Source organism: Vipera berus (assembly GCF_964194415.1).
Source record: "Vipera berus genome assembly, chromosome: W".
NCBI lineage: Eukaryota > Metazoa > Chordata > Lepidosauria > Squamata > Viperidae > Vipera > Vipera berus.
In genome coordinates this window covers 69764713-69836801 of record NC_138210.1, presented here as the reverse complement: position 1 = coordinate 69836801, position 72089 = coordinate 69764713, and the positions used below count along the sequence as shown (strand labels likewise).

At 40.7% G+C, this 72089-nt stretch overlaps 4 protein-coding genes across 4 annotated transcripts; 1 reads left to right on the top strand and 3 right to left on the bottom strand.

Moving 5' to 3' along the window:
• Positions 1 to 37514: 37514 nt before the first annotated feature.
• Positions 37515 to 42816, top strand: LOC308676443 (olfactory receptor 5AN6-like; the record flags this gene model as incomplete). Its single annotated transcript, XM_081342257.1, has 2 exons — positions 37515 to 38431; positions 41624 to 42816. The coding sequence occupies 2 exons, from the start codon at positions 37515 to 37517 to the stop codon at positions 42573 to 42575; spliced, it is 1869 nt and encodes a 622-aa protein (XP_081198383.1). The 3' UTR covers positions 42576 to 42816.
• Positions 42817 to 54518: 11702 nt separating this feature from the next.
• Positions 54519 to 56200, bottom strand: LOC308675965 (olfactory receptor 6X1-like). Its single transcript, XM_081341654.1, has one exon. The coding sequence runs from the start codon at positions 55709 to 55711 to the stop codon at positions 54782 to 54784; it is 930 nt and encodes a 309-aa protein (XP_081197780.1). The 5' UTR covers positions 55712 to 56200; the 3' UTR covers positions 54519 to 54781.
• Positions 56201 to 61509: 5309 nt separating this feature from the next.
• LOC308676442 (olfactory receptor 6X1-like) lies at positions 61510 to 62436 on the bottom strand (the record flags this gene model as incomplete). Its single annotated transcript, XM_081342256.1, has 1 exon — positions 61510 to 62436. The coding sequence occupies one exon, from the start codon at positions 62434 to 62436 to the stop codon at positions 61510 to 61512; it is 927 nt and encodes a 308-aa protein (XP_081198382.1).
• Positions 62437 to 69528: 7092 nt separating this feature from the next.
• On the bottom strand, positions 69529 to 70942 carry LOC308676441 (olfactory receptor 6X1-like; the record flags this gene model as incomplete). Its single annotated transcript, XM_081342255.1, has 1 exon — positions 69529 to 70942. The coding sequence occupies exon 1, from the start codon at positions 70606 to 70608 to the stop codon at positions 69529 to 69531; it is 1080 nt and encodes a 359-aa protein (XP_081198381.1). The 5' UTR covers positions 70609 to 70942.
• Positions 70943 to 72089: the final 1147 nt, after the last annotated feature.

Genomic DNA, 72089 nt, shown 5'->3' with positions numbered 1-72089 from the left:
AAACTTGCCTCCAGAAGTTGTGAATGCTCCAACACTGGGAATTTTTATGAAGAGATTGGATAACTATTTGTCTGAAATGGTATAGGGTTTACTCCCTGAGCAGCGTGTTGGACTAGAAGACCTCCAAGGTCCCTTCCAACTCTGCTATTCTGTTCTGTTCTGTTCTGTTCTACTCTACTCTACTCTACTCTACTCTACTCTACTCTACTCTACTCTACTCTACTCTACTCTACTCTAAACTTGGGCAATTGCACCCTGCATTAAAGCTCTTGACTGTAAGGGAAATGGAGTTAACTTTGAATAACCATAAATATGAGCAAATCCATTTAAGTTTTCTTTCATTTGAGGATGAGAGCTGTGAGATTTAAAGAAAAGAACTTCTAGAATGAAGCTGGGCCTTGGGGAGAAACACAAGTACAATTATAAATTCAGAGCAGAATTAGGTAAATGCACACATCACTCTAACCCAGGGGTGTCAAATTGACAGCCCGCAGGCCAGACGTGTCATCTGGAAGCCGCGTCCACACCATTGCCAGCAATGGCAAAACTGTCCTGATATGTTGTGCGACATCATGTGACATTGCGAGTTTGACATGTCTGCTCTAACCTATAACTTAAAGATAAGTCATGGATAGAAGCAAGCCTCAAGCCATTGAGCCTAATCCCCATAAAATGTGAATCATGATTTGCAAAAATAATAGCTAAGTTCATGGAGAATTATGCTGATACAAAATGTTGTGTCCCAGGCTCTTATTTGTGTCCTAGAATGGCACTGTAAACTGCATTGGTTGTTAATTTGTTTCTAGGTCACATTTGTAATGCTAATTCTGAGGTTTAGATTACTTAATGGCATGGGAATGAGTTATTTGATGGACTTTCTCTGCCCAATGATTTATCTTTATCCCCTTCATGTCTGGAGTTCCATCAGACAGGACCTAGGAGATGGGTCTTTTCTTTCATGGCACCCAACCCTGGAACATTATTCCCCTGAGGTGAGATTGGTCCCATCCATGACATCTATTAAGAACCAGGAAAGTCAAGAGATCCAGACAATTCAAAGTGTATAAAGATTAATTGTCAGCTTAAACTCTATACAAGAATCTGAACTACTAACAGTCAAGGGAAATTAATGGGAGTTAAGAATAGAAAGGAATTCAAGGTGAGCTGGACTTTGATCTCTTGTGGGCAGGAAGGGACTCATGACTGATTATGAATTTATCCCCTCTCTCATCTCTTACAACATCTTTCTGGAATTCCCTTAAAACATAGTTGTTCCTTGAGTATTTCAGGGAAGTGGTGATTTAGAGAGGTGGCTGCATTGCCTATAACATCAAATTCTCTGCTAAGTGTGTTAATAGTAACACTAAAAGATTTTTTTAAGTTACAGAATACTTTTAATACTGTTTATTGTATGGTTTATTTTCATTGTTTGCTGCAAAGAGCAATGTTTTGCAGCCCTTATGGCTATATAAATATGATAAATGAATGAATGAATGAATGAATGAATGAATGATAGTTCCATTTATTCTCTGCATTGTTCCATAATGACTTTTGGTTGGCTTCCTTGCTTTCCTCAATGGGAAACCTCATTTTTTAAAAAAAATATTTATGTATATGGTTGTCCAATTCTCATACAGGTAACACAGTGGGGCGGGAGGCACTTACAACATTAAAATTTATCATATCCACATGAATGAATGAATCCTACTTCCACATATTCTCTGCATTGCCCCATAATGATTTCTTGGTTGGGTTGCTTGCTATCTTCAATGGGAAACCCCAATTGTTATTTATTTATGAATGACTCTTGCTGGCTTACAACATTAAAATTCATCGGATCTGCATGGTTGCTTCTACCACCCATTGTTAGTAGTAAATAAGGAAAAAGAATAATCAAAAACTTTTGGAATACTTCTTTCTCTCTCCCTTCTTCTCTTATTTATAACTCATATTTCAGTTCTGTGACTAGGAACATGGGCTATCTGCACTTCACTGCTCCATATCATATATGATTCTTGCAGTAAAAAAAAAAAAAAGAATGACATTATATACCAGTGATTGAGGAACCTACTGACCAAAAAAGGATTTGTTCAACAGCTGTGACATTGTGACAGGGTGGATAGATATATTTCAGGAAGGACAATTTTAGAAGGGCTAATTCACTGTGTGTTGTTTACGCAGGAATACAAGGCAGTGTCTTCAGGTTTTAGAGCATTGAGTTGGACAAATACCTGATTTTTGGAGGTATCACTTGTGAGGGTTAACCGATTTTGCAAAATACCGTTATAATATACAGTCCCACTCTTTGCAATACGTCCAACCCATTCCAGTCCCTCGCCTGGACGTTGACGGATCCAGTCCATGTACGCCTCTGCTACAGAAAATCCAGACACTGTACAAGTCAGTTTTATGGACTCCCCAGGCCTCTTAACACCACCACCTGATTCAGTAATGGTATGACTGGATAAACTGCCTGTGACATAAGAATGCAAATTAGAAGATTAAGAAGGAGAAGATGATGGTGCAGAAGGTGAAAGAATGACATCTTGGAATATTATATGATCTATATCTATATCTATATCTATATCTATATCTATATCTATATCTATATCTATATCTATATCATCTATATCTATATCTATATCTATCTATCTATATCTATCTATCTATCTATCTATCTATCTATCTATCTATCTATCTATCTATCTATCTATCTATATCTATCTATATCTATATCTATATCTATATCATCTATATCTATATCTATATCTATCTATCTATCTATCTATCTATCTATCTATCTATCTATCTATCTATCTATCTATCTATCTATCTATCTATCTATATCCTTACCTGCAGGGAATGCCAATATGAAACATGCCACGACAGTCCATTCCATAATGTTAATATTATTTGCTCTGAACTGTCGGCTCTTGAGAACTGCCTGCCTGCCGATCTGCCGAGCTTCGCTATGGCGTTGAGCACTGCGACAGCGATGTGAAGTCTGGGATGCCTTCCTTGCTTCCCTCTTCTGCCGGCTTGCCGAGGCGTCTCTGGGGATTGGGGGGATTTTAAAACAGCTGCTGGGCGCTGCTTTTTTGTGGTGCTCAGCCCCCCCCCCCAGCTAGCGGCTTCTGATTTGAACTGCGGCGTTTGAGACTTGGCCTGCCTGCCGACCTGCTGTTCTCCGCTATGGCGCCGAGAAGTCCGGGACGCCTTGCCCTGCCTTCCTTCTTTCTGCCTGTTCGCCGTGAATACCCTCTGCTTGTCGGAGGGGCAGCGGCGACGATCCCCACCGGTCAGAGATCTTCTTACGATCACCAGCTGGCTGGCGCCGTTTTTGGCGGCGCGGAGCCTTTTTCTCCTCCCGGATGGTGGCTGCAGATGGTGGGCCTGGTCATCGGCCCCGGCGGACATGTTGGCGAATTCCCGGTCTTAATACATCTGCTGGGATTGCCTCTCTCCGCCGTTAGAAGATTGCCTGGACTGGCGGATGGGTGCTTGGGAAAGAATGTTCCTGTTCTTCCCCCCCCCCCCCGGACTGGTGGCGCTGGCCGGAGATGCGAGGATTGACAGAGGCCTGGCCTGCCTGTTCTTATTTTTCCGGCTGACAGGCAGGCATTATGGCTAGCTCCATGCCTGATGGGAACTAAGATCCCTCCTATTGATAGTCCAGTGTGGCTGGGACCGGACCGTGGTGGGAGGACGGTTTTGGACTGGCCAGTAACCACCTCACTGGTGTGAGAGACCAGTTGGGGTGGCCCTGGCTCAGGATCCCCTTTTCTCTCTCTGCTCCTGATTGGACTCCTCAGCCGGAGTGAGAGGACGACTGAGGTTGTCCCTTGGATTTCCATCTCAGGTGAGAGCTGAGATGGCTTTGCAGACTAGGAGAGGTGCCTACTGGACTTTTTACCATCTATACACCATCATTGAGCGATCCTTTGGACACAACATCTGCCCTAAAAGACTATCTCAGCGCAGTATGATTTATTATTACTCCGAAGCGGACTTGTATGCCCTTAGGGCAGTTCCTGCCTCATGGGCGCGACCTGTCGCCTGTTTCCATACTCCCCTTAATGACGATCCCAAGCTTTGGGATTCCGAGAGGTGGCTGGGCTTAGATAGGGGCCTCGAGTCAAGACATGCTAAGAGGCCCCTGATAAAATTTTTAGCCGGTTATTTTAAGAGGTTAGGGAGGGGGAGGGAGGGGGGGGTAGGGAGGGAATCTTTAACCGGCACTCAGTCTGGTCCTGTTAGAGGTCCTGACGGGACGGGGTCGGGGGAGGTGGCTGCTGGTTCTGGGAATGTGGGGGTGGGGCTTCAAATCCCCACGGCGATAGGGAATGGCAGCAGGTGTTTGCGCGGAGGGCCATATCAACATCTGGGATCGCGCCCCCGCTATCTCCGAGCGGTGGCGCGCTCCGACCCTCCGGTTAGCACCCTCCTACCCGGGGATGAGGGTGATCAGGCCCCTGAGCTCAGGTTGGTCTATTTTAACGCTAGATCCGTAGTTAACAAAGCTCCCCTCATCCGTGATCTGATCGAGGAGGAATGTGCGGATCTGGCGTGCATCACGGAAACTTGGTTGGGTTCGGAGGGAGGGGTGCCTCTCACCGAGTTATGCCCGCCAGGTTTCCGGGTGCTGCACCAGCCACGGGCTCAGGGCAGGGGTGGTGGGGTGGCAGTGGTTATTCGGGAGACTTTGTGTCCCCGGGAGGCCACCATTGTCCAGATGGCCGGGAGTGAATCCCTCCTCTTGAGATGTGGTCCTCGGGTTCAGTTGGGCTTGTTGCTCACATACCTGGTGCCCAGCTGTGTGGCAACAGCCCTGCCTGAGCTGCTCGACACCCTCTCAGGGTTGGCGGTGGAGTTCCCCAGGCTTATAGTCCTGGGTGACTTCAACCTGCCATCACTGGGGGGGTCGTCGGAGTTAGCTCGGGAGTTCATGGCTTCCATGACAGCCATGGGCCTGACCCAGGTTATTGAGGGCCCTACTCACGAGGGGGATCATACTCTCGACCTGGTGTTCCTGTCTGGACAGTGGTTGGATGATCTGGGAGGGGGTTCTCCATCCATCACCCCTCTGTCATGGTCAGATCATTACCTCCTGAGGCTGGTTTTCCGTCATGCCATCCCCCGCCGCTGGGCGGCGGAACCGACCAGGTGGTTCCGCCCCAGGCGCCTAATGGACCCGGACCGGTTCCAGAGGGCGCTTGGGCCGATACCTATCACCCTTATCCACAGCCCAGTCGAGGCTCTGGTGGAGGCCTGGGAAACGGCTGCCACCAGGGCACTCGACTGTGTTGTACCCATGCGACCTCTGACTCGGCGCAGATCCCGTTGGGCTCCATGGTTCTCGGTGGAGCTCCGGGAGATGAAGCGTCGGAGACGAGGTCTAGAGAGCGGTTGGAGATCCAGCCGATCCGAATCCGACCGATTGCAGTTAAGAACCTTTATAAGGTCTTATCTTGCAGCGATAAGGACGGCGAAGTCTAACTACTTTGCCGCCCTTGTCGCGTCCGCAGATAATCGCCCGGCCGCCCTGTTTAGGGTGACTCGCTCCCTCCTTAACCAGGAGGTGAGGGAGGATCCCTTGCAGGGACGAGCCGAGGAGTTCAGTCATCATCTGACGGACAAAATCGCTCGGATCCGGACCGGCTTGGACTCTGACTGGGCAGAGTCTGATGTGGAGGAATCAGGCGGTCTTGAGCATGTTATCTGGACTGAGTTCGACCCTGTTTCCCCTGATGATGTGGACAGGATCATGGGGAGACTGAGCTCCACCACCTGTTTGTTGGATCCGTGCCCCTCCTGGCTAGCTTATGCGGCTCGGGAGGGAACACGAGGCTGGTTCCATGCAGTAATAACTGCTTCTTTGAAGGAGGGTGTCTTCCCTGCCGCCTTGAAGGAGGCGGTGGTGAGACCCCTCCTCAAGAAGCCTGCTTTGGACCCGGCTGTTTTAAACAACTATCGTCCAGTCTCCAACCTTCGCTTTCTGGCGAAGGTTGTTGAGAGTGTGGTGGCGCATCAGCTCCCTCTGTTCCTGGAGGAAACTGATTATCTGGACCCGTACCAATCGGGCTTCAGGCCCGGACACAGCACGGAGACGGCATTGGTCGCGCTGGTGAATGATCTCTGGAGGGCTAGGGACAGGGGTTGCTCCTCTGTCCTGGTCCTATTAGATCTCTCAGCGGCTTTCGATACCATCGACCATGGTATCCTGCTGCGGCGTCTCAGGGGGTTGGGAGTGGGAGGCACCGTGCTACGGTGGTTCTCCTCCTACCTCCAGGGCCGCTCGCAGTCGGTGTTGACAGGAGGGCAGAGATCCGCCCCGAGGCCTCTCATTTGTGGAGTCCCTCAGGGGTCGGTTCTCTCGCCTCTCCTGTTCAACATCTATATGAAGCCGCTGGGCGACATCATTCGTGGTTTTGGGGTGGGGTATCACCAGTACGCTGATGATACCCAACTTTTTCTTTCCACCCCGAACCAACCCAGTGATGCCCTCTCCGTGATGTCCCGGTGCCTGGAGGCGGTTCAGGTCTGGATGGGGAGAAACAGGCTTCGTCTCAATCCCGCTAAGACTGAGTGGCTGTGCATATCGGCGTCTCGGGTTAACCAAGTTATTCCACCTCTAATGATGGGGGGTGAGGTGTTACCCCCCGTTGATAGGGCTCGCAACTTGGGCGTCCTCCTGGATTCACGGCTCAATTTTGAAGATCACATAGGAGCCGTGACCAGGGGGGCTTTTGCACAGGTTCGCCTGGTGCGCCAGTTGCGTCCCTATCTGGACCGAGACGCCCTACGCACAGTCACTCATGCGCTTGTGACCTCCCGTTTGGACTACTGTAACGCTCTCTACATGGGGCTGCCCTTGAAGACCACTCGGAGGCTTCAACTGGTGCAGAATGCGGCCGCGCGAGTTGTAATGGGGGTTTCCCGATACTCCCATGTAACACCTCTACTCCGCGAGCTGCATTGGCTTCCGGTTGCCCTCCGGGTGAAATTCAAGGTGCTGGTTATTACCTATAAAGCCCTACATGGCCTGGGTCCGGGTTATTTGAGGGAACACCTGCTGCCGGCATCAAACGCCCTTCGCCCAGTGCGCTCCCACAGGGAGGGTCTGCTCAGGGTTCCGCCGGTGAGAGATTGCCGGCGGGTGACACCCAGGGATAGGGCCTTCTCAGTGGGAGCGCCTGCCCTCTGGAACCAGCTGCCGGTGGAGCTGAGAACTGCCCCCGACCTCCGATCATTCCGCCGGGGCCTGAAGACCTGGCTCTTTGAGCTCTCGGGCCCAGGCTGAGGAGAAATTTTTAATTGGGGTTTTAACTGTGTACAGGGTCAATTTAATATTTTTTAATATGGTCTTAACTTTTGTATGTTGGATTTTTTAATTCCCTGTAAACCGCCCTGAGTCCTCAGGGAAAGGGCGGTATACAAATGCAACTAAATAAATAAATAAATAAAAATATTGACTAACAGAGATGAACAGAAAATCTGATCTCCAGCTAAAAGGAACCTAAGGATCTCTCTAATCCTTGACTCATCTATGTGCAATAGTATCTTCTAAAGAAGCCATGACATAAAATAATTTGCATAGTACTCAAAGTGCTCCTTATATAGTGCTCTAAATGCCTAGCACTTCAGTTGTGCATCAAAACCCAAAACCATGTAGAATAAATGCCTTGCTGCTTAGGACCAAGATTCCATATCTGAGTTGGTGACATCTAAAGTTAGAGAAGATTTGATATAGACCCTCTCTCCTGTAGATTGTCCACCAGCCTCAGTGTAAGGACCTGCCTCAGTTAAACCACCCAAGAAATCAGAACTCTTGAAACTTGCATTGTTTCAACAGGAATGTTTATTGGAAGGTCTTGACAGCAGGAAAGTAAGGCAGGATCTGAGAATTTCCCACGCCAATCGGTAGATTAAAAGAAACCATTCAAACCTACCCCAACTGTCCATCCAGCCAGTTCAAATATAGCCAATCCACAGCTGTGAAATTGTTGTGGGAAAGAACCCATAAGGCACCTCTCTCAAGGCTGTCAGGTCTCTCTGTGGCTTCTTCCCTCCATCTGGAGATAAGGCAGATGGCCGGAGGCACATTCCATTCTCACCCTAAGAAAGATAGGAAGGAACAAAACAAAAGCAATACACTGTGGAAAATTCATAGGTCTCCCTCCCCATCCCCAACAGAATGGCGGAACCCAAAAGTGAAGATAGGGGTTTTGACACTCAGGAATAGCCAGTGAAAAATGGCATTGACAAAATAAGAATTTTGATTACAAACTGGAATGAAGTTTAATGAAACAGTCATTATCCACTGCCAATGTGAACTTTAAATTTACACCTAGGGAATTGAACCTCAACATGTTTTCTTTCCATTTGTAAAACATTTGATGGTCTTATTCAATTTTATATTGCTTTTTCTTAGTTTCTTTGCCATACTTGATGAGGTCAGGCTTTACACCTTCAAAGAAGTGTAAAAGACCTATCAAATTTTCATACATGGACAATATGGTCTGGGCTTATAAATAAAGCAGGGTAAGGGCTGTCAAAATCTTAAAAAAAACTAGATTCCTTTGAATTCATTGGTGAATGGTTCAAGAAAACATGCTTAGGACAATTATGGCTTAATGTGCTGTTTGAGAGCTGTCCATGTGTTCCTATATGAAAAGGTGTAAATCACAGATCAGCATTGAGAAGAAACCAATTAAATGCAATGGTTTGAAGTAGTTTTGCTGAGCTAGCCCTGTTTGAAGACTTTTTTCCCATGCCAAAACAATTTCATATTTTTAAATTATATCTCAAAGGCCTTCCAACTTGGCATTCATATATGCATTCTCAACTTATATTTAAATACTGGATTGCTACAGCATAAACTGTGGCAATCCCTTTTAGGAGTCAATCAATCAATCAATCAATCAATCAATCAATCAGAATAGAGCTAGAAGGGACCTTGTAGGTCTTCTAGTTCGACCTTGTTGAGCAGCGATTTATACTAGACCTCCAACTTTTTTATACTGTTATAACTGCACTTTGTGTATCCATACCACCAATAATTGTTGCAGTATGAAAAAAGAATGATGTTACATACCAGTATTTGAGAAACCCAAATGACTGAAAAAAGGATTTGTTTTAACATGCAAAATTGTGAGCAGGATGGATGGATGTATTTCAGGGAGGATATTTTTAGAAGGACTCATTCACTGTGTGTCATCTGTGCAGGAATACAAGGCAGTGTCTTCTGGTTTTAGAACATTGAGTTGCAGTAAAAACTGGTTTTTGGAGTTGTCTTTTCTGACGGTTAATCGACTTTGGAGAATACTATTATAATGTATACTTCCACTCTTTGCAACACGTCCAAGCCATTCCAGTCCCTCGCCTGGACGTTGACGGACCCAGTCCATGTACGCCTCTGCTACAGAAAATCCAGACACTGTACAAGTCAGTTTTATGGACTCCCCAGGCCTCTTAACATCACCACCTGATTCAGTAATGGTACGACTGGATAAACTGCCTGTGACATAAGAATGCAAATTAGAAGATTAAGAAGGAGAAGATGATGGTGCAGCCAGGTAACAGAAAGAATTGTTGGAATATTACATGAAGATAGAATAGATCAATATATATATATTCCTTACATGCAGAGAATGACAATATGAAACATGCCAAGATAATCCATTCCATAATGTTAATGTTGAATAACAGAGATGAGCAGAAATTCTGATCTCCAGCTAAAAGAAACCTAATGATCAGTATAATCCTTCCCCCTTAAAGCAGCAGTGGCATAAAATAATTTGCATAGTACACAAAATGCCCATTATTTAAGTAGATAGTATTCTAAGTGCTCCATACTTCAATTGTCCATTGAAACCCCAAAACATCAAGAACAGATGCCTGTTGCTAAGGACCAAGAGTCCATATCTCATGTCTGAATTGCATTGGTGACATCTAAAATTAGTGGAGGTTTGATATGGACCCTCTCTCTTAGAGATTTCTCACAGCCGTAGGAATATCCAGTGAAAAATGGCATTTGCTAGATAAGAATCTTGATTAAGAGCTGTGGTGGCGCACTGGTTAGAATGCAGTACTGCAGGCTAATTCTGCCAACTGCCAGCAGTTCGATTCTCGCTGGCTCAAAGTTGACTCAGCTTTCCATCCTCATGAGGTCAGTAAAATGAGGACCCAAATCATGGGAGGCCATATGCTGACTCTGTAAAAACTGATTAGAGAGGGCTGTAAAGTACTGTGGAATGGTACATAAGTCCAAGTGCTTGCTATTGCCATTACAAACTTGAAGGAAGTCAAATGAAACAGCTAAGTATCTACTATCAATATACATTGCAAATTTACACCAATGGAATTTAAACCTATCATGTTTTTGTTCCAGCATTTGCAAAACATTTGATGGCCCTATTTGATTTTTGCATTACTTGCTCTTAGCTTTTTTGCCTTACCTAATGACATCAGACTTACATCAGTAAATACCTATTGTCCAATGTAAAATATGGACAACCTTATGTGCTCTTATGAACAAAGCAGAGTAATGAGTCTTTAGCACTGTACATATCCATTGATAAGCCAAATTATGTGTAAGATCAAACTTTGTGAGATTTTAAACCAAAATACTACCCGTATGGAAAATGTGTCAGCCATGTATTTTTTTTTTTAAAAAAAAACCCTCCGAATTTTTGTATGTTTCAGTATTCACAATTAGCCTTTTCACAGATATTGCATTTTTATGGTATTTTCGTTAAACATTTATGGGTTTGCCTATCTGCTGATGGGCTTATCCATGAATACATATGGGGCCCATGAGTACTTTTCTTAAAAAAAATGTATTACTGTATATATTTGTGGATCAGCCCATCTACAAGGAAACCAACCCACAAACTGAAGCCAATTTGAGGGGTTGTTGTTGTTGTTGTTTTGGAAGCTAAAATTCTCAGCCTATATATAGTATGTAAATGTGACTCTATCAGAAGTATCAGGTTTGTTGGACATGGATGGGGAACTATCTGAGAATTGTAATTTGTTGGTAAGACTGCTTAATCGAAACACAATCAAGAGGATAGCATTTGTAAACTATTATTTTAGAGTTGCAAAGAAAGTGCCATAAACTCTGTTGTTAGAATCTTAGCTTCAATCAAAAGGATTTCTTCCCTTTAAAGTTAGAGGCTGAGGATAAACAAAAATCACTGCAGTGCCTTTCAGAAGGTTGCAGGTTTGAGGAACTGGCTTAGTTTTAGGGGCAATTCAATTGTATTGAATGAAAATGATGAAAAAATAACTATGAACCCAATGGAACATAGATCAATTTGGTCATTCACTAAAAGTTGGGTTTATTGTAGTTGTTTATTATCTCATCAAGTGACTCTGGGTGGTTTACCTACAAAAAATGTTCACTGAATGCAAGTAAAAATAAATAAACCCATAAAAATATGCAAAGCAAACAGGAAAGAATGACAGCTAGGTGTAAATTCATCAATAACACAAAACTCACAAACTTAACTATTTCCCAATCCCCCTGACTGACAGAATTTTCAGGGAACTTCATGCTGGCTGTGGAATTCTGGGAGTTGAACTCCAAATATCTTAAATTTTAGAAGGTTGTCAGGCACTGGTATAGAGGAGTATAGGATTTATGAGATAGACAGATGGCTATGGAAACAGATGGTGACTCATATTAGCAATAGTAATAGCACTTAGGCTTATACTGTATATCGCTTCACAGTACTTTACAGCCCTTTCTAAGTGATTTACAGACTCAGCATATTGCCCCCAATAATCTGGCTCCTCATTTTACTGACCTTGGAAGGATGCAAGACCGAGTCAACCTTGAGCTGGTCAGGATTGAACTACTGGCAGTCAGCAGAGTTAGCCTGCAATTTGTTGTTAGCTGCGAAGTTGTGTCTTACCCATCGCGACCCTATGGACAATGTTCCTCCAGGCCTTCCTGTCCTCTACCATCTTCTGGAGTCCCTTTAAGTTCACACCTACTGCTTCAGTGACTCCATCCAGCCACCTCATTTTCTGTCGTCCCCTTCTTCTCTTGCCCTCAACCTTTCCCGGCATTAGGCTCTTCTCCAGTGAGTCCTTCCTTCTCATTAGGTGGCCAAAATATTTGAGCTTTAGCTTCAGGATCTGGCCTTCTAAAGAGCAGTCAGGGTTGATCTCCTCCAGGACCGACCAGTTTGATCACCTTGCAGTCCAAGGGACTCGCAGGAGTCTTCTCCAGCACCATAGTTCAAAGGCCTCAATTCTTTGGTGCTCAGCCTTTCTTATGGTCCAACTTTCACTGCCATACATTGCAACTGGGAAGACCACAGCCTTGACTATACACACTTTTGTTGACAGGGTGATGTCTCTGCTTTTTAGTATGCTGTCTAGATTTGCCATGGCTTTCCTGCCCAGGAACAAGCGTCTTTTAATTTCTTGGCTGCAGTCCCCATCTGCGGTGATCTTGAAGCCCAGGAAAATAAAATCTGTCACTACCTCCATTTCTTCCCCATCTATTTGCCAGGAATTGAGAGGGCTGGATGCCATGATCTTGGTCTTCTTAATGTTAAGTTTCAACCCAAGTTTTGCACTCTCCTTCTTTACCCGCAACAAGAGGCTCTTTAGTTCTTCTTCACTTTCTGCCATTATAGCCTGCAATACTGCATTCTAACCACTCCTCATATTGGATTTATCATGCATGAAACTGAAATTCTTCATGGAGAGGGAAATAACCTTTTTTTTCTTTCTTTCTTTAGTAAAAGTAGTTTCTAATAATAAATAGTCCTGCCAGCTGCAACATGTCACGAAACATGAGTGCTTCAGACCAAGAAGGGGTTTATTTTCCCCTCTTGTCATGATTCTTTTCCATCATTGTGTGGGTTATTGTACTAGTGCAATAATACACAGCTGTATCCTCCACTTTCAAATCATTCATTTGGAGGTAAAAATTGGAACTGTCTTTGGAGGCTGTAAATCTTCCTTGTATTGTGGGAGAATAAACACTGTACTTTGGGATACGATAGTGTACCAGCCACTTGAGTGGGTTCCCAGGCTGCTTCATCGACCATTGCATATAATGATTGTAAATATCAAATCCAGTTATGGAGCATTTGATTTGGAGTGATTCTCCTTGATTCTTGATTACTGGACTTGACTGGGTGAGAGTAATCTGAGAAAGAGCACCTGGTGGACAGAGAAATGGTCATCAAGTGATGGAATTAAATTACTCTATAAGAAAAAAGCTATTATAATTAAAGATCAAGACTATTTTTCTGATCTATACAGACAATCTGTGAGAATGAACTGTGCTGTAAAACCAGAGGAAAACACCAATAGAATACCTTTCAAAATTGTGGGAATGAAAATTAGAGGGAGCCAGTTCATGATCCCTTTTCTTCACTGTTATTATCCCTTTGAAGATCTTTTTTTTTTATTAGAAGAGACAGGAGGTCAAATGCGAATGAAGCTTCAGCAGAGGGAGAAGTTAATTTATGATGAAGTGGTTTGCATATGTTTTCCCTTTTAAGAGGTTTAAGTTCTCACTGCCTCACAATATAAGGAGATGAAACATTCATTTGTTCATTTTTTTAGATCTGAAAAGTATATGGTCATACCATTGATTGATGACTGGTTTGTCACATTCTGGTTTGATTGTATGAACAGAACCATGTAGGTCTATGGTGAAAGAACATAATAAAGAATCTGGTAGCACCTTTTGGAACTAATGAATTTTATTAAAAGGCAGAAGTGATATTCAGCTAATATCAGTTTAGCCACTCTACATCCCTGTCACAGTGAGCCTTATCTTCTATCTTTTGATAGAATTGAAAAAAAAATCTACATTCCTGTTGATTCAGTGGTGAATGATTCAATAAAACATGTTTTAAGACAATTAAGGCTTAATGTGATGTGTGAAAGCTGTCCATATGTTCATGTATGAAATGGTGTAAATCACAGATCAACGTTGGGAAGAGACAAAGATTTATCATGATAAGTAGCAGTTGAATGTGATACTTTTAAATAGTTTTATTGAGCAAATTTATTGTCTATTTTTCAAGTTCCTATTCTGTGGAGGGCAAGCCTGTTTGGAAAAGTCTTTCCCATTCCACAGGTCTTTCTTATTTTTATATAATATCTCAAAGTTCCTTCAACTTGGAATTCCCATATGCATTCTCACCTGTATTTAGGTAATGAATTGCAACTATTTTCCTACATCAGAAACTGTACTAATTCTTTTCAAGAATCCCTTTATTCAGTTAATCAATCTTTTAGCTCTGAGGCCACTCTGTCTAGATAGCTGCTCCATGTGGTAAACCAATGTTTCTTTCTCTTTTTTTGTCCTCTCTTTGTGGTTTCTCCTATTTTTGAATTCTTCTGAAAAATGTGGTGGAACAAGAGCTCCATCTCCAGGAACTTTCTTCCAAGGGTTAAGCAAGAAAAGAGTTTTTACACAAGCTAAGGTTAGACTTTCAGCACTGTGCATCTCTAGTGTGGTAATAGACACCGACTTTCTTGCTTTAGATTGTCCATTTGGAAATAATTTCAGAGCTGCTTTTGGAGGCAGAGAATTTTCCTTTGATAACTGGAGAATAGTGGTTGTTTGTTGCTGAATAATAGTAAACCAAACTTTCCTGAGCTTTTCCTGGAAACTGCCTTTACCCAATGCATGCCATAGCTGCTTAGGATAAATCCTAACACAGAACAGATGAGTATTGTAGATTCTCCTGGTCTTTTTAACTGAATGGGGCAGTGACTGTAATGAATTATCAAAAGCCAGTAGGGTCAAGCAATATCTTTCTCAATAGCAAGCAACAAAATTAGTCCTCCCCAAATTTAACTTTTTGTTAAACATGTTATGGCTCAACATGTTAAGAAGAGATAAAAATTTACAAAATTTAGTGTTATGATGATCATCAAGCTGTAGTTTGATGATCATCATAACACCATATCATCATGATGAGTGGAAAGGTTAATAAATCTGTGATGGCTGGCAGACTGAAGGGATTCCTTTTTCAGAGAAGGCTAAAAGTAAAGGTTGGTTTGCCTATTCCTGGAAGGCATCCAACAGCAAAAGGATAGAAGGTGCTTCCTAAATCTCCTAGATCAGGGGTAGGCAACCTTGGCTCTTTTATGATTCATGGACTTCAACTCCCAGAATTCCTGAGCCAGCCATGCTAAGGAGAAAGGGAGAGGTTTCCATGCTGAGCCAGGCTGGCTCAGGAATTCTGGGAGTTGAGGTCCATGAGTCATAAAAGAGCCAAGGTTCCCTACCCCTGTCCTAGATAAAAATAATAATAGATTAAATGTATATGTCCTCCAACTTTCAGTGATTCTGAGTGGTTGTGATAAATGCATGATCATAATAAATAGAGTATCAGAAGAATAACTCCAGAAATGATATACCTAATTAAACTGCAGGAGGAAGAACCCATTTATGTGCAAATACCTGATAACTTTATTATCACGCCTTTATTTTTAATTTAGACACTTTTAGAAGTCTTTATAAAATGTAGTGATCTGTTATCTCTCCAGACAGATTTAATTTTAATTTATCTACATTCATATGTGAAGAATGGGCCCTAAGAATTGAAGTTTACAAAAATGTAAAGTCAAACATGTTCAACCCAATGCAACATGTAGTAATTCTTATTTCTGAAAATTGGCACTACAAGAGGGCCATGATGGAAAATGGGTTTATGTGGTTCTTGACTTTACCAGTGAAGGACTTTATGACACTGACATGTCACTATATTTAACCTTCGTATAGTTTGGCACTGTTGAGCAAAATGTTTAGGGTCTAAATCCCTCTGAACCATGTATTGTTCTCCATAGATGGACACTGGTTCTCTTAAAAGTAGAAAAAGTCATCAGTAATTGCTTTTAAATCCCCGCAAGATTTGCTGGAGGAGATAAAAAGAAAGATAAAAAGGTAAAGGTAAAGGTTCCCCCGCACATGTTTGCTAGCTGTTTCCAACTCTAGGGGCCGGTGCTCATATCCGTTTCAAAGCCAAAGAGCCAGCGCTTGTCCAAGGACGTCTCCGTGGTCATGTGGCCAGCATGACTAGATGCCAAAGGCGCATGGAATGCCATTACCTTCCCACCGTAGTGGTCCCTATTTTTCTACTTGCATTTTTACGTGCTTTCGAACTGCTAGGTTGGCAGAATCTGGGACGAGTAACAGGCGCTCACTCTGTTACGTGGCACTTGGGATTCGGTCCGCCAAACTGTCGACCCTCTGATTGACAAGCTCAGCAACCTAACCCACTGAGCCACCGCGTCCCTAAAAAAAAAAAGAAAGATAGAATAAGGCAATTTAGTTATGTTTTGAGTCACTTTTCTTGACAATTACTTTTTAAGTAATTGCAATGAGAATATCATGGCAAGTTCGGGATTTGTGGTTCAGGAAATAATAATACACAAAAGAGTTCCACCATCTGCCTGTTGGACATGCACAAGAGAATGACTGTGCTTAAATTTGAATAGCGGTGGTTTCTGACCAGCTTGAAGGAAGGTTCCTGTCTTTGTGTCTTATGCAATAATATGTAGCTGTGTCTTCAGTCTTTAAACCATTGAGATGCAAGGACGCTTGGCTCCTAGAATTGTCTTTCGTGACGCTGGCCTGACTTTTAAAGATAGTGCTATAAGCAGTGCCTCCATTATGCCAGATGTCGCCAATCCATTCCAGTCCCTTTCCTGAGATCTGACGGATCCAGCTTATTCCAGAGCTTCCAACAGAAAATCCAGAAACTGTACAGGTGAAACTCACCCTTTCTCCTGGCCTTTTCACTTGAGCAGCAGATTGAGTAATTGTAATTTCTGAAGTAGTGCCTGTTTGAATAAAAAAAAACAATTTAAAAATAAAAGTGTGTGGAAAAAAATGCACAAAAAATGCACATCTACCTAAAAACAAAGTAGTTGATCTTACATGCTGGGAACACAATGAGGAAACTTATCAACAGTTTCAAAACCATGCTTTCAAGAAGGATAATGCTAAAGGTGAAAAGCAATTCACTACTGTCAAGTACTTCTAATACTGTCTCCATTTAACAAAGCTTCTGTTTAATTAAGGCCACACCAGGAAGTAATTTACATGAAACAAAGTATGCTATGTATTTATTGGCTAGTCTGTGGTGTATATTCAGCTTTGTGTTGCAAATGTAAGAATATCACAGCAAGAAGACTGCCTTTCCTTCTGAGATCTATATTCTGATTTCTTATGCAAAAATATTACGATATCATATCATTCCAAATAGATATTGTTTATCCACCTAAGTTTTCTTTTTCTTCTTGTCCTGTCTTCAGGTGCTTTGGAGAATAGCTTGACTCCCTCTTCTTTGTGGCAACCCCTGAGATATTGGAACACTGATATCATGTCATCCCTTGTCCTTCTCTTCATTAAACTAGACATACCCAATTCCAGCAACCGTTCCTTATATGTTTTGGCCTCCAGTCCCCTAATCATCCTTTTTGCTTTTCTCTGTATTCTTTCTAGAGTCTCAACATCTTTTTTACATCGTGGTGATCAAAACTGGATGCAGTATTTCAAGTGTGGCCTTACCAAGGCGTTGTAAAGTGGTATTAACACTTCACGTGATCTTGATTCTATCCCTCAGTTAATGCAGCCTAACACTGTGTTGGCTTTTTTGGCAGCTGCAGCACACTGCTGGCTCATATCTAAGTGATTGTCCACTAGGACTCTGAGATCCTTCTCACAGTTACTACTATTGAACAAAGTACCACCTATCCTATACCTGTGCTTTTTTTTTCTTGCCTAAATGTAGAACCTTACTTTTTTCACCAATGATTTTTATTTTGTTAGATAGTGCCCAATATTCAAGTCTGTCAAAAGACAACTGGATTTTGTTTTTCCTTGAAGATGTTTCATTTCTCATCCAAGATGTTTTTTTCTGTTCTGATTAATGACACTCCATAGACACTCAGCTTAGCTTCTTCCATTTTTGTAAAGAAAGTTATTATTATTTTATTTCATGTTATTTTAAATGGTGGAAAGGAACAAATTACAGCATCATACAAGAGTTACTGTGCAATTTTTAAAAATGCATAGATGATAGGGATCAAAATAAAATAAACAAACAGGACAATAATAATAAAAGAAAAAAAATATCTCTATAGAATCAATAGGTGATTTATTCAATCAAATCTTGGGATACGATATTACATAAGAATGTAAAATGCTACGCTTTTATGACATTACCTAATGTAATTGCAATAGAATATGAGAACTAAGTGAAAGCGAGTAAACAGCACACAGAAGATCTGGATATATTTATCTTGCTTTAACTTTACCAAATATTATTAATACTGTTACTTTTGCTATTCTTCATTAGGTTTATTTATTATTTTATTTATTTATTTTATTACATTTATATACCGCCCTTTCCCGGAGGACTCAGGGCGGTTTACAGGGAATTAAAAACCAAAAATACAAAAGTTAAAGCCAGTTTAAAAAGATTAAATTTGTCCCTGTACAATTAAAACCCCAATTAAAATAAATTAATCCTCAGCCTGGGCCAGAGAGCTCGAAGAGCCAGGTCTTCAGGCCCCAGCGGAATGAACGGAGGTCGGGGGCAGTCCTCAGCTCCACTGGCAGCTGGTTCCAGAGGGCAGGCGCCCCCACCGAGAAGGCCCTATCCCTGGGTGTTACCCGCCGGCAATCTCTTACCGGTGGGACCCTGAGAAGACCCTCCCTGTGGGAGCGCACTGGACGAAGGGAACTTGATGCTGGCAGCAGGTGTTCCCTCAAATACCCCGGACCCAAGCCATGTAGGGCTTTATAGGTAATGACCAGCAAAAATAGGTTTAGGAAATTGGAAAATAAGTTGCAGATTTATTTATTTTTTTATCCCAACTTTATTATTTTTATAAATAACTCCGGGTGGCCAACAAACTTGATACTCTTTCTTCCAACAACCCCATTGGGTTAGTTGAGCTGAGACAGAACATTACTCTTTCAGATATTGTCCATATGAAAATCTAATGCCTTCCCACTATATTCATCTCTTTGCAAAAAATAAATTAATTCATTGACAAACAGCTGTTGCAGATCCCAAATGAGTTGCTCAAATTATATTTAAAGCTGTCCTGTTGTGGTTCTGTTTTCATTGGAGTGAATCCAAATGAAACTTTCCCTTTGCCACATAATTTGTAGATTTTATGACAAGCTCAGATTCATTTTTTTCCACTGTGTTCCCTTACACAGTAATACAAGGCTGTGTCTTCAGCTTTAAGTCCGTTCATGTCTAGATAAACCAGGTTTCTGGAACTATCTTTGGAGATTGTGAATCGACCTTTAAAAGAATTGGCATAATGTGTGGTGCCTTTGTTTATCCGTGAGATCCACTCCAGCCCTTTTCCATCTGCCTGGCGGACCCAGTGGATCCAGTAACTATCAATGTTGAACCCAGAGCACGTGCAAGTAAGTCGAAGAGAAACTCCAGGTCTTTTCAGCCCTCCTCCTGATTCAGTTAGTGAAACATCTGCCAGAACATCTGAGAAGAAAGACACAAGAAGTCATCTGAAGAGCTCATGGAGAAATCAAAATGCAACTCACAATATTATGGAACCCAAAGAAGAATACCTTTAAAAATGGAGAGAGTCAAGATGACATTCATCCATATAATCATTGTTATGAAATGGGTTGTAGGAGAAATATATATTAGGTGAATTGCTGATTCCCAAGAGTTCTGGTAACCTCTGGATCTTTGAGTAAGAAGGAGGGAGACATTTAAAGGTTGGGCTGTCTTTCAATTTGCATGTCCTTCTCTATATAAGAAGAGATCAGGTTGTAGTTATGGTGCCAACCATATCTATCAACTTTAACTCTATCCATTCACCATCATCACCATCTTCACCATCACCACCACCATCACCACCACCATCATCATCCACACTAGACCACATTCTTAGCATTACTTAGAGACCCAGTTTAGTATACAAGTTAATATGGTGGCCAGAAGACTGAGAAATCTACTCTGGTCTTAGGCATGAAAATCACCTGGGTCTCAGGTCCCTATCAGTACACTGCCATTCTGAGGGGAGGGGGGGACTGTTACTTGTAAATTGAAGTATTTGATGCTTTTGCTTTACTGTATCTGCATGGGAATTATGGAGGGGGGAAATGGACATCCTAGATGGATTCCTTTCCAGCCAGCATTTGCCTGTTACCAAGGTCGCGGCACCAGGGAATGACTTGTTATCACCTTCTCACCTCAGAGTTCTCACAACACCTTCACGTCAGTGGATTGCCTCCTGATGGACTGGGCCACTGGGGTGGTTTTGAACAACGGGGAATTAGCTTAATGATTCATGCAGGAACTTCAGATTCCACCTGGCTTCTCTGCAATCACTTTCTCTCAGTAAAACACCATTTTGAAATAATGGTTGTTTCAAGGGTCATGATTTCCTGAGAAGATAGCTGAGGCAGGACCTTACACTGAGTGATTTTGGACTAGTTTCTTTTATGGTGCCCCCCCCCCTTATCTTTCAACTTGAACTCTGCCTGTTCACTGTATTTTGTTTCTGTGTCCATAAAAGCGTAATCTTCTCCACAATCTATATCTTTTATTGAGAATTATGTTGAGTAGCAGGAGCTGATGAAATAAATTATGCAACTTGACCCCAGTGATCTAGAACAAGAGCAAAGCTGAGATACCTAGACTCTAGTAGAAGAAAATGACCTTGGTTATTTGTTAATATAAGCATTATACAAAGAGCTAGTTGCTTTATAATCGGGGTGTCAAACTGCCGGTCTGCAGGCTGGATGTGTCATGCCAAAACCATGCCGGCAATGTAAAAATATGTGCAATTCACCATGACACATCATGTGACATTGCGAGTTTGACAATCCTGCTTTATAAGAATTCCCCCTGTTAAACTAATTTCTGAGCTGTCATGAGTGTTAGGTGAATTGGGCTGTGAGATAAAATTATTCTTTCAGACACTGTCCATATGCAAATCCAGTTCATTCTCACTATATTGCTAAAAATAATAGCAACTAAACAGCTGTGAGAGATCCCAAATGAATTGCTCATGATATATTTAAAGCTGTGCTCTTGTGATTCTGTTTTCATTGGAGTGAATCCAAATGAAACTTTCCATTTGCAACATAAACTGTAAGTTTCAGAACAAGTTCAAATTCATTTTTCTCCACTGTGCTCCCTTGCACAATAATACATGGCAGTGTCTTCAGCTTTCAGTCCATTCATGTCTAGATAAACCAGGTTCCTGGAACTATCTTTGGAGATTGTGAATCGACCTTTAAAAGAATTGGCATAATATGTGTTGCCTTTATTTATCCGTGAGATCCACTCCAGCCCTTTTCCATCTGCCTGGCGGACCCATTCGATCCAGTAACTATCAATGTTGAACCCAGAGCACGTGCAAGTGAGTCGAAGAGAAACTCCAGGCCTTTTCAGCCCTCCTCCTGATTCAGTTAGTGAAACATCTGCCAGAACATCTGAAAAGAAAGACAGAAGAAGAAATCTGAAGAGCTCGTGGAGAAATCAAAATGCAACTCACAATATTACGGAAGCCAAAGAAGAATACCTTTAAAAATGGAGAGAGTCAAGATGACATTCATCCATAGAATCATTGTTATGAAATGGGTTGTAGGAGAAATATATATTAGGTGAATTGCTGATTCCCAAGAGTTCTGGTAACCTCTGGATCTTTGAGTAAGAAGGAGGGAGACATTTAAAGGTTGGGCTGTCTTTCAATTTGCATGTCCTTCTCTATATAAGAAGAGATCAGGTTGTAGTTATGGTGCCAACCATATCTATCAACTTTAACTCTATCCATTCACCATCATCACCATCTTCACCATCACCACCACCATCACCACCACCATCATCATCCACACTAGACCACATTCTTAGCATTACTTAGAGACCCAGTTTAGTATACAAGTTAATATGGTGGCCAGAAGACTGAGAAATCTACTCTGGTCTTAGGCATGAAAATCACCTGGGTCTCAGGTCCCTATCAGTACACTGCCATTCTGAGGGGAGGGGGGGGACTGTTACTTGTAAATTGAAGTATTTGATGCTTTTGCTTTACTGTATCTGCATGGGAATTATGGAGGGGGGAAATGGACATCCTAGATGGATTCCTTTCCAGCCAGCATTTGCCTGTTACCAAGGTCGCGGCACCAGGGAATGACTTGTTATCACCTTCTCACCTCAGAGTTCTCACAACACCTTCATGCTAGTAGATTGCCTCCTGATGGACTGGGCCACTGGGGTGGTTTTGAACAACGGGGAATTAGCTTAATGATTCATGCAGGAACTTCAGATTCCACCTGGCTTCTCTGCAATCACTTTCTCTCAGTAAAACACCATTTTGAAATAATGGTTGTTTCAAGGGTCATGATTTCCTGAGAAGATAGCTGAGGCAGGACCTTACACTGAGTGATTTTGGACTAGTTTCAGTTATGGTGCCCCCCCCCATATCTTTCAACTTGAACTCTGCCTGTTCACTGTATTTTGTTTCTGTGTCCATAAAAGCGTAATCTTCTCCACAATCTATATCTTTTATTGAGAATTATGTTGAGTAGCAGGAGCTGATGAAATAAATTATGCAACTTGACCCCAGTGATCTAGAACAAGAGCAAAGCTGAGATACCTAGACTCTAGTAGAAGAAAATGACCTTGGTTATTTGTTAATATAAGCATTATACAAAGAGCTAGTTGCTTTATAATCGGGGTGTCAAACTGCCGGTCTGCAGGCTGGATGTGTCATGCCAAAACCATGCCGGCAATGTAAAAATATGTGCAATTCACCATGACACATCATGTGACATTGCGAGTTTGACAATCCTGCTTTATAAGAATTCCCCCTGTTAAACTAATTTCTGAGCTGTCATGGCTGTTAGGTGAATTGGGCTGTGAGATAAAAATTATTCTTTCAGACACTGTCCATATGCAAATCCAGTTCGGGGAGGAAAGCCATGGCAAATCTAGACAGCACACTAAAAAGCAGAGACATCACCCTGTCAACAAAAGTGCGTATAGTCAAGGCTATGGTCTTCCCAGTTGCAATGTATGGCAGTGAAAGTTGGACCATAAGAAAGGCTGAGCGCCAAAGAATTGAGGCCTTTGAACTATGGTGCTGGAGAAGACTCCTGCGAGTCCCTTGGACCGCAAGGCGATCAAACCGGTCAGTCCTAGAGGAGATCAATCCTGACTGCTCTTTAGAAGGCCAGATCCTGAAGCTAAAACTCAAATACTTTGGCCACCTAATGAGAAGGAAGGACTCACTGGAGAAGAGCCTAATGCTGGGAAAGATCGAGGGCAATAGAAGAAGGGGACGACAGAGAATGAGGTGGCTGGATGGAGTCACTGAAGCAGTAGGTGTGAGCTTAAATGGACTCCAGAAGATGGTAGAAGACAGGAAAGCCTGGAGGAATGTTGTCCATAGGGTCGCGATGGGTCGGACACGACTTCGCAGCTAACAACAACAACAATATTGCTAAAAATAATAGCAACTAAACAGCTGTGACACATCCCAAATGAATTACTCATGATATATTTAAAGCTGTGCTCTTGTGATTCTATTTTCATTGGAGTGAATCCAAATGAAACTTTCCATTTGCAACATAAACTGTAAGTTTCAGAACAAGTTCAAATTCATTTTTCTCTACTGTGCTCCCTTGCACAATAATACATCGCAGTGTCTTCAGCTTTCAGTCCATTCATGTCTAGATAAACCAGGTTCCTGGAACTATCTTTGGAGATTGTGAATCGACCTTTAAAAGAATTGGCATAAAATGTGGTGCCTTTATTTATCTGTGAGATCCACTCCAGCCCTTTTCCATCTGCCTGGCGGACCCAGTGGATCCAGTAACTATCAATATTGAACCCAGAGCATGTGCATGTGAGTCGAAGAGAAACTCCAGGTCTTTTCAGCCCTCCTCCTGATTCAGTTAATGAAACATCTGCCAGAACATCTGAAAACAAAGACACAAGAAGACATCTGAAGAGCTTGTGGAGAAATCGAAATGCAACTCATAATATTACGGAACCCAAAGAAGAATACCTTTAAAAATGGAGAGAGTCAAGATGACATTCATCCATAGTATCATTGTTATTAAATGTTTGGTAGAAATATATGTTAGGTGAATTGCTGATTCTCAAGAGTTCTGGTAATCTCTGGATCTTTGAGTAAGAAGGAGGGAGACATTTAAAGGTTGGGCTGTCTTTCAATTTGCATGTCCTTCTCTATATAAGAAGAGATCAGGTTGTAGTTATGGTGCCTATTCACTAACATCACCATCTTCACCATCACCATCTTCACCACCATCCTCCTCCTCCTTCTCCTCCTTCTCCTCCTCCCCCTCATTATCATCATCATCATTATCATCATCATCATCATCATCCACATCCATTGCATTGCTCTGAGAAAGGTTTGCATCAAGGACATTTTATTTGGACATATTTATTGACAACTTTATGACATTTGGACTTCATCCCCCAGAATTCCTCAGCATGCCTGACTGAGGAATTCTGGGAGTTGGAGTCCACATGTTGTAAAGTTACTAAGGTTGGAGACCCCTGTTTTAGATTGTTCTCATGTGTATGCAACAACAACAAAACAAACAAAGTCCCCAATCGACCATGGTATCTTGCTGTGACGTCTTGAGGGGTTGGGAGTGGGAGGCACCGTTTTACGGTGGTTCTCCTCCTACCTCTCAATCCGTTCACAGATGGTGTTGGAAGGAGGGCAGAGGTCAACCCCTAGGCCCCTTAGTTGTGGGGTACCTCAGGGGTCGGTACTCTCTCCCCTCATTTTCAACATCTATATGAAGACGCTGGGTGAGATCATCCGTGGTTTTGGGGTGAGGTATCATCAATATGCTGATGATACCCAGCTTTTCATCTCCACCCCGAACCAACCCAGCGACGCCCTCGACGTGATGTCCCGTTGCCTGGAAGCGGTACGGATTTGGATGGGGAAGAACAGGCTCCAGCTCAACCCGGCCAAGACTGAGTGGCTTTACGTACCGTTATCTCATTTAGTCCAAGAGGTTCCATCTTTGGTTATGGGAGGAGAGGTGTTACCTCCCGTTGATAGGGCACGCAACTTAGGCGTCCTCCTGGATTCACGACTCAGTTTTGAAGATCATATAGGAGTCGTGGCCAGGGGGGCCAGTTGCGCCCCTATCTGGACTGAGATGCCCTACGTACGGTCACTCACACACTTGTTACCTACCGTATAGACTACTGCAATGCTCTCTACATGGGGCTGCCCTTGAAGACCACCCGGAGGCTCCAGCTGGTGCAGAATGTGGTCGCGTGGGTAGTGATGGGAGCATCCCGATACTCTCATATTACACCCCTCCTGCGTGAGCTGCATTGGTTACCAGTTGTCCTCCGGGTGAGATTTAAGGTGCTGGTACTTACCTTTAAAGCCCTACATGGCCTAGGCCCGGGATATTTGCAGGACCGTCTGCTGCCGGGAACGACTTCCCATCTCCCAGTGCGCTCACACAGAGAGGGCCTCCTCAGGGTGCCGTCGGCTAGACAATGTCGGCTGGCAAACCCCAGGGGGAGGGCCTTCTCTGTGGGAGCACCAGCCCTGTGGAACCAACTGCCCCTTGAACTTCGGATGGCCCCAGATCTCCAGTCCTTTCACTGCGGCCTTAAAACATTCCTTTTCCATCAGGCTGACCTGGACTGACGATGGATTTTTAAAATGTTTTTAATTTTTAACTTATTAATTTTAATTTATTCTATTGGGGCTATTAGTTAAATTCTTTTTAACTTTTGCATTGTTGTATTTCTATTGTTGTTAGCCGCCCTGAGTCCTTCGGGAGATAGGGCGGCATATAAGTCCCAAAAATAAATAAATAAATAAAAGGGCTGCTTGATTTTATACACTTCTGTTTATCATGGCTATGAGGCCAAGGAGGGCAGTACCACCGTGTTTGATTGCTGTCTACCATTTATCACCTTCCAAGGAGCACATGTAGCTTAAGAGATGCTACGGATGTGGGTGACTTTTGCTCCACAGTTATGAGGCCACTGTCATACACCTGTAGACATTTTGTATATGATTAGGTGGATTGTATGTATATAATAATAATAATAAGTTGGAAGGGACCTTGGAGGTCATCTAGTCCAACCCCCTGCTCAGGCAGGAAACCCTATACCATTTCAGGCAAATGGCTGTCCAGTCTCTTCTTAAAAACTTCCAGTGTTGGAGCAACCACAGCTTCTGGAGGCAGGTTGTTCCATTGGTTAGTTGTTCTAACTGTCAGGAAGTTTCTCCTTAGTTCTATGTTGCTTCTCTCCTTGACTAGTTTCCATCCGTTGCTTCTTGTCCTGCTTTCAGGTGCTTTGGAGAATAGCTTGGCTCCCTCTTCTTTGTGGCGGCCCCTGAGATATTGGAACACTGCTATCATGTCACCCCTCACTCTTCTCCAGCACTTGTCCGAGGATGTCTCCGTGGTCATGTGGCCGGCATGACTGGACGCCAAAGGCATACGGAACGCTGTTACCTTCCCACCGTAGTGGTTCCTATTTTTCTACTTGCAGTTTTTACGTGCTTTCGAACTGCTAGGTTGGCAGAAGCTGGGACAAGTAACCAACTTTACTGAAATATAATTTAAGTGTTTGTTCCTAGTTAGATTTATCTACTTTCTTCTAGGAGATTATGATGGCATGAACACAGTTCTTCATCCAGATTTAATTTCACACAATGGTATTTTTGTATGGTCGATTAGGTTGAGAGATGGACTTGTATCTTGAAGAAGAAGAAGAAGGAAGAAGAGAGATTGTTTCCATCCTTACTTTAATAGCCACTATTTTATCAAATTTAGCTTCCACTTCTCAGTCACTCCTGGTGATTAGAGTTGAAAGCTGTTCTTTCTTATTTCTTTTTTGGATCAATGGATTTATAAAATAGCGTAGGAATTGGAAAGAGTATTGTGTCCATTTCTAACACCATCATGAGCATTCTGAATACAAGGAATGGTATATTGCATGAAATATATATTAAAAAGTCCCATTAAATTTGAATGACAAGTTTAAATCACTTTATAGCTCAACTGTCGAAGAAAACAATTTATCCCAGTGATTATATATTGTGACAACAGTGGATTCTAACTGGTCTAATAAGTGAGCACTCTGGGAAATCTTTGGATCTGGTGGCATCTAGCTAACATCCAGCAATATTGAGTATTTCAGTTGGCCATGAAGGGTGTTAACACCCATTGCTGTTTAGAACAATCTATGCTAGGCAATATAGATCAAAGTGACATTTGGAAACACAACAGTTTGTGTGCTGTTCAATTTCACTGTGGGCGCTACAGTAATAAAGACCGCTGTCTCCAACTTTCAGCTGCCTTATCTCTAAAGAAGCAATATCCCGGGAATTATCCCTAGAGATGGCAAATCGATCTCTCAAAGACTGACGTACACTTGATCTACTGCCGTCCGGGTTGCTTTCTCCTATCCATGTAATTCCTTCGTCACCGATCTTGTATGTCCACTGAATCCAGGATGAAAGAAAAGAGGAGATACCGTTGCAGGTTAAAGTTAAAGTTAAAGTTTCTCCAGGAAGTTTAATTTCTGAAGTGGGCTGGGTCAGAATTTTCTGGAGCTCCACAGCTGCAAATCAGATAGTGGGGACAAGATAACAAAATCAGATTAGCATCGCCCCAATTCCTTTAGTAAAATCCATTTTATAGCCATTTTATTCAATTGTACATAGCTGCTCTCATGCCAAGTGGGGCAGAATGACTGCAAAATTACAGAAGATGAAGGGATCACTTTGTCCACATCTGAATCCAGATGTTCCAAATTTTAAAAACTACTGTTTGCCCATAAGACATTAAAGCTTCAAAGCTGATGTCCATCATCCTAGTTTATTAACAATTTATAACTTTGGAACCACCATATAATAGGATGATACATTGGCAAAGTAATACATTCATAGGATTGTTGATATGAGAGACAAAAGAAGAGAAACTACTAGTTGTTGGATACAAACTATGAAATGGAAAGAGTAAGGAAAGAAAATAATTTTTGACATGCCAACATGATTCAAAATGTCAACAATACATTAAACTTATTAATCAATTATTAACTATGGTAGACTCATTCAAAAGCCTCTGGAAAGGGTGCAGAAAAAAGCAACAAAAAGATGATTAGGAGGTTGAAGGCTAAAATATATGAAGAACATTTGCAGGAATAGGGTATATCTAGTCTAGAGAAAAGAAGGACTGGGGTAGACTGATAGCAGTCTTCCAATATTTGAGAAGTTGCCACAAAGAAGAGGAGGTCAACATGTCTTCCAAAGGACTAGAAGGCAAGAAAAGAAACAATGGATGGAAACTAATCAAGGAGAGAAGCAACCTAGAACTAAGGAAAAAATTCCTAACAGTGAGAACCAATCAACCAATGGAATGGCTTGCCTTCAGAAGTTGGTGGTGCCCTACCACTGAAGGCTTTTAAGAAGAGAGTGGACAGCCACTTGTCTGTAATGGTATAGGGTCTCCTGCTTGAGCAGGGGTTGGACTAGAAGACCTCCAAAGTCCCTTTCAACTCTGTAATTCTATTAAAACAGTCAATCATATCCCCCTCATTACAGATGATGGACTGTAGGTAGGCATCATTAGTTAATTCAAGAAATATAAAAATAAGATTTTCCTCAGTCCAGTGAGGACATATGGAAAAATATAATCCTTTCCTCCTTTTCTGGAAAATATATTTCACTAACCAAAGAAGCTGTTCACCAGTATAAAAACTGTTATTAAAATGTTCATGATACTGTATCTATGAGCCAAAAAAAAAATCACAATGTTCTTGGAAGAGAAAACATTCCAAAAAGTGCTCAAGAAAAGATACACAAGACTCATATAAGTTTGATGAAAGAAAGAAGGATTTGCATAGAGTTGCCTATAATAGGGCACAGTTTACCTGACTCATGTTCAGCTGTTTAAACCTCAAATTCCACTGAGCGTTAAAGTATAGTCACTGCTTAAATGTGCAGAGTGGCAAATAAGTCAATGCTGATTTATTTCAATTCTAATTATCTTTTTAGTCTCAAATTCTGCTTACCCCATTCCCACAGGAGTTTAATTTTCATTTTCCTGAAAAAGGGGTCTTTTTGAAAATGTTAGAGAGGAAGGGAAGGAGAGACAGAGAGAGAGACAGAGAGACAGAGACAGAGAGACAGAGACAGACAGAGAGAGAGATGTAAAAAAGATGTCGAGACTCTAGAAAGAGTACAGAGAAGGGCAACAAAGATGATTGGGGGACTGGAGGCTAAATCATATAGGGAACGGTTGCTGGAATTGGGTATGTGCAGTTTAATGAAGAGAAGGACGAGGGGGGATATGATAGCAGTGTTCCAATATCTCAGGGGCTGCCACAAAGAAGAGAGAGTCAAGCTATTCTCCAAAGCACCTGAAGGCAGGACAAGAAGCAACGGATGGAAACTAGTCAAGGAGAGAAGCAACCTAGAACTAAGGAGAAACTTCCTGACAGTTAGAACAATTAATCAGTGGAACAACCTGCCTCCAGAAGTGGTGAATGCTCCAACACTGGAGGTTTTTAAGAAGAGACTGGCCAGCCACTTGTCTGAAATGGTATAGGGTTTCCTGCCTGAGCAGGGGGTTGGACTAGATGACCTCCAAGGTCCCTTCCAACTTATTATTATTATTATTATTATTATTATTATTATTATTATTATTATTATTATTATTATTATTATTATTATTATTATTAAGACAGAGAGAGACAGAGACAGAGAGACAGAGACAGACACAGAGAGACAGAGACAGAGACAGAGAGACAGAGATTATAGGTGTTTTCCAAAAGAATGCATTTTTTTTACATGCAATTAATCTTATACAGTGATTATTGAGCATTATTTCCATGCCTGGAATCATATGAATCTTTTTTTTCCCTCATTGGGTTTATTTTAAACTAGAAATAAGGAGAAATCTTCTGACAGTGAGATCATTCAGTTTGCCTTCAGTTAAAAACAGTTTGCCTTCAGATGTTGTGGGTGCTTCATCACTGGAGGTTTTCAAGAAGAGACATGATCATATGTCCCTGTGACAGTGAAATGGTCATAAATATTGTATATGCCAGCTGCCAAATTTTGGATCGCATCTAGTCATGCTGGCCACATGACCACGGAGACATCCTCGGACAAGTGCTGGCTCTTCGGCTTTGAAATGGAGATGAGCACCGGCCCTTAGAGTTGGAAACGACTAGCACGCATGTGTGGAGGAAACAGTAACTTTAAAAATACAAATCCCAGGCATATTTGTGTAATTGTATAAAATCCTCGAATTCCGGGATAATTATGAAACAGCTGTTTATTGTTTAAAAACAGTAAAACAATAAAATCAACTATTTACAAAACCTAAAAATCGACTGTCCACTACCAGCTGGTCCACTGCCAGCATCATCAGAGTAAGCAACTCCCCACCCCCTAATACTTACTCTGATGACGCTGGCAGTGGACAGTCAATTTTTAGGTTTCGTAAATGGTTGATTTTATTGTTTCATAATTATCCTGGAGTTTGAGGATTTTATACCATTACACACAAACACAAACACATGCATGCAGACACACACACACACACACACACACACACACACACACTGTGTCTGTATCTGTGTCTCTATCTCTGTGTCTGTGTCTCTGTGTGCACCCATACTCATCTCATGCAAGTGTCTCTGGGTAGCTTACAAGACTAAAACAAGCAACTCCACCAGCATCTCTTGACACCCAAGCAAAATTTTGGCCCCACTCACCAACAACAACAGAACTCATCCACCCTGAACCAAGTGGCAACACATTTATTCCAGAAGTACGACATTAAGATAGTGTGCCAACCTCCTCTCCCCTGCAAAGCCCATGGCGTAGATACTCCCACAAGGTTTCAACCATCTCAGACTAATTTGTACTTCCCAAACAGCAACTGGATAAAGTTCTTTTAGTCATCATGTTTGCCCACTACTACATTATCAAACATTGTGTGGTAAAGCATTAGGGTTAGAGTTAAACCTTTTAAAAATGTGTCCATCGAGCAAAAAAAAAAAACTTTCCACTTTAGCTTGTATTATATGCCTATGCAGCATAATTTTACAGAAGGAAGGAAGGAAGGAAGGAAGGAAGGAAGGAAGGAAGGAAGGAAGGAAGGAAGGAAGGAAGGAAGGAAGGAAGGAAGGAAGGAAGGAAGAAGAAAGAAAGAAAGAAAGAAAGAAAGAAAGAAAGAAAGAAAGAAAGAAAGAAAGAAAGAAAGAAAGAAAGAAAGAAAGAAAGAAAGAAAGATGCATATTTACACAATTCTAATTAGGTCTCTCTGGGCTATTAAGATTTCCTTCAAAACTCATTTGTGGCTTAGGGAAGTATGACTAAAAATATAGCAGACCTGTAAAGAACCCATTGTTATGCAGCACCATGAATGGAACCATAACATTTAAGCAAAATCTATATATTTTCTCCTTTTTTGCAGGTTACAGGGCACAGTTGGCTGTAGCCCTCTATTTTCTTCCATCTTGCACAGTGCCTTGTGTTTTGAACTGCTTTCTTATATGTGTGTGTTTTATTTTCTTTAAATCTCAGAAAAAGGTTATTGTTGATGGAAAGGTGGAATTCTGTGCAATAGAGCTTGGAAAAATTGCCTTTTATTCTGTGAGTACACTTCATCTTCAGCGCCTGAACAGTATTTCTTTGAAAGCCTTATTGGTAAGATCATGTACTGTCCAGATTTCTATTGCATATTTAACTTGACTATTACATTTGCAGGGTCTCCTGCTTGGGTGGGGGAGATGGACTAGATGACCTACAAGGTCCCTTCCAACTTCATTATTCTATTCTATTTGTCTGTCCAGGGTGTTGATATGAGGCATTGAACCATACATACATTTTTCTAGTTCTTGATATCTGATCATGTCTATCTTGTTAAGATACAGGAAATCACAAATGCAGAACAATTCAGGAAAACCATTTATTTATTAATCTTGTCAACTCTGGATATGTTTTGATTAGTTTTGATTAATTGTGTTAGGGTTTGGGGAGGAACTGTGCAATGTTTAAGCATTCTAATTGACTTTCTACTGCAGATATTTTATTTTAGTCATTCTAAGCTGCCAGAAGTCTCACAACTGTGACTAAATAGACTAATTTCACACAACACCTTAACAATACTACCCTCAAAAAAAATCCTTTCCTGATGTTAAAGCACATCAAAGTTGTATGTGTTGTGTAAACACATCTACTCTTATTTTCCTAACCTGACTTAGTTTATGTCTTTAACACAGTCACTTACCAACCTATGAAGGTTTGACCAAGATCTGGAAAACTTTGTAACATTAATGCTGACAACCCTTCTTTTCCTAAGGAGATCTCTTCCAGACTCTGACCCCCTCAAAGAGCTTTTAATTTAAAAACTGATCTTAGTAGTACAATGAAGGCAGCAAAAAAACCCACAAAAAACAATCCTGACGCTTTTTAATGCCACCTTCTTTGCCTCTGTCAAAACATGTTTCCATATCCATCAAGATAGACATCAGAAATATAGAAGCAAAATGCAAGAGTTTATAATACTGGCTGTCCCAGAAGGAAAGTTTTCCCCATAATTATAACTTGCCTGGAATACTGCATCCACTTTTGGTCGTCATGATGTAAAAAAGATGTTGAGACTCTAGAAAGAGTGCAGAGAAGGGCAACAAAGATGATTGGGGGACTGGTGGCTAAAACATATAGGGAACAGTTGCTGGAATTGGGTATGTGTAGTTTAACGAAGAGAAGGGTGAGGGTTGACATGATAGCAGTGTTCCAATATCTCAGGGGCTGCCACAAAGAAGACGGAGTCAAGCTATTCTCCAAAGCACCTGAAAGCAGGACAAGAAGCAACAGATGGAAACTAGTCAAGGAGAGGAGCAACCTAGAACTAAGGAGAAACTTCCTGACAGTTAGAACAATTAACCAGTGGAACAACCTGCCTCCAGAAGTGGTGAATGCTCCAACACTGGAGGTTTTTAAGAAGAGACTGGCCAGCCATTTGCCTGAAAAGATAGAGGGTTTCCTGCCTGAGCAGGGGGTTGGACTAGATGACCTCCAAGGTCCCTTCCAACTTATTATTATTATTATTATATGTACGTTATTCATAGGATGGGTAGACATCCTCTTCTTACAGATACTTTAATTTTTTGCACATTTTTTATTTTTGGAATGCATATTGATTTTGGTCCTTTATTTATCAGTTTATCAAATGTCTATCCTGTCATAATCTAAACTGACTCTCAGGAGTTTAAAGAAGAATAAAACACAAGGTAATTAATACAAGCAAATCAAGTAGCTAAAGCTTCTAAACTTACTGACAACAGATGTGGTGTCCTGCCCTATATGGCCCCTATATGTATTTAAATTATATACAGACACATCATATCTTAAAAGAACTTGTGTGAGATGGTCAAAAGATTTAAATATTTGGTGATCATCCTCAATATTTTAATCATAATCTTTTCTGTGTAGCATTACCCCTTGGAGGCCGCCAAAGCACAGGCCCTCCTAACCCTCCCCCTTTAGTCCTGCTCAACAGCTGTGCTCTCAAGGCGTTGACAGAATGTCCAGTTTCAGCGGGAGCTCACACAGAGTTATAGTTATAGTTATAGTTTATTTGATTTATATACCGCCCTTCTCCTTGGTGGGACTCAGGGCGGTTCACAGGGCATACATAAGAAACACTATACAAAAATTAAAAAGAATTAAATCCATGCCCAATTAAAACAGAAGTACAGATTAAAAACAATTAAAAGCCCATAATCCCCCATCAGGCCAGACCAGCTAATTCGAACAGATGGGTCTTCAGGCCCCGACGGAAAGTTCGAAGTGAAGTTCTCATTGTCAGAGGGGGGTTTGCAGGAACAAAGGTGACCGACACCTAACCATGGTGGTCAGTGCGTAACAGTATTTAACCACCTCAGGCAGTCATAGCATTAATAGTCAATAGTCCATAGCAGTCATTTGAGAATCAAGAAGGGTGTGGGGAAAGAACTCCCTGGCTCCAAGCAACAACAGAAACCATGAGTGGAGATAATCAACACCCCACAATCACAGCTCGCTCTGCGAGGGCAATTTGCCACAATGTTTATAGCATGCACAGGTAATAGTGATCAATGTTGGGATGGTTGCTGGTCTCCAAAGCGGTAGCAGCTCGCCTCTTCTTCTCTTCTGTTGGGGCCAATTGTCCCAGGTCTCTCTCTATGCCAAATCCCCCCCCTTTCCTTTCTAGTTAAAACCTGGTTCAGCACCTCAGGCAACTTCCTCACTGTCACTCTCTCTCTTCCCCTTGCTCGGGATATCCCCTTGCAAAACCTCTCTCCCTCTCTCTCTCTTTCTTCCTCTCCTTCCCACTACTCCAAAAGAGAGGAATCACTTAAAACTCCAATTCTCTTCAGCTTCACCTGATCTCTCTCCAACAGCAACAACAAACCACCCTTTCTCCTTCTACTTTTCTTCCCTTCCCTCAGTCTACACCCACCGCAACCAAACCGACAGCAGCTGTCCAAGCTTTCCACTCCCCTCTTGCCGGCTAGTCTCCCGCAAAGCCTTTCAGTCAGCCTGCAACATCTGAAATTCTCCATTTGGCCTTTCTCTTACTGGTTTATTTCTACGTGTCTACATGTTTTCTGGTAGCTTCTGAAATCATCATGAATTCACATGAAGTTATATGATGTTATTCATTTTGGCTTTCTTACTTAGTTTTTCCCTAAATATTTTTTCTACTTTGTGTGATTCCTGGGCTCCTATTTTTCTTTATTGTTTTTCAGCACATCTATATTGTTAGATTACTATTCATATGATAGCAATACCATAGCATTTAGACTTATATTTTATTTATTTATTTATTTATTTAGATTTCTATACCGCCCTATTCCCGAAGGACTCAGGGCGGTTTACAGGGCAGCATAAAATACAATATAAAAATAATTTAAATTAAAATAAATTAAATTTATTCAGCCCAACAATTAAAACAATATTTAAAAGCTAAAACCCCTTCAGTCCAGGCCTGATAAGTCGAAAAGCCAGGTTTTCAGGTCCCGGCGAAATGAGCGCAGATCGGGGGCAGTCCAGAGTTCCACAGGTAAATCATTCCAAAGGGCAGGCGCGCCCACAGAGAATGCCCTCCCTCTGGGGATCACCCACCGGCACTCCCTAACCGGCGGCACCCTAAGGAGGACCTCTCTATGGGAGCGCACAGGACGATGGGAAGTTGATGCTGGCAGCAGGTGCTCCCTAAGATAATCCGGACCCATGCCATGTAGGGCTTTATAGGTCATCACCAGCACCTTGAATCTCACCCGGAGGGCAACTGGAAGCCAATGCAGCTCACGGAGAAGAGGCGTTACACGGGAGTATTGGGAAACTCCCATCACAACTCGCGCGGCTGCATTCTGCACCAGCTGAAGCCTCCGAGTGGTCCTCAAGGGCAGCCCCATGTAGAGAGCATTGCAGTAGTCTAACTGAGAGGTCACGAGCGCATGAGTGACTGTGCATAGGGCATCTCAGTCCAGATAGGGCCGCAACTGGCGCACCAGGCGAACCTGGGCAAAAGCCCCCGTGGTCACAGCACCTATATGGTCTTCTAAACTGAGCTGTGAATCCAGGAGGATGCCCAAGTTGCGTGCCCTATCAACGGGGGGTAACACCTCACCCCCCATAGTTAACGATGGACAAAACTGGTTCTCCCGAGATGCCAGTATGTACAGCCACTCAGTCTTGGCGGGATTGAGTCGAAGCCTGTTCCTCCCCATCCAAACCCGGACCGCCTCCAGGCAACGGGACATCACGTCGAGGGCATCAATGGGTTGGTTCGGGGTGGAAAGAAAAAGCTGGGTATCATCAGTGTACTAATGATACCCCACTCCGAAACCATGAATGATCTCACCCAGTGGCTTCATATAGATGTTGAACAAGAGGGGAGAGAGAACCGACCCCTGAGGAACTCCACAAACGAGAGGCCTCGGGGCGGACCTCTGCCCTCCCGTCAACACCGACTGCAAATGGCCTAGAAGGTAGGAGGAGAACCACTGTAAAACAGTGCCCCCCCACTCCCAACCCTCTGAGACGCCGCAGTAGGATACCATGGTCAATGGTATCAAAAGCCACTGAGAGATCTAATAAGACCAGGACAGAGGAACAACCCCTGTCCCGAGCCCGCCAGAGATCATTCACCAGTGCGACCAATGCCGTCTCCGTGCTGTACCCGGGCCTAAAGCCCGATTGGTACAGGTCTAGGTAATCAGTTTCCTCCAGGAACAAAGGGAGCTGATGCGCCACCACGCTCTCAACAACCTTCGCTAAAAAGTTATTTAAAATAGCCGGGTCCAGAGCAGGCTTCTGAATATTCCACTTCATTGTGCTTTACAGTCCACTCTAAGTAGATTTACAGAGTCATCCTATTGCCTCCAACACTCTGGGTCTTCATTTTACCAACCTCAAAAGGATGGAAGGCTGAGTCAACCTTGAGCTTGCTGTTGTGATTCAGTGTCAGCCTGTGGGTCCGGCAGCCGGGTCGGATGACTCGGATGACTCAGACGAGGGGGAGGAGGAGGGTGTTGAAGACGAACTTGCTGATGATGGCTTGGAGGCTTCGCAGAGCCCCCAGCCAGGCCCCTCTTCTCAGCTGCGCGAGCCCGACAGTGCGGATGATGATGACCCACAGCTGGCCCTGTTCAAGGACGCCCGACGCAGGAGGCAGTCAAGCAGGAGCAAGCAGAGAAAGGCTGTGGGACTCCTCGGAAGGAGGCACAGGGAGGCCATGCCCTGAACTCTAATAAAGGGAGTGTTTGGGGAAGGGCTGGTTGCTGAAAGCAACCGCTCCGTTTGAGGATCAAAGTTCCGGTATCTTGTTTCATGTTTTGTTGCTTGTTTGTATAATAAATCTTGGCAGACGTTTTCCAGCCTCAGACGCTCTCCAGCCTCTGCCGCTTGTACAGGGGTTGCCTTTCTGCAAGGCCGGTAGCAGGCTGGTACAGAACACTTGCCAAGATCAAACTCCTGGCTGTGGTCAAAGTCAGCCTGCAATACGGCATACTAACCATGGCTCTAATAGAAACTGAGACTTCTGTTAGAGACAAATTCATTCTGTGGTCTGGTTCAATAGATAAATATTGAAGGTTGTCTTGATTCAAAGATTGTAAGCCACCCAAAGTTTTGTGACAATCCAATAGACTTGGCTATTGGAAGTGACAGAAATGAATATTGTATAAAGACTTCTGATGTACAGTACTTCAAACAAATGAATAGCCCCTAAATAATTTTAATTTTCTAATTCAATAATCTAACCTGTGATTCCATATTTTATGTTATAAGTTGCATAACTGTTGACATATGGGCCCAATCTAGTATCAGACATTTTCTTCATTTAAAAAGAGGGATGACCAATTTAAATAGAATGATAAAATAACCAGACTGTAATGTTTATCCTCTTGTTTGTCCTTGACAGTTATAGGCAAAAGATATCCCTGCAAATGTATCAGATAAATCAGACTGTGGTCACTGAGTTTATCCTGCAAGGGTTTCCAGGCTCAGCTGAGTTGCAGAAGTATCTCTTTGTCCCGATTCTTTTTATCTACCTCCTCACAATCATTGGAAACATCCTGATCATTGTCGTTGTTGTCCATGATCCTCATCTCCATAATCCCATGTACTTCTTCTTGGGAAATTTTTCTTCCTTGGAGATCTTCTATGTCACCACCTTGTCACCCAAGATGTTGGCTCACTTTCTAGCAGAGAAAAAGTCCATCTGTTTCTACTGTTGCATCTCTCAAGCCTTTTTCCACTTCTTCCTCGGAGCCACAGAATTTTGCCTGCTTGCTTCAATGTCCTTTGACCGCTACATTGCCATCTGCAAACCATTGTATTACAACAGCATCATGAATTTCAGACTGTGTCTCCAACTAGCCTTGGGCTCATGGTTGGGAGGGTTATTCACTGTCATTGTCCAGACAGTTTTACTATGCCTGCTCCCATTTTGTGGTCCCAATATGATCAACCACTTCTACTGTGATGTGACACCTTTACTGAGTTTAGTTTGTGCTAATACATATGTGCTTGAACAGATGGTGTTACTGGGATCAGTCCTTCTTCTGTTCAGTACCTTCCTATTCACTGCAATCTCATATAGCTTGATCATCTTCACCATAATGCGCATCTCTTCATCCTCAGGGAGACAGAAGGCTTTCTCTACTTGTGTTGCCCACCTTACAGTTGTATCCATCCAGTATGGAACTGTAATGTTCATGTACGTTAAACCCAATGCCAACTCTTCTTTGGAAGTAAACAAGGTGGTTTCTGTACTTAATACCATTGTAACCCCTCTGCTCAACCCTTTCATCTACACTCTGAGGAACAAAGATGTCAAAGAAGCTTTGAAGAAAATGATAATGTTTCATTGAGTGTAATAAAATATACTATAAAACTAAAGTTTATTTAGAATGACTTGATTTGATTCCCAGATGGGATAAAAGAAATTTATTCTTCCCCCCAAGATGCTGGCTTTCATTAGATGCATTTGCAGTGGCTCCATTTTGGCTACAATCCTCTTGTCATGGTCAAACTGAGATTTTTCTTAGAGGAAAAATCATTCTATGGGTCTGGTTCAATAGACAAACTCTCTATTGTCAAACTATCTTCTCTTCTTATGAAAATTTCTGTTGAGTTGGACATTTTGTACAGGGATCTAGTTGTACAATCTATTGAATTGTGCTTTTCAATCTATTGAATCTATTGAGAGAGATAGAATCAAGATCATGTGAAGTGTTACTACTGCTTTAGTACTTGGAATACTGCACCCAGTTTTGGTCACCACAATATATAAAAGATGTTGAGATGCTGGAAGGAGTGCAGAGAAGGGGAACAATGATGATTGGGGAGGGGCTGAAAAACATATGAAGAATGATTGCAGGAATTGGATATGTCTAGTTTAGTGAAAAGAAGGACTAGGTGTGACATGATAGCATGTTCCAATACCTGAGTGGCTGCCACAAATAAGAGATTAAAGCAGCAGAAGGCAAGACAAGAAGCACTGATTGGAAACTAACCAAGGAGAGAAGCAACCTAGAACTAATGAGAAATTTCCTGACAATAATATAACTATTAATATAATATTAATATAATTATTACTATAATATGATATACAGTAACTATATAATAAAACTCTCCTTGGTTAGTAACCTACCAAGGAGAGAAGTACTTAGAACTAAGGAGAAATGGTGAGACCAATCAACCCATGGAACAGCTTGCTTTCACAAGTTGTGGTTGCTCCATCACTGGAGGCTTTCAAAGAGAGACTGGACAACCATTTGTCTGAAATGGTATAGGGCCTCCTGCTTGAGCAGGCAGTTGGACTAGAATACCTCCAAGATGCCTTCCAACTGTGGAAGAAGAAGAAGAAGAAGAAGAAGAAGAAGAAGAAGAAGAAGAAGAAGAAGAAGAAGAAGAAGAAGAAGAAGAAGAAGAAGAAGAAGAAGAAGAAGAAGAAGAAGAAGAAGAAGAAGAAGAAGAAGAAGAAGAAGAGGAGGAGGAGGAGGAGGAGGAGGAGGAGGAGGAGGAGGAGGAGGAGGAGGAGGAGGAGATGTTGGTGATTATGATGATGATGATAATAATGATGACAATGTTGCATTAAATCAGGAAACACAATTTTAAATTATTTACATTCTGTTTTGTCTTGTTTTTGTCTCCAAGGGTTTCCTTGCTCTCTCTCTCTCTCTCACTCTCTCTCTCTGATGATTTGTTCTCCTTGGTGGAATAATTAGAAAACACTGATTTTTTTTTCCTTGCTGAAAAATCTGTATTTTCATTAATGAATACAAATTGAGTACAGAAATTTAGGGATGAGGCATAAGAACATCTATTTTGGACTCAATCATGCATCGACCTAACATCAGGAACAAAATTATACTCTATAAGAAATGTGTTTTGTTTCCTTCAGTTTCCAATAGAAGTTTTCAATAGAAAAGAAATCTGAAACTCAGGGACAAGCTATGGAGTTCTTCCTATTCTCTGACCTTATTTGTGGCTTACCAAGATTGTATTATCCATCACTGGGAGGTATACAAAAACTAAATTATTTGCCTAAGTTAGTTTGTGAAAAATAGAAATAACATCCAATCTATTGCTTCATGAATTAAACTGAGAACCTACTCAGGTGAGTCTTCTTTTATCATTTTTTGTGAATGACTAGTTGACCACATTCTTGCAGAAAAGAGGTAATCTAACTAAAATTATAATTGTGTATAATAAATAAAGTTAAATAACTGAGTTAAATATATATTCAACCCCATTTTTCATAAATTTCTCTGTAAGCAATTGAATGCGAGTTAAATGATAATAATAACACATTACACTTATTGATTAATTATTTTATTAAATTATTGAAAAGCTTTGCACTTCTATATCTGTAGAGAATAAAGTTGACCTTGATGGAACTATGCAACTTCCATTTCTAGGACAATGAGGGGTTAAAAATGTTTTAAGTCCACAATAAACAGATAACATTTAAAAGTATATCAGACAACTGACTCCCTAATTCATAATAAAGAGACGGAGATCCAGCAGAATCAGACTAGCAAGATTCTGTTGTTATAGCCAAATAGAATAAAAAAACAGTTTTAATAGTCCTGCAAGTTGATTTCTTGGTTTGGTTTATCTAGTGGGGCTGACACTACCTAATCAAAGATGGAGGGAAGGGCTTTAGCTGCCCTTATATACATCACACACGTATGCTTCTTTGTCTTTCTCTCTCTCAATATAGATTGCCAGAGAGGATACTAAATCTGGTAGACTCCTCTCCATTGGATGAAATCAAGAAGAAACTGAACGTCCATCTCCCTGAAATGCTTTGATCTGGATTCTTGAACTGAAGAACAGGTTGGACATGAAAGTCCACGTAGCATCTTCCAATTTCTGGAAAGATGCCACATAAAAGAAGATCAAGTCTTCTCCTTTCTCTATCACTCCATAGCTCACAAGATAGACTAATGGATTCAGGTAACACGGAAGGTAGATTTTAACTGATTGCTAGGAAAAACACACAAAACAGTAAGAGCAATTTAACAGGGAAAATCAGTGGGACAGAGAGCTCCCCTCCACTTCCTCTTAAGAAGACCTTAAAATTGCCATGTCATAGAGGTGTGTAGATACCAAGTTAACAAAGATCAATGTAGAAGAAACAAAAGAGGCACATAGTTTGATCAACATTTTCTTCAAATACCCGAGGGAAAAAATGGATAGAGAGATTCATGTTATAGAAACTACACAACAAAACTTTATGTTGCAGAATTTTTAAAATAAATCATCTGTATTTTTAAATATTATCTTTCTGGTACATACATATTTCACTAAAAGCTTTGGAAAATGCAAATACATTTTTTTTTATTCCTACTGAACTTGTTTGTAGGACCCAAAAAGTGGACCCTGCACCTTTGGGGAAAATGTGATGATGTTGATTGAACTTGCTTTTAGGCCAAAGATTTGGGTTGGTTTGTGTTGGTTGATAAAGAATCAAGCTGTAGAATAATAATCTTTATTAATAATAATTTGATGCTGCTCAACAATTATTCTGCTTTTGGATGAATAGGTTTGGGATGGAGAACCAAACAGTTGTGGATGAATTCATTTTACTGGGATTTCCCAGCATCCTAAAAGTAAGATTTCTGGTGTTTGTGGGTGTCTTGATGATCTATATCTTGACCGTCACTGGGAATATTGTCATTGTTGCAACTGTGGTTTATGACCCTAATCTCCATAAGCCAATGTACTTCTTCCTCAGCAACCTCTCATTCTTAGGAATCATGTATGTGACAGCTACAATCCCTAAACTTTTGGTCAATTTACTCACCGTCAAGAAATCTATCAGCCTGACTGGTTGCAAAGCTCAAGCTTTTTCCCACTTTTTCCTAGGGGCCACAGAATTCTTCCTTCTGACTGCTATGGCATACGATCGTTACATGGCCATCTGCCACCCCCTTCATTATCACACAATCATGAGTAGCACAGTTTGTGTTCAACTAGCTTGTGGATCCTGGTTTGGTGGTTTGATGACCGTCTTGATACAGACCATTCTAGTGTTCCGGCTTCCATTCTGTGGCCCCAATACTATCAATCACTTCTATTGTGACGTTGGACCACTGCTAAAGTTGGCTTGCACTGACACTCATCTCATTGAGTGGATAGTCTTTGTGGTTGCCACCATTGTGGTGTTCAGCAATTCCCTCTTGACCGTGGTTTCATACATCTTCATAATCTCCACTGTGATGAAAATCCAATCCATTTCTGGAAGACAAAAGGCTTTTTCTACTTGTATCTCTCACTTAATCGTTGTTATTCTGTTATATGGGGCAATTATTTTTATCTATGTCAGACCAACAGGACATGCTTCATTAAATATGAACAAGGTAGTCTCCCTTCTCAATACTTTGGTTACACCATTGCTCAACCCTTTTATTTATACTCTCAGGAACAAAGAAGTTAAAGATTCTCTGAAAAGGGGTTTAACCTGGAATAAAGCATTTAAGAAGAGCCACAAATAAAAAAAAAAAATTAAAAAATAATAATAATGGAGAAATGACTGACTAAAGTACTATGGAGCACCATATCCCAAAGGTGCTTTTTTCATGAGGCAACTGGACTTTCTTGTTTTATTCTGAAGACTTTTTGCTTCTCATCCAAGAAGCTTCTTCAGCTCTGACTGGATGGTGGGGGAATGGAAGGATTTATACTCCTTGCAAACAGCTGGTCATTTGCCTCCTTTTAGGGAGTCATTGAGGCCATTTGGAGGTTTATCTGTGTCATCAGGGTCACCTGAGTAGTGCAAATCGGTATGGAGTCTTCTTGGAACTGCTGGAAGTATTGTGTTGTAGACTGGAAATAGATGATGCCATGTTCCTCCCTCTCTGTTGAGAGAGGACTGTTCAATTTCGGCTGGGACTTCCGGTGGCGGCGCGGCGCCGGAGACAGCCCTTTCGGGCTGCCCGCGGCTCAGCTGTGTTATTTCCACCCGAAACAGCGCCGATCAGCTGTTCGGGTGGATTTGAAGCCCCCTCCTCGGGAGAAGAGGAGGGGGTGAGCCCCCAGGTAGGGGTTGAGTTCTCCGGGGCCGCCTGAGCTTAAAGCTTGGGCGGCTGAAGGATCGAACTCCCCCGTAGCCTGGGTTGCTCCCAGCTGGTCAGCGTCTCTGCTCCGTGATTTCTGGAGCGGAGCCAGGCGTTTGCGACCACCCCTGCCAGAAGGAAAGACTATGGAATAAAAGGAGCAGGCAGAGCGGTACAGGAGGAAAAGGTGAAGAGGACTTTTATTGCTGCTTTCTAGCTTAATGGATTTTATAAATTTAAAAGTGAAAGTGCGTAGTAAGTGAAAGTAAAGATGGCGGCTAAACCTCCTCCAAAAGCTCTTTGGAGTGCTGGAACTTCTCCGGTGCAACAGTCATCATTGCAAGCGTTGCTTCTTCCTGATGTATTGACACCGAAGGATTTACAAGATGCTCTTGGAAAATATGCCCAGGTAATTCTGGAAGCAATGGGTGATAAATTTGCAAAGATGGAGGAGAAGTTGGAGAAACTGGAGGAGAGAATAGAAGAGAGGATGGAAGAGAAGTTCAGAGTGATGAAGGTAGACATTTTGTCTTCAGTGTATAGAGTGGCTGAATGTGTGGAAGATTTGGATGAAAAAGTGGAAGATTTGACTCAAAAAAATGCCATATTAGAAGTAAAAGTACTGGAAAATGAAGATTTAAGAGACAAAATGGACAAAGAATTGAGTCTTGCTCAATATTACCAGATGCAGTATGGTGTTAGAATCAGAGGTTTAAAAGAGAATATTAAGGAAGATCTAAAGCAGCTGATTTCTGAGGCTCTGGAAGTAGTATTGAGTCAGCCAGCATCTGAAATAAAGGGAGGCATGGATAAAGTGTTTCGTGTGAATTCATGGATTGCCAGACAGAGAAAGCTACCTAGAGATGTGGTGGTTTATTTTGTAAAGAGGGAAATTAGAGATGAAGTTATTCAAGCTGCTTATGGTACTAAAGTCGTGATTGCTGATCAAGAAGTTTTGGTTTTAAAAGAAATTCCTCCAAAGATTTTAAGGAGAAGGAAGGATTTTACATTTTTAGTGCAAGAGCTCAAGCAACGAGATATAAGGTTCAGATGGGAGATTCCAGTTGGGTTGATGGTGATGCATGAAGGTAAAAGGTACCGTTTGACCACTGTGATGCAGGCGCGTGATTTTTACAATAACGTTTTAAAAGCAACCCCACTATCACTTCTGGAAGTTGCAAAGGGATCTGGACAAGGAGAACACCAAGAGGCTGAAGATGGACAGACAGAGGAGAATGGTGCTGGAGGAGATCAAGCTACAACTTCTTTGGATGATTCTAGAGAGCAGAGGGTGACGTGTGCTGCTTTAAAACGATCAAAAAAAAATAAAAGAACAAGATCAGCAGAAGTCTATGGAATTTCCAAAATGTACTTACAGCCAAGTAGTGGGAGGAGCACGGCCTAAAAAAGATAGTCCTGTTTAAGCAGTGCTCCAAGAGCTTTGGGATGATATGCATGGCAACTAAATTTTTAATTTGGAACGTTAATGGACTAAATTCACCACAGAAGAGGAAGAAAGTTTTTTTAATATTTGAAACAATTTAAGATAGATGTTATATGGTTGCAAGAAACGCATATTAGGGTTGTGGACCAAAAGTATTTATCGAACTCAAGGTTGGGCACGCAATTTGTTGTTTCTGCAATGAATAAGAAAAATGGAGTGGTTGTTTATCTTAAAAGTGCTTTAACAGCGGACTTAATTGAAGCAGATAAGCATGGAAGATACGTTATGATAGAGTTGCTGCTAGTAGGTAAAAAGAAGCTTTTAGTTGGATTATATGCTCCTAATCAACAACAAGTTGACTTTTTTTAGTTTATTTCATACAAAGCTTATCCAGTTGGATTATAAAATTTTTATTTTTATGGGGGATTGGAATGGTGTTTTGGATGTTCAGATGGACAAGGCTGGAGCTTTAAAGCGCGTCCCAAGTCATGCTCGACTGCCTAAATCCTCTTTTGAAATGAAGGATGACTTGGAACTGCGAGATATTTGGTGTGAAACACATTCGTATGAAAAGGATTATGACTAATGACTTTTTTTTAAGGATTAAGAAGGTGAAGATATGTGCAAGAACTATTTCTGATCATAGCCCAGTTTGGCTAGAGATTTATAAGGAGAATAAGGAGAATTTTTTTTTTGTTTTTTTTTAATATATTCTATATTAATAGTGTTTGTAGTTATCCTATGTGAGCTAGAGAGTGATAGATTTTAGAGTCTATGGTTGTTAGCATATGGTTGTTTATGATTCTTTTTTTCTTTTTTATACCTTGTACTCAGCTCTGGGAAGTTGGGGGGGGTGGGGAGGGGGGGAGGGGTAAGGAGGGAGGGATAGGGGAGGGGTAGGGGGGACTGTCAAAGATAAAATGTATGATAAAACTTTTCAATAAAAAAAAAAATTGACCTAGATGGCCTCTTTGACCCCTCTTTCAAATCACCGATCCTCTCTGTCCAAAATGTGAACTTTGCTATCTTCGAAATAGTGCCTGTTGTCTTTCAAATGTAGATGGACTGCTGAATCTTGTCCTGATGGTTTTGTTCTCCTATATTGTGCCATGTGTTTATGAACTGGTTGTTTCGTTTCCCCAATGTACAGTTCTGCATAGGGCTCACTGCACTGTACTGCATATACCATATTGCTCAGTTAGTGTCTAGGTGTTTCATCCTTGGGGTGGACAAGCTTCTGCCTTACTGTATTCCTGGGTTTGAAGTGTGCACATATGTTCTGTTGGCTGAAGATCCTCCTGAGCTTTTCCAATATTCCTGTAACATATGGAATGACAACATTGCAATATTTGGGCATAGACCAATTTCTCAATGAGCTGTTTTTTTTTTAAAGAATACTGCATTCTAACCACTGCACCACCACGGCTTATATTGAATGATTGAATTGAACTGATTGATTGAATTGAATAATTCAGTCAATCAATACTGAATAATGCAACCTACTTTCTCAAGTCTTCTATACAAAAGGTCTTTCCAGGTCCCATCATGGCATATGTAACATAAACAGTCTGTAACATTTTCTCTCTGGTGGAAACTATGGTGTAGAACAAATATGTTCAAGCCGATCACATTTTAGGAAAGAGTTCAAAATAGATGTGGTTAAAGTTTTAGAGTCTTATTTTGTCCCCTCTTTGATTACGTGATTTTTAAGGTATATACAGCTGACAAAGTGAGAAAGAGCCTGTGGCCTAAAGGTTAAAACAGTTGCCTAAAGTCCAAGCAGCCCAGGCTTGAATCTCAGAAGGCAGTGGCTGGCTGATGAGAGCAAAGCAGCTTGAAATAGCTATACCAGTCTCCCTTTAATTCTTTGTTAGCAAATCCATGTGTGTGTGTGTGTGTGTGTGTGTATGTATGTATGTGTGTGTGTGTGTATATATACTGTATGTATATATATATATATATATATATATATATATATATATATATATATATATATATATATATATATATATATATTGTATATATATATAAAGGGACGCGGTGGCTCAGTGGGTTAGGACGCTGAGCTTGTCGATCAGAAGGTCGGCAGTTTGGCGGGTCGAATCCCGAGTGCCGCGTAACAGAGTGAGTGCCTGTTACTCATCCCAGCTTCTGCCCACCTAGCAGTTCGAAAGCACGTAAAAATGCAAGTAGAAAAATAGGGACCACTCCGGTGGGAAGGTAACAGCATTCCGTGCGCCTTTGGCGTCTAGTCATGCCGGCCACATGACCACGGAGATGTCCTCGGACAAGCGCTGGCTCTTCGGCTTTGAAACGGAGATGAGCACCGACCCCTAGAGTCGGAAACGACTAGCACACACGTGCGGGGGAACCTTTACCTTTACCTTTTATATATATATACTGTGTGTATATATATATATACTGTGTGTATATATATATATATACTGTGTGTATATATATATATATATATATATATATATATATATATATATATATATATTGTATATATATATACTGTGTATATATATATATATATATATATATATATATATATATATATATATGCATCACTTTGCAAGGATAAGCCCATGTATACTGTCCCTTGTGATCCTGAAGTGAGGATGGCCCTAAGGAATGTTTAATTGTAATTCTCTAAAGTTCTACACCATCCAGAGTCACTTTCTTTGAGGTGAATGGCCATATATACAGGTAGTCCTTGATCTACGGACACAATTGAGCCCAAAATTACTCTTGTTAAGTGAAACATTTATTAAGGGAATTTTGCCCCATTTTTACAATCTATCTTGTCACAGTTGCTAAGTGAATCATTGCAATTGTTAAGTTAGTAATACGGTTGTTAAGTGAATCTGGCTTCGCCAATTGACTTTGCTTGTCAAAAGGCTGCAAAATGGGATCACATGACCCTGGGATACTGCAGTTGTCATAAATATGAGTCAGTTGCCAAGTCACCCCAGTCCTAGGCCTTTGGATGGGTTTTATAAAACGTTTTTGCTTTAGGCCTCTGCTGCCGTGTGCAAAAAAAAAAAAGTTCAATCAATCAATTTCAATTTCTCATGGGAAAAAAGAAAGATCTTGCAAAGTTGAAATTGATTGATTGGCCTTTATTTATAGTCCCACAAGGCGGTGGAGAAAGTGACACATTGGAGCTGGAAAGAAGGTGTAGCATGGGGGGGTGGGGGGCGGGCCTGCACATGGGTTGGAGAAGCAACACGGTGGCACTAGCATGCTGGTAGAGCAGTTGCTTCCCTCCCCCTACGAGAGACCTGCCAAAGCCACACAGGGTAGGTTGCCACCCCCACCCCCCAAATCCCCTCACATCCAACAAGTATTTTTTTTTTACTAACCTGCCTTTCAGTTACATTCCATTTCTCCATTCGCTTCTCAGCCTTCACCTTTACTGATAGTCACTTTGTGGGACTATCAGTAAAAAAAAAAAGTTTCATCATACTTTCTAACTTCTTCTGAGATCTCAAGAAGTTAAAAAGCCTGATGGAACTTTATTTTTACCCATAGTCCCACAAACACATGGCAAAGCCTGAGAAGCGAACAGAGAAATGGAATGCAGCTGAAAGGCAGGTTAGTAAAAAAAATGCTTGGGGGAGACGAGGGCATCTGGGCGGGGTCAGGCATGGCAACCTTACCCTACATTAGTGTGGTGACCGAGTGCCCAAACTGCAACCCAAAACCCACTTATTTATCGCTGGGTGCCAGGTGGGCATGGCCCACTGGGTGGGTGTGGTCAAGGTGGGTGTGATCACCTCAATGTTGCTTGTGGGGAGAGACACCTGTGGTGGGTGGGCAGGGTTGGGGGAGGTCTCTGGCAGGTGGGGTGGTAGGCAGGAGACTCATCCTGTGGGGTGAGACGAGGCAGGGTGGGGGTGCCATTGCTATGGGGCAAGGCAAGGGCTGGGGTAGCTGCTGCCTGACACCATCAGCACCCGCACACAGGGGCCAGCAAGCACATGGGGGCAATGTTGTCTGTCCACAGCCACAGCCTGCTGGCCCCTTGACAGGCGCACTCTGGGGCTCTGCAGCCCGTTGCCAGCAGTTCAATGAAGCCGTCTCTGAGATGGATGGTTGGCAGCTGAGGTGATGCAGTGGGTCATGCCTGGGAAAAGGAGAGCATGCGAGGCCAGGAGGGATGGGATGGGGGAGAGGAAAACCAGCTGTGCTGGGATGCATTCAGCCATGTGCCATAGGTTTGCCACCACCGCCCTACATGGTAGTGGGAGAGTGGGGCACATGGTCTTCCCATGCCAGGCCAGCCCTGCAGCCCCAGTGTGGCTGTGTTGGGCAGCGGCAGGCAGGGTGTTGAGGTGGGGACTGGCAGGCCAACCAAAGCAGCAAGTGAAGTGCTGGAGGCTTAGGGAGGGAGGGCACTGAAGTGGGCAGTCGGGCCATTTGCAAGAGCAACACATCTCAGCAGAAAGTGGCATCGGAACAAGTGGGGCAGGTAAGGAAAGAAATCCTTGCTCCCCCCCAGAAATTGCCTTTCTTTACTTACCTGACTCCCAGCCCTGTGCAGTTGTTCCTTTGTGATCTGCTCCCGCTGCCATGTGCAAGGAAACAAAGGAATTTTTGGGAGAAAAAAAGGTCAATCAATCAATTCCAACTTCTTGTGAAAGATTATGAAGTTGGAATTGATTGACTGACCTTTATCCCCCAAAAAATCCTTCCTTTGTTTCCTTGCATGTGGCAGCAGTAGTGGATTGTGAAGAAGTAGCAGTAGGAGAAGGCTGGTCTGCGAGGGTTGGGTCGTAGTGGCAGGAGAAGGACGCTCTGTGAGGGTTGGGTTGAAGCAGCATTGGGCACAATATGTGAGGCGGCAATCAGCTATGCCACGCCAATGTGGAACAAGCTGGGCAGAGGTAAGGAACCAGGTCGGAGCAGTGGGAGAAGGGCGTTCTGCAAGGACAGCGGCATTAGGCAGGAAGTAGCAAATGGCCGGTTTTGGCTTGGTGCAACTGTTTGTCACCTCTCATATTGCACCCAATGCTGCTCCAACCCAACTCTCGCAGAGCGCAATTCTCCCGCCGCTCCAACCCAATCCTCGCAGAGCCCCCTTCTCCCACCACCCTGACCTGGTTCCTTACCTCTGCCCACCTTGTACAGCAGCCTCATGACAGTGGCATGGGCACAGAGCCTCCATGCCGCTTCTTCCCGTGTGGACATCGGGAGCACCCACCTCACCTACCCTCACCCCAGGGCAGCTGCCGCCATCCCGCACTCTCCAGCCCGTTGCCAGCCAGCCAGGCATGCCCAGATCAGGTCTTGAGGAGATAGAGGCTGGAGGGGAGCAATAGCTACAGCTGCCCAGCTGGCTGGTAAAGGGCTGGAGAGCACCGGATGGTGGCAGCTGCCCCAGGACGAGCAGTAGGTGGAGTGGGCTGTTCCCTCCCCACTCTCCTTCACCCACCCAATCTACCATGGTCACCATAACCACACCCACCCAATGTGCCATGACCACCTAGTGGTCACTCCCACCCAGCACCCGGCAATACATAAGTGGGTTTTGGGTTGCAGTTTGGGTGCTCAGTCTCTAAAAGGTTAGGGTGAGCATGGCCAGGGTGGGCGTGGCCAGCTCAATGTTGCTCCTGGGGAAGGATTCCTGTGGGGACCGGGCAGGGTTGGGGGAGATCCAGGGGGACTCTGGAATGTCAGGCAGTAGGGTGTCTTGCTCAGCTGATGGTTTTGGGGGGAAGGGGGTAGCTACCCCCCCTCCCAAATGTTGCTGTCTCATGAAAGCAGTATGAAAACTCCAAAAAGCAACAAGCAAAAAAGTTAAAGCAGAAGAGTGTCTCATTATGGTTTTCTTCCCTAGGATCATGGAGGGTCATGGGGACGCCCGACAACCTTACCCCACCATGCAGAGTAAGGTTGCCAGGCCCACCGCTTGCTTCTCAGGCTTTGCCATGTGTTTGTGGGACTATGGGTAAAAAAAATGTTCCATCAGGCTTTCTAACTTCTTGAGATCTTGTAAGAAGTTAGAAAGTCTGATGGAACTTTTTTTTTTACCGATAGTCCCACAAACATGTGGCAAAGGCTGAGAAGCGAATGGAAAGACAGAATGCAGCTGAAAGGCAGGTTAGTTAAAAAAAATGCTTATTGGATGTGAGGGGATCTGGGGGGGTGGGGGCGGCAACCTACCCTGCACGGCTTCAGTAGGTGTCTGGCAGGGGGAGGGAAGCAACTGGTCTACCATCATGCTAGCGCTGCCATGTTGCTTCTCCACCCCATGCGCAGGCCATGCCCCACCCCTCACATGGTGCACCCTGCTCCCGCCGCTCTTCCCACCCCTGTGCAGCACCTTGCATCACTCCATTGCGTCACTTCCTCCACTGCTCTGTGGGACTAAAAATAAAGTTCAACCCATCAATTCCAACTTTGCGACATCTTTTTTTCCCCACAAAAGTTGAAATTGATTGATTGAGTCTCTTTTTTTTTTTGCACACAGCAGCGGAGGCCTCGAGTGAACATGTTTTATAAAACCCAGCTACAGGCCTAGACTGAGGCAACAGTGCAGGTGCCCACAGAGGGCTCTGTGTGCCAGAGATTCACCACTATGGGTATAGGGTTTACTGCCTGAGCAGTGTGTTGGACTGGATGACCTCCAAGGTCCATTATTATTATTATTATTATTATTATTATTATTATTATTATTATTATTATTATTATTATTATTATTATTATTATTATTATTACATGGGGATGCTGTAACAGTCATAATTGTAAAAAATGGTTGTAAGTCACTTTTTTCACTGCCATTCTAACTTTGAACAGTCCCCAAATGAGCCATTCTCAGTTGATAACTACCTGTATTTGGTAAATGAATATGCTTTTCGGAGACAATATGGAAATGACCATAGGTTTCTTATAGCGATTAGTTTTGGCCACTTCCTATAATTTCAACTGAGAAATTATAGCCAAATATGTCTCCTTCAAACTTCTCCTTATCAACATTTTTGTTCCAATTGCTTGATAATAACCAGAGAGAGTTATTTCTAAGTGGAAAAATTCCCAAGAGAAATTATGATTAAAGAAAGTTTCCATTATTCTGAATGCTCTTAAACAAAGTGAGTTATCATATTGTAATTAATCTTAGGAGATTTTGATAATGAATTGTCTCTTTTAAGAGATGGATGACACATTGATAGTTGGGTCACTCTGAAATTTCCAGGAAAAATATTCTACATCAAGTCAATAAAGATTTATTGAGTTCTGTAAATAAGGACAAAATTTTTGAGAATGACATACAGAACATTATATTACAAAAGAGATATCTATATTTATTATATTTGTTACAGTGACCTTTAATCAAGTTTGAAATCATATTAATCATAGTGCTAAACACAAAGTGTGAGCAGCAATTGTAAAAATGCCATTGTTTTGTACACACAAATAGATACAAAAGAAAAGTATTGGTTTGCTGTGACAGTTTATGTGGGTTTCAAAAATTAGGACAATGTCTTACTGAAGGTTGTACTTCTGATACAATGGTTCATTAAGTGAGACCAAAGCAGTGTTCTTTGAATAAAAGTTGTAGTTTCTGGGTTATCTTTGAAGTGTAGCCACCAAAAGTCACAATATCAACATGAAGAGTGAAGGTGGACCAGTGGTTAGAATGCAGTATTGCAGGCTAAATTCTGCCCAATGCCAGTAGTTCAGTTCTGATGGTCTCAAGGTTGACTCAACCATCCATCCTTTCAAAGTTGGTAAAATTAGGGCCCAGATTGTTGGGGATATGTGACTCTGTAAACCACATACTGAGTGTTGTAAAGCACTATGAGGGGGTATCTAAGTCTAAGTGGTATTATTATTGGTATCAGAGAAATGGATAGCATAAAAATCAATCAATCAGTTGATTACAATGATATGACTTTATGGATAGACTATATCAGTGGTCTCCACTAGATTCTCCCTCCATCTAATTTTTTAAAAAGGTCATTTGACGTACAAGCAAAGAAGATGCAATGAATTACAGGTAGTTGTTGTTTGGTGACCGTCTGAAGTGACAATGGCACTAAAAAAATGACTTAGGACACTTGCAGCATTGCCTTAGCTACCGTATGTGATCAAAATTCAGATGCTTGGAAACTGGCATGTATTAATGACGGTTGCTGTGTCCCGGGGTCTTGTGATAACCTTTTGCAACTGTCAGACAAGAAAAGTCAATGGGGAAGCCAAATTTACTTAACAACCATGTTACTAACTTAACAACTGCAGTGATTCACTTAACGGTGGCAAGAAAGGTTTGTAAAATGGAGCAAAACTCAACTGTCTTGATTAGCAGTGGAAATGTCAAGGTATTTATTTAACAGCTGACCAGCTTACATAATGTAAGATTTAAGATGTAATGATGGGAATGACTCAGCAGTGTCTGTGTCTCTTTAAGAGCCTTTGTATCTCCATCTCTTGGAACATCATACTGACAACTGCTAGAATCAGTGCACTTATGAAACTCCTGTTCCTCCCTGGCTAGATCTTTGTAGAAAGAGGTCCACAATGGGATTTAACAAAACAATTCAACATCCCTTGTTCTTGTTTTTTTTTGTTTTTTTGTTTGTTTTTCCTAACCTCTTTCAATTCTACACCTTAGATCCCAAACAATTTCCATGTTGCATCCACTACACCGGTCTTGAACCTGAGATTTTAAATTAGGTGCAGCCTTGCCAATTTCCATACATTAAAGTTTTACATATTTGGGTGATATGCTTAATCTCAGTATGAAGAGGATCTGCAGTCATGATACAGATACTTGCTTAGGTTGACATTTCAACAGGATTTATGCATAGTGAACAGAATAGTCAACAACAACATATTCAACAAGAAAACAAGAAAGGGTAAGAATCTCCTTTCTTACCCTTCTGGCCATTGTCAAACATGTTCTGAAGATAATTTTAACACAGAAAGATTCTACGAATAACTCTGTTCCACAAGAGAGGATAGTCAGAAAATTTAAGTTCCTTAATAGCTCCTTAGGGATATTGTAAATGATGTAATAGTTTCCCTTAGGCCAATTAGTAGTTTATATATGGGTGTCTTCAAAGAACAACTTTGAAATAATGGAAATGAGTGATCTGAAATTATCTAAGTCAAGCTGAAGAAAAGGGATTGATCATTGGGAAGGCAGATTAATTAGAAGGACTTTCTTTTTGGATATAACTCTGTCTAGGCCATCAGAAAATTCAAGTGGGACTTAGTGAGATTTTCAAGAAGGTTCAGAAATATTCAAGTACATTGAAATGAAACTGGGGACCGTTGGTTTGTAGGAATGCAATACACAATGGATTACAGAGTCCCATATTATCCCCAACAATCTGGGTTCTCATTTTACCAACCTCGAAAGGATGGAGGGTTGAGTCAACCTTGAGCCCATCAGGATTGAACTACTCGCATTGGCCAGAATTAGCCTGCAATACTACATACTAACCACTGGTCCACCTTGGCTCTTCATGTTGATATTGTGACTCTTGGTGGCTACACTTCAGAAGATAACTCAGAAACCACAACTTTTATTCAAAGAACACTGCTATGGTCTCACTTAATGAACCATTGTATCAGTACAACCTTCAGTAAGGCATTATCCTAATTCCGTAGTGGTGAATCTATGGCACACATGCCACAGGTGGCACACAGAGCCCTCTCTCTGGGCACACATGCTCTCGCCCCAGTCCTAAGCCTTCAGTCCCCTCCATGAGCAACCTGCATCAATACCCGTGCACGGTAAGGTTGCTGCACCTGCCCCTGCCTCCCCCAAATGGGTTTTTACTAACCTGCCTTTCAGCTGCATTCCATTTCTCTATTCGCTTCTCAGGCTTTGCCGTGTGTTTGGGGGACTATCGGTAAAAAACAAAAAGTTCCATCAGACTTTCTAACTTCTTGAGATCTCGTGAGAAATTAGAATGTCTGATGGAACTTTTTTTTTTTTACCGATAGTTAAACTGTATGCAATATTCCAAGTACAGCCTTACCAAGGCATTGTAAAGTGGTATTAACACTTGTTTTGTTTTTTATTTTAATTTTAGAATGACAATGTGTTTGTGATAAACCAAATGTACATCATATACAATCTAATAATTTTTATTGCTATTTAATTAATTAGTGCTAATAATTGTATAAAACAATAACAAATCACCTTTTTAGTTTCCTTTAAAAAAATAAAAAATAAAATTCCTAAGTCCTAGAGAACCACCATCCGTCTCACTGTTTTGTTAAGAGCTGCCTTGAATTCACTGTTCCGGATTGTGTAAATGAAAGGATTTAACATGGGTACAAAGCTTGTGCGCAAAAGAGATATGACTTTATTGAGTTGAGGATCACCATGTGTAGAAGGACGCAAGTACATAATCATGCCTGATGTGTAGAAGATGATTAGAACAGTGAGGTGTGATGCACAGGTGAAAAAGGCTTTGGAGCGTCCAGTGGCAGAGGAAATCCGAATTATAGCAGCTACAATGTGCATGTATGATATCAGGGAAAGACAAAGGGACCCCCACATGAAAGTGGCGCCATAGATGAGACCAATTAGCTCTATCAGAGTTGTATCAGCACAGGCCAATTTCAGAACAGGTCCAACATCACAAAAGAAGTGGTCAATGATGTTATCCCTACAATAAGGAAATGTCCATATCACTATTGTCTGAAAAAAGACGATCAGGAGCCCACCAATCCAAGCCATCAAAGCTAACTGAAGGATGAATTGATTGGTCATGACCATTTTATAGAGTAGAGGCTTACAAATGGCCATGTAGCGATCAAAAGACATGATGGAGAGCATAAGTAATTCAACCCCTCCCATGACAAAGACTGTGAAAAATTGTACCACGCAGCAAAAAAAACAGATCGTATTTTTACCCAAGATGATATTGGTCAACATTTTGGGGATTTCGGCTGATGTGGAAGAGATCTCAGCAAGGGAGAAGTTGAGGAGGAAGAAATACATTGGTGTATGGAGCATGGGTTCCATGATAACAACAAAGATGATTAAAGTATGCCCTAAAAGTGATAGAAAGTACATCAGTAGAACTATGGTACAAAACACCATTGCCAGCTCACGTAATTGTGGAAATCCCACAAGAATGAACTCTTCAACCAATGTTGCATTTTCCATTTTCTTCTTTCCTGCAGTAAAAAGAACTGTATGTAAGGGGGGAAAAACATCTTTCTGAATAAAGGATAGTGAATCTTAAATAATATTTTATTTTTTTTATTTTTACAAATTTTATTGAATATCCCTGGCTTCAACATTGCTATTAGTATTACCTTATATAAAAAAAAGAAAAAAGTGAAAAAAAAGAAAAAAGTTACATTGTACCAAAATGTGCATATAACATCAGTGAGTTTTCTATTGAACATTCTTTCATTTGTTTACAATGTAATTAAGTGTCTTTCAAATCTATCCTATAAAAGGTTTCTAAACTAGCCTTGTGGGGGGAAGGTCCCACCTATAAAACATCTTGTATAAGTTTTCTTTCTAGGTGGTGGCTAGTGTTAGCCTCCTGTTCCTGTCCCATAGTGATTGCCAATTGTCTAGATCAATGGTATAGCCAAATTTTTTACTCCAGATTAGCATTGTATCCTTAACCTGTTCTTCTAACATATCCTGTTCTGATAAATATTGATATATCTTTTTTATAATTTTGTCTTCTGTTCCTAATAGAATTTTATCTAATTCTGTGTGCTCTAATTTTATCCCTGTTCCTAAGTTCATGAATTTGGGTGCATAAATATCTCCAATATCTCCAAATATCTCAAATTCCCAATCCAGTTGGGAATTTCTATATAGTTGGGTTTTTTTAAAAAAAATTAGTCCACACCTCTATTAGTGCTCGTCTAATGTAGTGTTTCTGAAAGTACTGATGTGCCTTGTGTTTCCCGTCCCACAGTATCGCAAGCCACCCTCTCTGCATGTCATGGCCTTCTAATGCTAACAGTCTTCTGTTCCTTAGATTTATCCAGTCCTTTATCCACACAGATGCTGATAGCCACCTGATAGTATTTTTCCCAATTCGGGAGGCCAAGCCCTCCTCTTTCCTTTGCATCCTGTAATCGTTTAAATTTGATTCTTGGTTTTCTTCCTTGCCAGATAAATTTGGATGTAATTTTATTTAGGTTTTCGAAGAAATCTTTGCGCAATTTAATCGGTACACATTGAAATAGAAAGGGTAGTTTAGGGAGTATATTCATCTTGATTGTCGCTATTCCCCCCATGAAGGAGAGCTGCAAGTTTTTCTATCTATCTAGGTCTGCTGTGATTTGGTCTATTAATTTATCATAATTTTCTCTTTTGAGTGTGGTGCATCTTGCTGACAGTTGGATCCCCAGGTACCTTACCCTTTTAGTTATTTGAATATTAACTTTTTCCACTAGCTCAATTTCTTGTAATTTGGACATGTTTTTAACTAGGATTTTTTTGTTTTGTTAATCTTCAATCCCACTACATCTCCATAATTTTCCAGAACCTGTATTAGTCTTGTTCCAGACTCTGAGTCTTAAATAATATTTTGATACTCAAGATTATTATCTGAAATTTCATTTGAGAATTGTTCTTGCAAGCTCAAATTATTATCTTTCAAAATAATGTATAAAAAGTGGATTCACACAATTGTTGTCCATATATACTTAAGCTCAGAAGGAGAAAGATCACCCCTGATTTGGCATTTTCCATTTTTCAAAATAATATTTAACAGCTGCAAACAATGCATGCTAGAAGACTGACTGTTTTATTTTGGATCATGCTTAAGCTGGAAATGGAAGATAGAGTAGAATAGAATAACAGTGTTGGAAGGGACCTTGTAGTTCTTGTAGGTTTTCCTTGCTCAGGCAGGAAAACCTATACCATTTCAGACAAAACGTTGTCCAATCTCTTCTTAAATGGTTTAAGTTTATGTAAAGATGTTACTTCTTACATACTTCATAACAGGGAAATGTTTGTTGGGGTGTGGAAAAAACAGAGGGATATACAGAAAAATGCATGCAGGTTTGAGTTTCTGAACAAAAGATAGAATATAAATCAGATAAATAATTGGATGATCTTTCCTGATTCCTTTCTATTAGCTTCCAAGTGCTCAAATATCTGCTGAACTTCAAAAGAGAAATGCAAAATATTTTTCTTACCTTTTAAGATGCTCTTCTCAGTTTACAAATGAGGTTGTGATCATTTTAATTACCTTCACAAGAACAGCTTTTGTGAAGTCATCACTTGACCAGGAAATAAACTTTCTTCTACTGCATGAGCAGAAAGAGATTGCATACAAAATTATGGGAGAAGGTTGCTATCTTTCATTTCTTAAGTTCATACCTCTTATCTCATAAGAAGAATTAACCTTGGGGAGAAAAGCTGCTTTTCTTAGAAGTGAAGGATGTAAAATTCAAGGCTGCTGGATCATCCATGGTCCAGACTACATCTTGACTTAATCCTTAGAAACCTTCCCACCTCCCCAATTCAAACCGATTAATACAACAGGAAAAAAAACCCTTAGCATTGCATTCACAGGAATTTCATTTCATATTATCGACATATCCATGACAGGAGTTTGAATCCTGGCATACTTTTCAAGTCTATATGTAATCTGGGGTCTCAAAACATAGTTTGATTTATGGCTATCATTTCAACACCATCACCTACATTTACATAATATCTATATATCATGGCTCATCTGTCTGTCTGCTCTCTATCTCTATCTCTATCTCAATATCTCAATATCTCAATATCTATCTATCTATCATCTATCTATCTATCATCTATCATTCTATCTATCTATCATCTATCTATCTATCTATCTATCTATCTATCTATATATCATCTATCTATCTATCATTCTATCATTCTATCATACTATCATACTATCATTCTATCATTCTATCTATCATCTATCTATCTCATCTCTCTCTGTCTCACACAGTCTTTCTTGCTAGTTAGCTATTTGGTTATCTATCATCATAATTTCTACTTGTCAATATTTTCTCCTTTGAGCACAGAGAAAGTTGATTTTTTTTCTCTCACAAACATCAGTTTTACAGATATTGATAAGGGCACAGGCTTTAACCAAGATTACAGTCCAAATCAAATAGAGCATCTCTGTTCTTACCTTCTTAGCCACCACAGAACATACTCTAGAGACCATATTAACAAAGAAAAGACTTGCATATATCTTATATAGCTGGAAAGATCCCCCCCATGTGATTTCTTAACAGTAACCCAGGGGTACTGAAAGTGATGTAAAAGTTTACTTCAAGAAATGATAATTTTATAAAGAACTTCAAATACACTGGTGTACAGTGGAGGAGTGAGACTGATCCATTTTTTAAGAGTTTGTATCAAGAATGAATGGGAAACTAAATAAAAATGGTCTGACTGAAAAATGAGTCATAGGCACAAATTAGTTATATTGAGATTATTTGGTCTTTACTGAGAGTGAATGATGATTGAATTGCAAAAAATAAATAAATTATGAAGACAGAGTGAATGTGTTGAGAATAAGGAATAACTGAGAGTGAAGCAGTTGGGTGGAATCATTGAGATCTCGAGGAAGAAAGCAGTGAAAAGCCTATAAAGAACAAAAAGCAAGGTCTAAGGTCTTGTATGGACATCATGAAAGCCAGGATGAGTAGCAAACATAGTGTCAATAATGTGACTAGCAAAACACAACATTTCTTCAAGGCAATTGAGTCCAAAAGAGTAAAACTTTATTGGATACACCATCTCGGAACTAAATAAGCAAAACCAGCTCTGAGTTTTCCCCTGCAAAAGCTTACTTAGTTAAACAATAGATTCCCATGCCCCCACCCACTGGGTGTTCACATTGTCCAATAGTAATACTCCTTTTTGATATGGGAACAGTTCACTTCTCCATCGAGCACCTGTGGCAATGACCTTGGCATGGAGTAGGCTCCCATGGTCTGTGAATGGCTTCTTGGCCTTACATTTCCTCCCTTCATCTTCTACCCTCCCCCTTTTATCTGGCAAGTTGATTAGTGACAGAAGCTGCCAGGCACCGTAGCAATTCAATCTTGACAGATAGTATATATGATGTATATATTTTCTTTGTCTTTTTAATTATTTTCTTCTCTCTATTTTACTCTTTGAATGATGTTTATCTAACATCTCCTATGAGGGAGAAGGGCAGTTTAAAAATGTGATAAATGAATGAATGGATGGATGAATGAATCAATAAGAACAGAATGATGGGTAAATCTTCAAGTGTGTATGAGAAAACCAAGAGTTCAATGACATCTCTCAGCCTCCAGAATCACTTCGTTGAGTTGGGTGGCTATAGAAATTGATTGAATGAATAGATAGATAGATAGATAGATAGATAGATAGATAGATAGATAGATAAAAATATTCACAAATAAACCAGGGCTCAACAATGTTTTTGTCTGAAAAGAGGGTTCAAATTCACTCTTCTCATTTTTTATTATTTAATTTAAGAAAATGATTCTTTCACTCATTCGTTTAGTGATATTCATTCTCATTTTTTATTATTTAATGTGAGAAAAGGATAAATTAAATCCAAAATTACATTTCAGTGACAACTTTTGGGAACTTTGGTTCTAGTATTACCCTTTTATTCCACAAAGCACTGCAGAGAAAAACTGTCACATTGTTTCAGTTTTCAACTTTGAGGTCTCTTCCTTTTAAGGACTAATGACTAGATAAAATACAAGTGTCATGGTTACGACAGGTGAAACTCTTCAAAGGACTTTGCAGCATTTTTACCTTGAATAATCTTTATTGAAGTAGCAAGGCATCAGCAGATACATGGTCAAAGCCAACATCTGAATTCTCCTCCCCTAAACACATATTATCAAAGCACAATTCCTTCCTATAATTAACAGTCATAAATCACATTTTCCAATTAGTTTGAAATGCAGACCTTCCCTCCAGTTCTCCAACCGGCCATTTCTTGTCATCTCTTATTTCAAACCACCTTGAAAAACACTCTACTAAGATGTTGTTATGTCTAACTAATGGACTAATATTCTTCCTCCTCTCCCCCAGCATCATCTAATTCAAACTCTAATAGTAACACACAAGTTAAGGGGAAAATGGCTGCATCTTCGTATATTGTCAAAGCAAGAACATCCAATGTTAACAACATTGACAACAAGCATGATTTACAAATCTTGATCATCAACATCTGTTTAGTGATCACGTCAAGTTACAATGGCACTGAAAAAAATTATTTACAACTGTTTTTTCTCATTTACACCATTGTACCATCCTCATGGTCACATGATTAGAATTGAGATGCTTAACTACTGACTTATATTTATGACAGTTGCAGTGTCCCAGAGTCACATGATCCCAGTTTGTGACCTTTTGACATGTAAAGTCAATGAGAAAGCCAGATTCAGTTAACAACCATGTTAATAATTTAACAACTGCAGTAATTCACTTAACATCTCTGCCAAGAAAGATCGTTAAATGGGGCAAAACCCACTTAACTAATGTCTCACAATTTTGGGGTCAATTCTAATACACCTGTAAGAAGTAAAGGTTCCCCCGCACATGTGTGCTAGTTGTTTCCAACTCTAGGGGCCGGTGCTCATCTCCATTTCAAAGCTGAAGAGCCAGCGCTTCTCCAAGGATGTCTCCGTAGTCATGTGGCCAGCATGACTAGACGCCAAAGGCTCACGGAATGCTGTTACCTTCCCACCATAGTGGTCCCTATTTTTCTACTTGCATTTTTACGTGCTGCCGAACTGCTAGGTTGGCAGAAGCTGGGACATGTAACAGGTGCTCACTCTATTGTAAACTATAAAATCAAATGGTGTTTTTAAGTCTGAAAATGCCAATTGGATTCTAATTGCCTCATCAAAATGCCACCAATGCCGCAATTCTCTAAATTTCATCTCATTCCTGTTGCATAAGATAGTGCTGGATCTATTTTTCCACTCATTGTCTCAATTCAAGGTCGCTTTCCTTTTATGGATTACATTCTGGACAGCTTTTTTGACTTCGGCATTACGAATTGTGTATATGAAAGGATTCAGCATTGGGGTAAGAGTGGTGTTCAGGATCGCCACAGTCCTTGTCAAGCGGTATGAAGACTGGACATTGGGCCTCATGTACATAAAAACAAGAGCTCCATATAAGATGGACACCACCAACAGGTGAGAAGTGCAGGTAGAGAAGGCCTTCTTCCGTCCTACGGCGGAGGGAATGCGCAGGACAGTGGCAATGATAAAAATGTAGGACAGAGTAATGAGAAGTAAGGTCATAATCACAACGACAAAGCTAGTTAATATTCTGAGGGACTCAAGGACATGAATATCAGCACAGACAAGGCTCAACAGAGGACCAATATCACAGAAGAAATGGTCAACAATATTGGACCTGCAGAATGGTAATGTCCAAAGAATAAAATAATGAAAAAAGATAATCACAAAGGCAGCATACCAAGTGGCCAAAGACATTTGAAGGCACACATGCTTGGACATAATGATGGGATATTGAAGCGGCTTGCAGATGGCCAGATAGCGGTCAAAGGACATAGCTGTGAGGATGAAGAGCTCTGTACTACCAAAACAGAAGTGAAAAAATCCTTGAGCCAGACAGCAATGGAAGCAAATGGTGGTTTTGGCTTCTATAAATGTCTGTAGCAATTTGGGTACCACAGTGGAGGTATAGCAGATCTCCAGGAAAGCAAGGTTGCTCAGGAAGATGTACATTGGTGTCTGAAGTCTTGGCTCAATTGCTACAATGATAAGGATGAAGCCATTCCCAAGGATGGTTATAAGGTACATGAGCAGACCCACCACGAAGAAGACTCGGTGAAGATCGTACAGAAAGGGAATTCCTAATAGGATAAATTCACTCACTCTGGACATATTCCTAGGCTGCATCATTTCAGAATTGTACGTGGTTTCTCAGTGGTAGCTCAGATGGCATATAGCATTTCAAAAATTATTGCTACCATGTGCATTATATATATAAATAAGGTTAAGAAATGGAAGCAAATGAAGAAAAAAAACTCAAAGCAGGAAAGAAGGGTGTAGGAAAAGAAGCACAGTGCATTTAAAACTTCTGAAATGTTCTATTTATTTAAATTTGTCCGTCTGGAAAATTAACTAGTATTGTTATAAGATCCACCCATTTAAGTGAAAAAAGGTATTTCATTTCATCATTTCTCATACATTACACAAGAAAGTATGTGAAAAGTCACTATGGTGATGCCCAAATTCAGGTGCACAACATTATATCTCTGTGTTCGGATTGATATTTCAGAAGTTACACTGGCCATATTCTTTCTTCCTGGAATAAAAGAAGAACACAATTAAGGAGAGAGAAAAAATATCTTACTAAATAAAGGAGGCCTCAAAAGTGCTTTTCCAAAAGGCAACTGGACTTTCTTTATTTTTCCTTGAAGATGTCTCGCTTCTCATCCAAGAAGCTTCTTTAATTCTGACTATATGGTGTCTGTGTGTGTGTGATGTAAGTTCTTCCTGTCAGAATTAATCCTTCCATTTTCCCCCACCATCCAGTCAGAACTGATGAAGCTTCTTTTTTTTATTGAAAAGTTTTATAAAAATTACAATATTATCCCCCCAACCCACCCTTGACCCCCCCTTCCCCCTCCCCACTTCCCAGAGCTGATTACAGGGTTACAAATATATAATAATCAAAATCTAGCTAACATTAACCAACTATATAAATAACCAAATACATAATACACTTTAACTCCCTATAACATAAATACAAGCAAACAAAAAATATCCTAGTTATTAAACTATACTAATAGTAAATATAATAATAACAATGTAAAATTTACTCATGAGCTAAATGGAACTTTTTTGTCCCATATTTATCCTGGATATAATCTATCCATCTTCTCCAAACCGAAATGTACCTTTTTTGTGAATGATCCTTCAAATAAGCAGAGATCTTAGCCATTTCTGCTAAGTTTGACACTTTAAGCGTCCATTCTTCTATGGAAGGCAAGCAATCCTTCTTCCAATTTTGCCCTACCAATAACCTTGCAGCTGTTATCAAATTCAACATTAAATTAATTTCTTTAGTATCACAATCTGTAATAACAGCCAATAAAAATAACTGTGGAGTGAACTTTCTCTTTCTCTTAAAAATCTTTTGAATGTTCCACCAAATTTTAATCCAAAAAGCTTTTATATTTCTACAAGTCCAGCAGATATTAAAATAAGTAGCATCTAAGCTACCACATCTCCAGCATTTAAACTGTAAATTAGGATACATACAAGACAACTTTTTAGGGTCCAAATGCCACCTATAAAACATTTTATAAAAAATTTCTCTTAAATTTTGGGCCTGAGTAAATTTTACATTTCTAACCCAAATTACCTCCCATATATCCAATGGAATCAATTCATGAATATTTTGGGCCCACTTTACCATACAATCTTTAACTAGTTCCGTTTCCGAGTCCAATTCTATTAAAGCATTGTAAATTCTCTTTATATGCGCTCGGTTTTGATCTGTTTTACCAAATTTTCATCTGTTAATGTAATGCCAACCTTCTGATCTAACTTCCACCTAGCTTGCCATTGAGTATACTGGAACCAGGACTGTACAATATTTTCTTGTTTTAACTCACCTAACGACTTTAATTGCCAATCACTCCCTACCAATCTAGGTAATTCCTTATAAGAAGTCATATCCAAATTTACACCCATAGATACACTCTCTATTGCATGTCCAGGAATTCCCCAGATTGGTATTTTATAATTTAACTTATAATAATACTTTTTCCAGACACGCAATAGAGCACTTCTTAAAATATGAGATTTAAAAGCCTTATCAACTTTTTTATCATAAATTAAATATGCATGCCACCCATAAAATAAATCCCATCCCTCAAGAGAAAGTATACTTTTGTTTGTTAAATTAAGCCAATCACTAACCAGTGTTAAAACCACCGCATCGTAGTATAATTTCAAATTAGGCACCTTAAGTCCTCCTCTTTCCCATGCGTCTTGTAAAATCTTAAGTTTAACTCTTGGTGTTTTCCCTGCCCAGATAAATTTATTAATACCCTTCTGCCAATCATCCGAATTAGCATCTTTTTTCAAAATAGGTATCATTTGAAACAAAAAAAGAAACTTTGGTAAAACATTCATTTTAACAGCTGCAATTTTCCCCAACAAAGATAATTGTAATTTCTTCCAATTATTTAGATCCTTTTTTACTTTAAACCATAACATCTCATAATTATTCTTATATAATTTAGCATTAGAGGCTGTGATATATACTCTCAAATATTTAACCTTTTTCACTATTTCAAAACCTGTCAATTTTACTAACATTTCCTTTTCATTCATGGTCATATTTTTAGCTAATATTTTAGTCTTATTATTATTTACCTTAAATCCAGAGACTTTCCCCTATTGAATTATCATTTCCATCAAATCTATAACCGATTGAATCGGTTGAGATAGTGTAACAACCAAGTCATCCGCAAATGCCCTTAGCCTATAATCATTCTCCTTTATCTTTATTCCCTTTATTTTAGTTGATTCACGAATTTTAATCAACAACATTAGATCTCAGTGTTTGGATTGATATTTCAGAAGTTACACTGGCCATATTCTTTCTTCCTGAAATAAAAGAAGAACACAATTAAGGAGAGAGAAAAAAATATTTTACTAAATAAAGGAGGCCTCAAAAGTGCTTTTCCAAAAGGCAACTGGACTTTCTTTATTTTTCCTTGAAGATGTCTGGCTTCTCATCCAAGAAGCTTCTTCAATTCTGACTATATGGTGTCTCTCTGTGTGTGATGTAAGTTCTTCCTGTCAGAATTAATCCTTCCATTTCCCCCCACCATCCAGTCAGAACTGATGAAGCTTCTTGACTGAGAAGCAAAACATCTTCAAGAAAAAACAAAGAACGTCCAGTTGCCTTTTTTTTAATATAAAAGCTCCTTTGAGACAACCATGACCTGGATTTATCTCCATAGATAAATAAAGAAGGGTGGTTAATATAACATAATATTTTGACATTCAGGACTGATATCTAAAATTTCATGAGAGAAGAGTCTTTATATGCTCAGATTATGATTGTTAAAAAAGCAAAAGAAAGTCTAAAAAAGAATCCCCACGGAAAGAGCGATATATTAATTTTATATCAATAATCAGACAAACCTTTACCAATACCTGTCTTATTCTTTGAACCTACTCTAAAGCTTTGCAACTATCTTGGTCCTTGGGGAGTGCCAATCAGATCAAATAAAGACAAACAAAATTGTCCAGTGTCCATGTTCATAATTTTTATGCATAAAAAGTGGTACATATTTATATTATTTTCAGGATGGGGGAAATTCAAAACATCTTATATCAACAATTAAAAAAACAGGCATTCCAAAGACTCCAGTGACTCCATACATAAATGAAGAGCCAACTCTATATTCAAGCAGATTCTCCTTTTAGTGTTTCAGTTGTTGTTATTATTATTTGATTGGCAGGAGGGTGATTGTGGAACCAGGATTTGGGCATTCTGAACCTTGACTTACCTTAAGGCAATTAACTTTAGCTTCAATCAGCCTTGCTTTTAAACATAGCTTCTATAAGTCCGTATCCCAGTCTCAGCTTACATTTTTGAGGGAGAAAACAGATAAGGAGAGAAGGGAGAGAAGAGAGCAGAAAATGATTTGAGCACTAGAGGAGAAGAATTGACAGAATTGTGCAGTGCTAAGATTAAAAAAAATCAAAATGTGGTTCTTTTCATCTCTGAGACTTTGGATGTTGTACTTCCTTCCCTCAACTCAAAGCAGCTGTTTCCTTCTCTGAGATCTTGCTGTCACCCTCCATGATCTCATGAGATTCCAGGTAAAGAGCTCCTTCACTGAAACAGCCACAAAGCCAAAGCTTTCCTAATATGTCATCTGCTCAAATCTTTAGCAGGTTGCAAATAATAACCTACTTTTCACTTTCCAAAGAGGAGCTATTTTCTCTCACTACTTCAGTTCTGGGAAAGCTTCTTGAATGAGAAGTGAAACTTTTTCAAGCTAACAAGAAAGTCCAGTTTCCTTTAGAAAGAAAGCACCTTTGGGCAACGATGACCTGCATGACTGAGAATCACCAGAGAGATTTACAAGGAATTCTTTAAAAAAGGACGGTCATAGATTTCTTTATCTATAATGCTACATCTGTAAAATAAGCCAGCCGATTCCAAATCGTAGAATGCTAAAATGATGGAGCAGATGGGCTTCGCCTTCTCTCTCTCTCTGTATCTCCATCTCTTGGACCATCATACTGACAACTGCTAGAATCAGGGCCCTTATGAACCTCCTGTTCCTCCCTGGCTAGATCTTTGTGGAAAGATGTCCACAGTGGGATTTAGCAAAACAATTCAATATCCCTTGTTTTGTTTTGTTTTTTTCCCTGACCTCTTTCAATTCTACACCTTAGATCCCAAGCAATTTCCATGTCGCATCCAGTTCAGGGGTCTTGAACCTGAGATTTTAAATTAGGTGCAGCCTTGCCAATTTCCATACATCAAAGTTTCACATATTTGGGTGATATGCTGAATCTCAGTAGGATGAGGATCTGCAGAAACTTGCTTAGGTTGACATTTCAACAGGATTTATGCGTACTGAACACAGAATTGTCGACAACAACATATTTAAGAAGAAAACTGAAGAATCTCCTTTCTTACCCTTCTGGCCATTGTCAAACATGTTCTGAAGATAATTTTAACACAGAAAAATTCTACATATAACTCTGTTCCACAAGAGAGGATAGTCAGAAAATTTAAGTTCCTTAATAGATCCACAGGGATATTGTAACTGATGTAATAGTTTCCCTTAGGCCAATTAGTAGTTTATATATGGGTGTCTTCAAAGAACAACTTTGAAATAATGGAAATGAGTGATCTGAAATTATCTAGGTCAAGCTGAGGAAAAGGGATTGATCATTGGGAAGGCAGATTAATTAGAAGGACTTTCTTTTTGGAGATAACTCTGTCTAGGCCATCAAAAAATTCAAGTGGGACTTAGTGAGATTTTCAAGAAGGCTCAGAAATATTTTTGTACATTGAAATGAAACTGGGGACTGTTGGTTTGTAGGAATGCAATAGTCCTTGACATACAACCACAGTTGTGCCTAACTTTTCCTGTTAGAGTGTGCAGTCTTATTGCATGAGATAATCCAGGAGTAAACACAGTAAACAGTGGTCTATATTAAATGGTGGTTTATCTTACAATATCTACAATATCATACACCAGGAACAATATACATACACATACTAATACAGCAGGATCAAACAAACCACAGTTACAGCAGGAAATGGAAAGAAGACAATACACCTGTGGAACCTTCCCTTTATACAAAGGCTCTTAAAGAGACACAGACCCTGCTGAGTCATTTTCATCAATACATTTTAAATCTTATATAACATAAGCTGATTACCTGTTAAATCAATACCTTGCCATTTTCATTGCGAAGCAAGAGAGTTGAGTTTTGCCCCATTTTACAAACTTTCTTGCCACAAGTAAGTCAATCACTGCAGTTTTTAAATTAGTAACATGGTTGTTAAGTGAATTTGGCTTCCCCATTGACTTTATTTGTCTGATGTTTGCAAAACGTTATCACATGACCCTGGGACACAGCAACTGTCATTAATACATGCCATTTACCAAGCATCTGATTTTTGATCACATACAGTAGCTATGGCGGTGCTGTAAGTGTCCTAAGTCATTTTTTTCAGTGCCATTGTAACTTCAGACGGTCACTAAACAACAACTACCTGTAATTCATTGCATCTTCTTTGCTTGTACATCAAATGACTTTTTAAAAAATTAGATGGAAGGGGAAACTAGTGGAGACCACTGATATGGTCTATCCATAAAATCATATCATTGTAGTCAAGTGGAAAGAAATTGGGTTATTTAAGGCAAATAAGTCCCTCCCCTCAAATACCTGAATTTTTAAGGAAAAGAACCTCAAGAAATATCTTGAGAACATTGATTGATTTTTTATGCTATCCATCCCTCTGATACCACTAACAATAGCACTTAGACTTAGACAACGCTCCATAGTGCTTTACAGCACTCACACAATGGATTACAGAGTCCCATATTATCCCCAACAATCTGGGTTCTCATTTTACCAACCTCAAAAGGATGGAGGGTTGAGTCAACCTTGAGCCCATCAGGATTGAACTACTCGCATTGGCCAGAATTAGCCTGCAATACTACATACTAACCACTGGTCCACCTTGGCTTTTCATGTTGATATTGTGACTCTCGGTGGCTGCACTTCAGAAGATAACCCAGAAACCACAACTTTTATTCAAAGAACACTGCTTTGGTCTCACTTAATGAACCATTGTATCAGTACAACCTTCAGTAAGGCATTATCCTAATTCCGTAGTGGTGAATCTATGGCACACATGCCACAGGTGGCACACAGAGCCCTCTCTCTGGGCACGGATGCTGTCGCCCCAGTCCTAAGCCTTCAGTCCCCTCCATGAGCAACCTGCATCAATACCCGTGCACGGTAAGGTTGCTGCCCCTGCCCCTGCCTCCCCCAAATGGGTTTTTACTAACCTGCCTTTCAGCTGCATTCCATTTCTCTATTCTCTTCTCAGGCTTTGCCGTGTGTTTGTGGGACTATCGGTAAAAAACAAAAAGTTCCATCAGACTTTCTAACTTCTTGAGATCTCATGAGAAGTTAGAATGTCTGATGGAACTTTTTTTTTTACCGATAGTTAAACTGGATGCAATATTCCAAGTACAGCCTTACCAAGGCATTGTAAAGTGGTATTAACACTTGTTTTGTTTTTTATTTTAATTTCAGAATGACAATGTGTTTGTGATAAACCAAATGTACATCATATACAATCTAATAATTGTATTGCTATTTAATTAATTAGTGCTAATAATTGTATAAAACAATAACAAATCACCTTTTTAGTTTTCTTTAAAAAATAAAAATAAATAAAATTCCTAAGTCCTAGAGAACCACCATCCGTCTCACTGTTTTGTTAAGAGCTGCCTTGAATTCACTGTTCCGGATTGTGTAAATGAAAGGATTTAACATGGGTACAAAGCTTGTGCGCACAAGAGATATGACTTTATTGAGTTGAGGATCACCATGTGTAGAAGGACGCAAGTACATAATCATGTCTGCTGTGTAGAAGATGATTAGAACGGTGAGGTGTGATGCACAGGTGAAAAAGGCTTTGGAGCGTCCAGTGGCAGAGGAAATCCGAATTATAGCAGCTACAATGTGCATGTATGATATCAGGGAAAGACAAAGGGACCCCCACATGAAAGTGGCACCATAGATGAGACCAATTAGCTCTATCAGAGTTGTATCAGCACAGGCCAATTTCAGAACAGGTCCAACATCACAAAAGAAGTGGTCAATGATGTTATCCCTACAATAAGGAAATGTCCATATCACTATTGTCTGAAAAAAGACGATCAGGAGCCCACCAATCCAAGCCATCAAAGCTAACTGAAGGATGAATTGATTGGTCATGACTCTTTTATAGAGTAGAGGCTTACAAATGGCCATGTAGCGATCAAAAGACATGATGGAGAGCATAAGGAATTCAACCCCTCCCATGGCAAAGACTGTGAAAAATTGTAGTACGCAGCAAAAAAAACAGATGGTATTTTTACCCAAGATGATATTGGTCAACATTTTGGGGACTTCGGCTGATGTGGAACAAATCTCAGCAAGGGAGAAGTTGAGGAGAAAGAAATACATTGGTGTATGGAGCATGGGTTCCATGATAACAACAAAGATGATTAAAGTATGCCCTAAAAGTGATAGAAAGTACATCAGTAGAACTATGGTACAAAACACCATTGCCAGCTCACGTAATTGTGGAAATCCCACAAGAATGAACTCTTCAACCAATGTTGCATTTTCCATTTTCTTCTTTCCTGCAATAAAAAGAACTGTATGTAAGGGGGGGGGGGAAATCGTCTTCCTGAATAAAGGATAATGAGTCTTAAATAATATTTTATTTTTTTTATTTTTACAAATTTTATTGAATATACAATTAAAAACAAAAATGGACATGTTACAGCTTCCCTGGCTTCAACATTGCTATTAGTATTACCTTAAATATAAAAAAGAAAAAAAGAAAAAAAGAAAAAAGAAAAAAAGTTACATTGTAGCAAAATGTGCATATAACATCAGTGAGTTTTCTAGTGAACATTCTTTCGTTCGTCTACAATGTAATTAAATGTCTTTCAATTCTATCGTATAAAAGGTTTCTAAACTATCAACTAATCAGTCGGTATTCATCCCAGCATTCTTCCTTAACTCTAGCCATTTGTACACATTGTTCCAAATTTCATAATAGTCCGTTTCGGTTTTGGTTTTGATCTCTAATGTTAACCTATCCATTTCAGCCCAGGATAGTATTTTGCTTATTAATTCTTCTTCAGTAGGGGTTTCTTTCCTTTTCCATTTTTGAGCGTAAGCAAATCTTGCTGCAGTCAAAATATGCAGTATTAAGTATAAAGATGCTTTGTTGAATTTATCGTTAATAATCCCTAGGAGGAAGGTTTCGGGTTTTAGTTCAATTTTTTGTAATGTTATCTCTTCAAGCCAATTTTTTGTGGTTGTTAGCTGCGAAGTCGTGTCCGACCCATCACAACCCTATGGACAAGGTTCCTCCAGGCCTTCCTGTCCTCTACCATCTTCTGGAGTCCATTTAAGCTCACGCCTACTGCTTCAGTGACTCCATCCAGCCTCCTCATTCTCTGTCGTCCCCTTCTTCTCTTGCCCTCAATCTTTCCCAGCATTAGGCTCTTCTCCAGTGAGTCCTTCCTTCTCATTAGGTGGCCAAAGTATTTGAGTTTTAGCTTCAGGATCTGGCCTTCTAAAGAGCAGTCAGGGTGGATCTCTTCTAGGACTGACCGGTTTGATCACCTTGCAGTCCAAGGGACTCGCAGGAGTCTTCTCCAGCACCAGAGTTCAAAGGCCTCAATTCTTTGGTGCTCAGCCTTTCTTATGGTCCAACTTTCACTGCCATACATTGCAACTGGAAAGACCATGGCCTTTACTATACACACTTTTGTTGACAGGGTGATGTCTCTGCTTTTTAGTGTGCTGTCTAGATTTGCCATGACTTTCCTCCCGAGGAGCAAGCGTTTTTTAATTTCTTGGCTACAATCCCCATCTGCAGTGATCTTGGAGCCCAGGAAAATAAAATATGTCACTACCTCCATTTCTTCCCCATTTATTTGCCAGGTATTGAGAGGGCCGGATGCCATGATCTTGCTTTTCTTAATGTTAAGTTTCAACCCAACTTTTGCACTCTCCTTCTTTACCCGCAACACGAGGCTCTTTAGTTCTTCTTCACCTTCTGCCATTAGAGTGGTATCATCTGCATATGTTAGGTTGTTGATATTTCTTCCGGCAATCTTAATTCCAACTTTTGATTCATCTAGCCCTGCCTTTCTCATGATGTGCTCTGCATATAAGTTAAATAGGCAGGGTGACAGTATACAGCCTTGCCAGACTCCTTTCCCAATTTTGAACCAATCAGTGGT

Excerpts from the sequence above, each read along its gene's own strand:
- LOC308675965 (XM_081341654.1), bottom strand. The coding sequence starts at position 55,711 with ATGGAAAATGCAACATTGGTTGAAGAGTTCATTCTTGTGGGATTTCCA.